The sequence below is a fragment of the Melospiza melodia genome, unplaced genomic scaffold (assembly GCF_035770615.1).
Source record: "Melospiza melodia melodia isolate bMelMel2 unplaced genomic scaffold, bMelMel2.pri scaffold_44, whole genome shotgun sequence".
Lineage (NCBI taxonomy): Eukaryota > Metazoa > Chordata > Aves > Passeriformes > Passerellidae > Melospiza > Melospiza melodia.
Window position 1 is genome coordinate 4,926,474 of NW_026948761.1, and position 71,224 is coordinate 4,997,697.

Consider the following 71,224-nt stretch of genomic DNA (forward strand, 5'->3'; position numbering starts at 1 on the left):
CGGTGTCTCCAGCAGCAGCAGCAGCAGCAGCAGCAGCAGCAGCAGCATCCCCACCCGGTACAGCTTCTGCAGAGGCTCCTTCTCCTTCCCTGGGGGCAGACCAGGCTCTCAGGGCTCTGCCCAGGGCCCCAGCTGTCAGGGAACCAGGACAAGCAAAACCAGCTGGGATGGCGGCCACCAGTGCTGGGCAGAGCAGCTCAGCTCCAGCACAAGGGCTGTGTGTTCCCATCCCATGACCCCGGTGCAGTGACACTGGCAGCACAAAAAGCTCTGGGTTCCTTTGCTTCTCATTGCCAAGGCATATGTGGAGCAGGAACTTACCAGGGCTCTGGATCAAAGTGTGCCTGTGGCTCTCTCCTTTCTTCTATGGCAGAGGAATATCCTGCATCCAAGGATCACAGAACAGGTCTTCCAGTGTGGGTCTGTCCAAGGAGTTCACGGATAAACACCACCTGATCAGGTCTTTGCACTCTGGGGATAGAAAGCAGAAAGTGATGGTCAGCCAGAGAAGGCTCCTGTCTGATTTACCCCACTATTCCTGTGCCCAGGCCATGCTGGATATGCTCAGAGCTGGGCCTAAACTTTCCCATCAATTCCCTGTTTTGGAGGAGAGCAGGACATGTGCCACCTCCTCAGCAGCTGCCAGAGTGGGATGCCCACGACCCCGCTGCTGGCTCCCAGCACTGGCATTCCCCCCGTGCCCAGAGAAGAGGATCCACCTTGAGAGAGCCGTTGTGGCAGCGGGAGCTGGCCCCAGCTGAGGTTCTGGCCCCTCCTGAATGGGTGCTCCCCGCAGACCATCTGGTGCAGCAGGATGCCCAGGGACCAGATGGTAGCTGGCTCGCCATGGTACCAGCCAAAGTCGTTCCATTCTGGGGGGCTGTACGACAGTGTTCCTATGGAATACAGATGGAGTTCATCAGGGGGATGCTGCTGCTCCCAGAGCCTGGCCCCAGCATCCCTGCGCCTGCAGGGGCTGCATCAGGGGCACACAGGGTGACCACTGCCCTCTCGCCAGCACCTGGGACTTGTGCACAAAGTTAGGGTTGGAAAAGAAGCCTCTGGTGCTGGAAGAGGGCAGCCCTGGCTAGGCCCGACCATGACATGCAAAGGAAAAACCCACTCCATGCTGGGGAAAAAACCTGCCCATATCCTCCCTGCCTGCATTGCCCCAAAAATATAATGAAGCCAGGGAAACAGGGCGAGTGGAGCAGCCCAAGCCCTTCCTCTTTTCTGCACACCAAAGTGGCTGGGGCACAGGTTCTGCCCTCCCTCTCTGCTACCCCACCCACGGGGGTTTTGGTCGGGCTGGCTGCCCCAGCCCAGCCCCAGACCTGGGCAGAGTGGCTGGCAAAGGCTGCCAGCAGGGCTGGAAGATGGCTGCCCACCCAGCCCCGCTCTAAAGCAACTCAGCTGAAGATTCAGTGCCCTGACTGGCAGCAAAAGGGAGAATCCCCGCTGCCACAGCCAGCTTGGACTGGGAGATGTTGGGCCATGAGATGTCAGCAGCGGGAGCACAGCCCTGTGTAGGCTCACCTGCAAAGTGAGTGTAGACTGTGTCCTGCAGGTAGGTGCCACAGCCAAAGTCAATCAGTTTGGCCTGCCCGGTGTCCAGGTCAACCAGGATGTTCTCTGGCTTGATGTCCCTGTGCAGGACCCCGCAGCTGGTGCAGTGCCGCACGGCCTCCAGCACCTGGCGGAACAGCTCCCGCGCCTCCTCCTCCGGCAGGAACCGCCGTGCCCGAATGAAACGCTGCAGGTCCTGACACTGCTCTGGCCGCTCCAGCACCATCACGATGCAGTTGGGGAGCTCGAGCCACTCCAGCAGCTGGACCACACCGGGGAAGCCAGTGGACACCTTGGCCAGCAGCACGACCTCCAGGGGTGCGCTGGTGCCGTCGGGCTGCGGGAGGAGCACGATGCCGTCCGTGGGGCCGATGCCGTGCCAGGCCTGGGGAAGCCCTCAGTCAGCCCGGGATGCTCTGAGCCCTGCGCTGGCCCCACGCCCGCTCTCCCTCGGGGCATCCTGGCAGCTCCCACCGTGCCGGGCCCCAGCTCATCCCCGGCCGGCAGCCCCGGCTGCTGGCCCCGCTCACTCACCAGCTCGCCCCAGTGCCGGACGCGGTTCCGTGGCACCCTTTTGATGGCCACCTGCAAGCCAAGGGCAGCAGCGGGGTGAGCTCGCCGCCCGCACTGCGAGCCCCATCCTCCGCCCTCCGCCCTCCTCCTCCTCCATCCCCTCCTCCTGCGCCCGCCGCCGGCCCCGCCGCTCACCGGGGCGCCGTCCGAGATCCTCGTGGCCGCGAAGACTCTGCCGAAGCCGCCGCGCCCCAGCAGCGATCCCAGCCGGTACCGCTCCAGCAGGGCCTCCTGCGCCGTCCCTGCGGGCGGGACGCGGCTCTCAGCGCTCGGCCCGGGGCCAGCAACGACCCCCGAGCGCCCCTCACCCGCCCCGGGCCGGCCATGCCCAGGCGTTCGCTCCCGGGAACGCGGCACGGGAGGCTCGGGGCCGGCGGCCGCGCTGCCGAGCGGCGGAGCTCGGGCCAGGGAAGCCGCAGCGGAGGCGGCGGGAGCGGCCGCGCCGCGTGTGTCCTCCGCGGGCCCCGGGAGGAGCCGGGGCCGGGGCCGGGGCCGGGGTCGGGACTGGACCCTGCGTCGGGTCCGGGGCCGGGCTCGGGCCAGGCGGAGGCAAAGGGCGGCGATGCCGCCCCCGCCCCAGGCACTGACGCCCGCCCGGCAGCGCCACCGCCAGCACGGCCAGAGCCGTGCGGAGGCGAGACCGCGGCGGGACGGCCGGGGCCGGGCACGGGGCAGCCCCGCCCGGGGCCGGGGGCGGGCCGGGGGCATGGCCCGGTCCGGCAGGGGAGAGAGAGGCGGGGAGAGGGGAGGGACGCCGGGCAAGGGACCCCGAGAGAAGGGTGCCCGACAGCGGGAAAGGGAGAGAGAGAGAAAGAAAGAGAGAAGAGAAAGAAAGAGAGTATTCAAAATATCTCTTTGCTCTTTGCTGCCGCCGCCGCTGCTGCCGCCGCTTCTGCTGCCGCCGCTGCCGCCGCTGCAACTGAGGCACCGGGGCCGTTCGTCCCCGTGTCCGTTCCCCGCTCGCCCCACGAGCCCCACGTTCGAGCCCCGCGCGCCCCGGGGACAGCCCCTCCGTCTGCCCAAACACGGGAACTTTGCAGCGCTGAGCCCGAATGCAGAGCCCTGACTCCTGCACACTGGCACAGCGATCCCCTCGCTTGCTGATGTGCATTGTCCTTGCTGAGGGTCAAACACTGTCGGGCCACCTTCCCTTGGGGTAGGATTCCTACCTGAGCCCAGCACTGCACTGACACCTCCAGTGTTGCTTTCCTGTAAAAACAGGGGAAGGAAAACTGTGTGTGGCTCATGGTGTTTTAGAGGGTCTAAAAATCACTAAGTCACCGATCTTAGAGGTGCAGTGCACCTGGAATTACTGGGATGGAGAAGTAGTGCAACATGGAAAAGGGGAGCATAGAAATAAACAGAGGAAAACATCCTGGATTGTTTCTTTCATTTTCATTTCACTTCCGGAAAGCTGTTTCAGTTTTCCAGGAATCTTCTCCTGTCTGCTCTTCCCAAGAATCTCTCATGGAGAACAAGGTCAAGCTTCTGTCACAAGATTTGCCACCGGGAAATTACGCCACTGGTGCAATTTTCATGATGACTGTTTGTGCTGGCTTAGGGCAAATTTTGGGAGGAAATCTCCAAAAGGGGTCTGTCTAGAAAGCAAGTTCAAATGGCCCCTCCCCCTACTAGTTCAGGAAAAGACTTCCCTTGAGAAAAGTGGAAAAAACCCCAGTTTATTTAACAAGTAGAGTATTCACAAGCATGAAAAATGAATTATATTAAATCAAACCTCTGACAGTGGTGAAGAGATGGCAAATTCAGAAAGTCCTTTCTGTGGGTTGTAGTTGGCTCACTCGGTCTCTTCTAAGTCCCTCTGGTGCTGGAATGCAGCGTCCCACAGCTTGGTGGGCCACAGGTGTGAGCTGCTGCCAGTGTTTGTCTGGGTTTTCAGTCCAGAGCAGGTTTAAACAGTTCCAAGAAAAAGGAAAGCCACAGTCCGAGGAACTTTGCTTCCTAAGCTAGCTAAAACCAAATTGCTAGACCTGGGCTGTGAAGGCATCGGGAAATTTCCAAATCTGGGCACTGGCGGTCCCAGCAAACACATGAGCTGGATGATGCTGGTGCCAGAACCTGCAGATTTCCAAATTTTGACTTTCTGTGCCAGCAAATCCCCGTACTTGGGCTGTGCCAGCACCAGGAAGTTTTCAGATCTGGGCGCTGGCACTGCCAGCCAACACCAGATCTGGGTGGTGTCATTGCCAATGACAGAAATTTGCCAGATTTGGGCTCTGCTGGTGCTGAGAAATTTCCAAATCTGGGTTCTGGTGCAGGAAACACAAGATGTGGGGGTGGTGCCAGACCCAGTAGCAGGAAGCTGCCACAGGTTTTGGATTTCTGTGCCAGCAAATTGCTGCACTTGGGCTGTGTCAGAATAGGGAAATTTCCAGATCTGGGCACTGGCAGTGCCAGCAAACAGCCCATTTCAGGCTCCAGGCTCCAGGAAGGACTGGGTCTGGATGCCTTCCTCTTTTCTTTCCTTCTTTCCTTCCATCTTTCTTGGGATCCTGCTGCCAACAAACTCCTGATTGGGCGGTGCTGGCAAGGGGAAATTGCCAGGTTTTAGCTTTCTTTGCCTGCAAATTCTGGACATGGGTGGTGCCAGAAGAGGGAAATTGCCAGATGTGGGCACTGGCAGTGCCAGCGCACACCAGATCTTGGTGTGGAATGTGCCGGCACTGAGAAATTTCCTGATGCTAATTTTCTGTGCCAGCAAATTGCTGGAATTGTGCTGTGCAGACATCTGAAACATTCCCGATCTGGGTACTGGCGGTGTCAGCAAATCCGAGATCGGGTTGCTGTAGGTACCAGGTCTTTGCTTGGTTTAGACTTTCTTTGCCAGCAAGTTGCTGCACTTGGGCTGTGCCAGAATAGGGAAATATCAAGATCTGGGAACTGGCAGTGCCAGCAAACACCACATTTCAGGAAGGATTGGATCTGGACCCGTTCCATCCCTGCCTCCCTCCCTCAACAAGGTGCCAGAGGGGCTGGACAGCAGCCAAGCAGAAAGGGACCTGCAGGGACTGATGGACAGCAGGCTGGACATGAGCCAGCAGTGTGCCCAGGTGGCCAAGGAGGCCAATGGCTCCTGGCCTGCATCAGGAATGGTGTGGCCAGCAGGAGCAGGGCAGGGATTCTTCCCCTGCACTCAGCACTGCTTGGGCAGCACCTCGATTGCTGTTTCTAGTTCTGGTGCCCCCAATTTAGGAAGGACATGGAAGGGCTGGAGCGTGTCCAGAGAAGGGTAACAAGGCTGGAGAGGGGTCTGGAGCACAAGGGCTTTGAGGAGTGGCTGAGGGAGCTGCTGAGGTTGTTTATCCTGGAGGAGAGGAGGCTCAGGGGAGACAAGGCGGTGTCAGGGCATGGATTGGACTTGATGATCTCCACAGCCTGTTCCACCCTTGCTGATTCTGGGATTCTCTGAAACCACCCTTGGAGCAGTTGCAGGATGAGCCCTGGGCCTCCTCTTCAGCAGCTCCAGCAGCCCAGGTCCCTCAGCTTCTCCTGGCAGCCCCAAAGCCCATCCTGTCAGTCCAGCAGAGCCTCTGCAGCTCCTCCTCACTGCCCAGAACAGGGAGCCCCAGAGGCAGACACAGCAGCCCAGATGTGTCCCCCTGGCCTGTGGTGCCGCTGTCAAGGGAGCAGCACCAGGCACTGCAGGAGCCTGCAGACAATTGATCTGAAGGCCAAAGCTCCTTAGCTCCTTCTGAAAGAGCAGGAACAGTTCCTCATTGCAATGTGGTGGAATGCTGGGCACCACAGCTCCAGGTGAGGACTGGACACAAGTTTGCTCCCACTGAGTGCTGGGATGGGTTCTGCAGGAGCTCTGGGCTCCTGTACTTGCCAGGCACAATGAGGACAGAAGGAGCCAAGTGCACTGATGTGGGAAATGGATATCTAGAAATCTTTTAGGGCCTAGTAGAATGCCCACAGAGTATGAATCTGTATATAAACCTTGAGACAAGAAATGATAACTTAAAAATGCCATGGAATAGGACAGACATTGTTAGAGAGAAATGGAGGTGGAAAAAAGTTCCAAAAGATGGCCTTGCAAATAAGATTTTGGAAAAACAGAGCTATGAAAGATGCATTGTAGTGGGACCCACGAGGGGCAGTTTTAATAATTGGCTTTAAGGCATTCACAACGTGGCATGGCAAAAGGCTGATAGACCAAAAATCTAATTATAATGTATTATAATTAGGAAATAGTTGGCTTCTGATTGTGATGGCGTGAATTATAACATCTGTATTGTCTCACCCTTCTCATAAGACTGAAAATGGAATAAAAGTTTTTAAAACACCTCTCAGTGTCCCCATCTCTAGGTCAAGAAAAGAGTATTATCCAACACACTGAAACACATTTGCCTCGAGCATAACCCAGCCTGGACCAAACACACTGCAATGTTTCCCCTGTGGCCCATGTCTCGAAACATCAGGTCTGCTGTTTGACAACTCAGGTTGGTTTGGTGTCAAGGAGTTCCCTCAGAAATACTGGGTTTGTCTTCCTCTGTGCCTTCCCCTCAGCAGCCTTGGGGATGCTCCTGTGTGAAGCCATCTGTCTCCCACAGTCTCAGACAACTTCAAACAGGATATTGTGCAATAAATCATTTCCTCTGAAGTGTTCCAACAGTCCATTTCCAGCAATAGGAAATTATTACTGATAGATGAAAGTGGAAAACCCCCAACAGTTTATTAACAAACAGAATCCCCCCATGACACGCGTCACAAGAAGGCGCTGGGGTCTCTCTCGGAAGAACAGGAGCTGTCACGGAGCAGTTCCAGCAGCTGATGGAAGCTCGGGGGCTCGTCCGGCGTCGGCTTTCTCCCGTGGCAGAGCTCCATGGGGCGGGCAGGGCAGTGAAGCAGCTGGGCTGGAGCCCCTCGCTGCCTTTTCTCCCCAGCGTGGCTCAGCTCACAGACTCTCGGGCTGGGAGCGGGGCCGCTCCGCTCCTGCCGGCACCGTGTCCCTGGGCTTGGACAAACAGTTTCCTGCCAGGAGAGCCCTGCACACTGCTCCACAGATCTTTCATAAAGGCCCAAACCAACTCCAAACACTCTGTCTGCAGCAGCTTTTCACAAAGGGCTGCAGAAATCCAGGACAGCTGCAAGTGAGTGTCGCAAGGCTCTTGTCTTGTTCCTGACAGCAGAATTCTTGATGATCTTGTGCAATTTTCTTCAGATGTAACATGAGAGCTGAGTTTTTTTGTTAAAATATTTAATGCTGAGTAACAAGCCTTGGGAGCATGAGGTACAGGACTGATGTGTGAAAGCATGAGCATATCCTCCAAAGTGGCCAGTCTAATTGTCCATTTTATTACACTTGTATTTACTCCACACTAATAAGGAAAACCAAGCTCTGCTTGGAGGCAAAACAGGCATGGGATAAACTACAGTCCCTCGCAGGCTCACCAGGGCTGGCAGTGACACAGCAGGCAGTCTGCTTCATTGTGAACCACTACAGAGCTGCATCCCAATCTGGTTTAAGTAGTGTGGTATTATTAAGAGCTCCTTTTCTGCATGAGATACAAAAAGGACATCCCAAATGATCTTCATGCAAGCATGCAGTAAAGAACTGCTCCTGCTGTCCTAACAGAGCATTTGCTTTGGCAATTACACTCTTCCCATTCATCTTTTGATGCAGACACTTAAGGTTTTCCCCCACACCCCTGCAAGGCTGGCAGTGGCTGTTTCCCAGTTCCTGTTCTTCCCTAGAGATGATCCAGTGGCTGCTTTGAAACAAAGAGCCCTGAGATCTGGATAGCTTGAAGGAGCATGAAGTGCTAATTAAGTGCTCATATTGGTAATACCCAGGTCTGCACTGCCCAGTGCTCTGCAGCAGCAGCAGCAGGACCATGCATCATTCCTGTTGGTGGATGTTCATGTTTCTGATGTGCAAGAGCAATGACTTTGAGGAGGGACCAAAATGCCCCTCTTCAAACAGTGGGTGTGCAAGGAGATGTGAAGTTTCACAGCCTTTCCTAGGATATTTTAGAAAGATGTAAGAGAATATTGTGGCATGAGGTAGGTCCCTAATTTTGTCTCCAGAGGAATCCCCACAGGGCACATTCACTCTGCTGCTGATGGCAACCCCATAAGCTCATGGACCAGTTTTCCCTGCAACGTGCCACCCTGCCTGGGCTTTACTAGGCCGAGACTAGACCCAGAGCCAAGCAAACACATGCAGCCAGGTGACAGTGTGTAACATCTGAGGCTGGCAACCATGAGGACTTTGCTGTCAAAAGGTTACAGTTTGCACTGGGCCCAGAAGTGTTTTTCCCTAAGGCAAAGCAAATTGAAATGTGAAGTTTCAAAGCTTCAAATGACTATGAAAGGAAACTGCAGAATAATTTCTGGAAGGGCAGCATTGTCAATGATCATGCAGCCCACCAACAGCTGGAGCTGAATCCAGAATTGCTTCTTCCAGCTGTGCAGGAATTCATTCCACTGGCAAGCACTGGTCCATGGGAACAAATGATCCCCTAGCTCTGGGCTGAATGACAGCCAGGCTGCAGTGCAGATTGGAGGAGCCCTTGTCACTTGTTATTGGCCTCCCAGTGCACTCATCCTTCTGCAAACAAGGGGCAAACAACACAGCTGCACTGCTGTCCCGGGTAAATATACATACAGGTGACTTTGCCAAAGCAGTGCATCTTTTCCCGGTGAAATACACGACCACTTCTTACCTATGGAATTGTGATTGAAGACACCTGTGAGGCAGATCTGTGGGAGATTGCAAAGGAGCAAAGCTTTGGGATTTGGGCACACTTCTCTTGGTTTCTTTGCTCAGTCCTTTGGTGAGCACAGAACACACCTAGGTAGAAAACCTTTGACTAGACAGGATCTTTTGGATCCATTGTCCCTCAAACAGGTCAACAGGTGACTCTGTTGTAATGCTAAGTAACAAAGAGCAGCACAAATGACACAAAGAAACCATGGCCAAAGAGGAAGAGGAGAGGCCCAATGAGGAAAGGATGTGGTGAGACACTGGCACACCGAGTGAGCTGCACTCCCATCATCTCTAGGCTGGCAGGTCCTGGTCTCACTTTCTCCTCTTGGTTTTTTCAATTTTGTTTATTTATTTACTTTTTTTCATCATCAAAATGAAATATATAGAATTAAAAACATGTCATCAAAACTTAAAGACAGAATCAAAACACATTAATTCAAAACTACATCTAAAGATCAGAACATATGTACGTCTGTAACTATCAAGCCTAACGCATCAATCCTATTCTTCAAACACTCTCCATACAGGTGGCAGCTTCTTCCTGAGCTTGGAGGACAGAGAGCTTTTCTGGATGGGAGGCAAGGACTTTGTGGGTGAGGGAACATGGAAAGTGTCCCGAGAAATCTTCTCGGTAAGACTGTAACCAGCCAGATCTGCAAAATGGAGACACAAAGTTTGACAGAGAGAGGCAAAGTTTAACAGAGGCCACCATGCAAACCTAAAGCATCTGAAGCTCCGTATTTCCTGGGACACATTTCCTGGAAATGTCCAAACAGCTGCACAGGGAAACATGCTCCTGCTGGCAGACACTGAGGCAGGCCAGGGCAAACCCTGAGCCACTTGCCCAGAGCTGGCACAGGCCCAGCCTGGCCTCTGGGCTGCCCTGGGACAGCAGGGAGCCCAGAGCCCTGTGCTCCCCAGGAATGGCTCAGCTGCACATGCACCCTCCTGCTCCTCTGCCTGCCCCACAGCTCAGCAGCCCCACAGCTCCAGGGGCACTGGCAGCAGCACAGCTCATTGCAGGGGCACACGCAGGGCACAGCTGTTCCCTGGCAATGTGCACAGCCTCTCTGGGCTGCCACAAGGCCCTTCCTGCCAGCAGAGATTGGCCAAGCTCCCCCCTCACCTCTGTGTGAGGCTCAGCCATGATTGCCTTCACCTTGTCCTCCATCTGGAGCAGCTTCAGGCCCCCCATGCCATGAGTAGGAAGGGCAATGGAGAGAACAGGGGCAGATGCACACCACAGAGACCTGCAGCAGGACTGAGGCTCTTTTCACCCATGTATCCCGAAATCTTCAGAGTTTTGGAAAACAACAAATGCAGGGAAAACATGTGGTGGGCTGTGAAGTTGCAGAATATCCAGCAATGCAGCCTGTTTCTTCTGTGAGGCTTGGCAATGGATCCATCTGAATGTTTTACCCTATTGGAAAGCTGAGGAAAGGGTGGCAGGCAGTTTACCAGGCTGTCCTGTTCTAGAGAGTGTCTCTTGGGAACTATCAGGCCCAGCACCAACATTTAAGGCAGCATTTGCTTCAACTGTCCCATGGCATTCAGCCTGTGAAGGTGCCTGTAAAGTGATTTATCATCTCAAGGCTAACATGAAACATCACTTTGAATAGAAAGTAGAGCTCTAAGGCCATGACAGTCATACAAGACTCCTTTGGCAGGAGCTGCACCTGCTGTGCAGGCTGTGCCACACCCAGCAGATTGTCCCCCATGTGCTCCATGAGGGCAAGGATGCTCTTCGTTTCCCAAGTTAGTGGCATCATGAGGAGACGTGGTTTTCCCAGGGCCTCAGTGGTTAGCACTGTGAAATACAAAACACTGCTCACAGCTGCAATTGCAATTGTCCCTCTGCCCACAAAAGCACAAGGCTCTATCCTTGGCCTTTGCAGGCACTTTCCCTTCCCCATCAGTCACCACATCTAGGAAAATCTGACAGGCTGGGAGAACTCCAGGAAGCAGCAGGAAGCTGAGTCAGAGGAGCTTTATTTTGGATATCAGGAAAAAGGGTTTTTCACCCAGAGGGTCGTTGGGCACTGGAACAGGCTCCCCGGGGCAGTGGTCACAGCACCAAGCCTGAGAGGGCTGAAGGAGCATTTGGACAGCAATCTCAGGCACTTGGTGTGACCCTTGGGCTGTTCTGGGCAAGGCCAGGAGCTGGACTCGATGGTCCTGATGGGCCCCTTCCAACTTTCCATATTCTACACTTCTGTAATTCTGAGAACTGATGGGCTGCAGGAGGGCAGAAATAGGTGACAAGAGGAGAGAAGTGAGGTTGGTTGGAGAATCAAGTCACTGAGTCCACAGAAGATGCAGGATACAGGACCCTTCCCTCCAACCATTCCCATTGTCTGTCTCATCCCTTCTCCCTCCCCCACACACAAAGGTGAAGAACATCACTAAAAGAAGAAGAACCTACTTGACTCCCATGTCCATGAGTGCAGTCTTTGCTCATGCAGGAGTCACATTCTCCACCATGATCCCCAGGCTCTGACTGGCTGCTTTCTGAACAAATACTGGGGAGATGGACACCATCTGGAGAAGGACCCGAGCAACCTCATCCACCTCAGAGTCCATGTCCTTCTTCAAGGTCACAGAGAGCTCTCCCAGAGTGACAATGTCAGAGCAGGACACCTTGGAACGGAGGTTGGTCACCTGGGGAAGCCATGAGGGGAAACATAAGAATCACCTTGGAAAGAAAACCAGTTGCCTTCAACAGAAGTCCCAGGAAATGACAACACATCCCACTGTGTCCAGAGGAGCATACAAGGACAGAAGAGCAGGAGAGCACAAGCACAGAAAGGCACTTACTCTGGCACCAATTTCTGGCTTCAGACCTGCTTAGTGCAGGCATAAATAAAAATTTCATTAAGTGTTCTATTTAACCCTTCTTAAATGTCCACATCTTTGTTTTTAGGCCCTTTTACTAGAAAATAAATAAAGAGCTGCTTTCAAATCATGAAGGCAAAAGTCATAAAGATAAAAGAGTCAGGTGCTCCTCTTCAAAAAATCAACACCAGCAGCTGAAGCACTATGCCAGGATACAGAAAACACAGGCTCAGGTCTACAGAATAATTTGCAGTGTTGAATTACAGCTTGGGCAGAGACTGGGACTCTGGCAAATAACATCATTGGTGTCTCAGTTTCTGCATTTGCACATTGCATTATAAAGGCTCCACACTCAAAGATGAGTGTCAGATACCCAACCTGCCAGTAAATACAGCTGCATGTGCCCACAGATCCTACAGACAGCTGACAGACATTGGAAATATCAGGTCTAAAACCAGAAATGAAGGCAGACCCTGAGCACACATGGAGATGAGCAAGCACATACCTACTCTACACACTGTGTATGAAGTATGGGGGACAATTCAGAACAATGTTCTCACCTTGCTGGCAATTGCCAAGCAAACCTCACCAAGTCTGCAAAGCAGGACCTCTGAATGGGACCCAGCCAGATGTTTGATGGTGAAGAGTCCCTCCTCCTTCAGCTCCCTGAAAGGCAGAAGATTGATTTTTCTCTCCACCAAGGCAGCACCCTCTGAAATGACCAGGCTGGCAGCTCAGTTGAACAATGGGAGGTGCTTTACAAGGAGTGCTTAATGAAATCATGGAATGCGTTGCCTAGGATGCTGTGGCTGTCAAAAGCATTCACAAACCCAAGAGGCAAAGAGAAGGGGTTTTAGAGTGGCCATTTGAGAAGACAGCCTTTCTGAAACCTCTGGCACATGAGGCCCCTCTGTCACTGCTTCCTAGGAGCTGTGAGACCGGGCCATGCTGCTGTTTGTTGTCACCTCCCTGTACCTGTCCCTGAGAAACAGTGCCACCGGGCTGTTATTGGGGCATTTTCCTTCTTTGCCAGCCCCAGCAGGCATTCAGCAGGGAGAGTCTGCACTGCCACTCTGGAGCTGAGTTTCCACTCTATGATCTTGGCCTCTCTGTCACCCTCTCCACTCCCCCTCACACATTCCCCAAAAAAGCAGCAGGATGTCTGCTGGGACCCCCTCAGCCTGCAGGAAGGCCAAGTGGGTCCTGGCCTCTCCTGACCCACAGCACAGCTTTCTTTTATCCCAGCATGGAAATATAAAAACTGTATTATCACATCACACAGAGGGCCAGGAGCTTTTTATTTTGGCTGCAAGTGTCCACAGGGGATTGGGGAAGAGAAGAAAAAGAGTGCTTTGCAGCAAGCAACCCAGCTACTCAGGCAGGATGGTAGGAAAGTGTCTGGGAGCTGCTTTTTAGGACTTTGGTTGTTCTGCTGAAGCTTCTGACAGAGCTTATGGGCAGATCCCAGAGCTGTGGAGAGTTCCTGGGAAATTTGTCCTTGGATATGTTTACAAATGCTCTCCCAGCCATGAACTGCCATCTGTGTCCTGTCCATATGTTACTGCCTTGACTGTTGAGTGTCTGAGGTGCTCTTGAGGCTGCTATGGACCTCCTTCACCAAGGAATGGATTGTGATACAACATCCCTTTCTGCTTATGTTTGGGCACTGACAGAGCCTGGACCACTCTGGCTCGAGCTTGGGCTCTGGCCAAGCAAGATTGCAAATGAGAGCAGCTCATGGTCCTCAGCTCTTCCCTGCTGCTGTGACACACAGACATGGCCATGGGGACAGAATGGAGCTGCCCCATCTGCCAGGGCACTAAGAAGGATGTGAATTTTTCTCTGCCCTGTCACCACCAGTTCTGCCTGGGCTGCATCCTGCAGTGGGCAAAGAGAAATCCAGCGTGCCAACTCTGCAGAAGAATGATAGAAGCTGTCATGTTTTCTGAGTAGGATGAACAGGACTACATACAATTTGCCACCAGCTCCCCCAAACAATTGCTAGAGTCCAGCAGGGAGAGAGCCTGGCCACCTTGCTGAAAGCAGCCCCCCAGACCCTGTGATGGCTGCTCCATCTTCCCCACAGGCAACACTGTCCCCAGCTGAGCAGGGGCTGCAGGACCAGAGCCTGTGGATGGCCTCCTGCCCAAGGAGTGGGCCGGATTTTTCAAATAACAATGTCATCTACTGGACCAAAGGTGGCCCTGGCTGCAGCAGAAGCTGGAGGGAATATGCCAGCACCAGAGATGGCTGGTTAAGGAATTCATAGAGCAGCATCCTGCACGCCCTCTGTGCCTGTGGTCAAGTTGCCAAAACCTTGGTGCCAGTACTGCAGCTTCTCCTCTGTAGCAGTCTGAATTGCTGCTAGCATAGTCCAGGGTAAAGAAGCAAAAAGGACCTTTGCATGATCTCCACAGATGTTTCATTCAGCTGTGCAGGGAAATGTTCAGCTCCCAGCAGCCACACACAGAGGGTCTCACTTTGTCTCCACAGGGGCCTGGGGGCTGACCCTGATCTCAGGGCAGTACAAAGATAAGGGGGCCAATCAGGGAATAGGGAAGGTGTGGCTCAGGAGCACAGGAACAGACATAGGAGCAGGGGAAGGAGCCAATGGGGTCTAACAGCTTTTTGAGGGAAGCTTCTTGTGTCTCCCTAGACCAGGGAATGCCCCCCCAGGGTCTCCACAATTTCTCCTGTTTTATATTATTAGGAAAGCTTCTCTGAAGGATCAACTGAATCAACACAAAATGACAAAAACCATCAAAAGCGCTCATAGGACAATTGTTCAAAATGCAAACAATTCTGAGCTCCCAAAGTGCCAACAGATTTCTTGGAGTGTCTTAGATCTGGCAGGAGGGATGCAGGGTTTTCTTAGCACAGTTTATCAGGAAACTGAGTCATCCATACTGAACCTCTGGTCCATGGCCTCCTCACTGCCATCATGCAGCAAGGAGGCCCAGAGGCTGCTGTGCTCTGGTCCTGTCAGGGATGAACACAGCGGCTCTGTGGCCAGTGCCAGCTCCAGCTCCAGCAGCTCACAAGAGGAGACTCCTTCCAGAAGCTCTGCTGGCTCCAGTGTGGCAGACGAGCAGAGCCCACTGGAAGCCACCCTGCATTGCAGCCACCCCCAGCTGCGCCCATCATCGCTGCAGAGCAGGAGCTGCCCCAGAGGAGCCGCGACAGGAGCTCATGGCAGTGGCAGGTCCCTGTGCCCGGGCAGAGCCACAGAACCTCTGCTCCTGGCTGGGACAGGGGCTGCTCACCCTGGTGTCCCACCGAGAGGAGGGATCCTGGGCCCCAGACTCTGCCCAGCCCTGCCAAAGGCCACCCCGCCAGCAGTGCCAGCAAGGTTCCTGCAGCCATTCAGTCAAATCAGAGGAAACAAATGTCTCTGTAGCTGACACAGTCTCTGCACACAGCTTTCTCCCCCTTCTCCTGGTGCCTTTCCCTGACTCCAGCAAGAGCTGCAGGAAATGATGTGTGAGCCATGATGATGGAAGAGCTACTGATAAAAACACTGGGGTGATGCTTTCAGAGGAGTCATGAATGGAAGACTGACCAACATTCCAGCCAATGGTATGCAAAAAGATTCCATTCTTTAAATAATTGACTGCAATAAATTAGTAAAAAGAAAGATATGGAAACAAATTTAATCTCCCACAGCTGCTGGCTTTCCTCAGGTTCCATGGTCTATGTATTGCTAAACTTACTTCATTTAGGCAGAATATTAACTGCCCTGACTTGTTGGAGACTGACCACAAGGTCTCATCTGTGGTGGGCAGTCACTAAAATTAGCTCAGCAGAGGCATTTTCATCTGTCCAAGTGTAGCAGAAATACATATTCCCTCCTTCATGACTGTGTGGCAGCAGCTGCTGGTGTGGATTTGTCAGCGTTGCTTCATGGATTACTCCTGGGAAGGAATTGTGTGCACAGGCACAGTATGATGGCTTCGATCTCCTCTAATTACTCCAATCGGATGATGGCCAGAACTTTTAGGCAAAAAGCATCATGACAGAATAATTTACAATATTCTCCAAACTACTCCTGTGGTTTGGATTTTCTTACTGATTAGGTTCAGTGTCTGGCCTCAAGAAATCAGTCCAGAAAGAACAGGCAAAGCTCAGCTTGCAAGTTAGAGTGCAAGTTTTTAATCTGCTGGTTTTGCAGCATGTACAAACAACTTTTCAACATATTTGCAAATAAATCTCTTAGTTCTTGCTATACCTATCCAGAACCTGACTCTCTCCTCATTTTATTTTGATTTGAGATCCAAGCATTATTTTTTTTTCTGGACAGGAAAGCAAGAACCAGCTGCAAATACAGACTACAAGTGTGAATCTATACTGCAGGAACTGAGCTGTAGCTTGGAATTAAAGGCAAGAAGTGATGCCATGGTAAATGTGAACGTTTAGTGCTGGCATAGGAGCCTTCTGCAATGCTCCACCAACCCATGGTTCACATTACTACAAAGTCTCTCTCTGGTGTTACAAAGAGTGTTGAAGAGCTGGCTGTAAGTAAAAAAAATAGCCAGAATGTTAATTTTTGTTAATATGGCAAACAATTACTATCTAATAATTCAGAGCTCATGGAAGTGAGTATTCAGATTTCCACTTAGTATGTGCTGGCAGTTTTAATTTGAAATCAACAGGTTTCTCCAAATCAAGTTATCCATAGGAATTAATTTGCTCTATGATCTACCTAAAAATGCCTCTTTGTCTGATAAGTTTAGCAGAAATTTGCAAAGTCAACAGTCCACAGATTTTCATTTCTTGTTTAGTGGCTATTCTGCAGGAAAGCTTTTACAGACTAATCAGTTTGGATGTAATTAAAATGCCAGTACATTTCATCTAGCCATTTTGGTATTAGAACAAAACCAGTTGACGGCACAGCCTTTTAAAATATATTTTAAAATAAATTTTCAAATCAACAGTCTGAGTAGGACTCAGAATAAAAACTCTACCAAACTTCAACTCCATTGGAAGATTCCCTTGTCACCCTGTGAATCAGCTCTACATTCAGAAGATTAAAAGTCCCAATGATGGTGGTTTTGGTATGGTTAGGAATTGGGGAAGGGTCTTCTTCCTTCTCAGCTCCATGCTGCAGTGCCTTTGGGATGTGGCCTGCTGGCCGTTGTTTGTGCAGCCCTGGTGTTTCTCCATGAGGCAGAAAGTGCAATTGCATTTCCAGCCCAGAGCCCGTGAGGAGTGGGGCGTGCAGGGCTGTGCCAGACCCAGGCCAGCAGCTGTGCCCCAGAGGGTTTTGGTTCCTGCCCAGTGCAGCTGGTGCCTCTCTGCCGTGAGTGCCTCCCTTGCCAGGTGCCCATGGACAGCAGGTGCAGGGTTCTGCAAGGGGCATGGAACAGGGTGGGGATGTCTGCTGGCAACAGAGTGCAGCGGAGAGCAAACAGTCCAGGATGGTCCTGCAGTGTGTGACAGAGAACTCCTGACACAGCTGGGGACTGAGCCAGTGAGGGAAGGCACTGCTGGGCCTGCTGTTTGTGAGGAGAGAAGGGCTGCTGGGTGACAGGAGGGTTGGAGGCGGCCTTGGGCTCAGTGATCACAAAATGCTTGTGTTTGATTCCCAGAGAAGGAACGAGAGATGTTGGGGAAGTGTTGACCTGCAACAAATTGTGAATTTGTTAAGCTTTAACAGGCAGTGCTTAGTCGTACCTTCCCTCACAGCAGTTGTTACTGTGTGCAAGTGGATGTCTTAGCCTTGAGAATAAAGACAGTGGGCCTGCTGAGGAGGTAGCTGCAATGCATTCAAGGAGAAGAAGGCTCTTAACCATGGAAGAAGAATTTGAGGAACGGGATGTTCACCCCATGACCACCAGAGACCCTCAAGAGACCCCTACTCTAAATGTCAGTAATTTTGGGGAAGTGATTTAAACATGTCAAACACTTTGTGAGACGGTTTAGCCTGTGAGTTTGAGCAAAGTAATGAATAAAAGTAATGAAAGTAATGTCTTAGTTCCGTGGATACTAACACGTGGGTGTGCACGTTTCAGGGAAGTGATTCCTCATGAACCCAGCACTGAAATAAAGTAATGCCTCTTTTCTCACACTGAGCTGGCAGTGTGGATTGGGCCCTGCTCGGTGACGTTCATTTTGGTCATTTCTATTGAAGCATAAAGAATGGTTAAAATGAAATATTTTCCAGCTGTTTCCCTTTGGTTTACCTGTTTGAGGGTTAAAATTGTGTGCTGCAGGTGTGCTGGGTGTGTGCAGAGCAGTGCAGCCCCAGAAACCCCTTGGCTTGCCCACAGGTTGTCATGCCTGGTTGCCAGGTGTGCCCAGCTGTGGCAGGAGAAGGAGCCCGCAGCGCAGTGGGCACCGTGCCCTGCCCAGCCGGGGCTCTCTGGCACAGAGCAGCAGCAGCGCCAGCACCGTTCAACCCGCTCCTGCCTTGGCTTCCCCTGGCACACAGAAGCCTCTGGAAATCAGCAGCGCCAGTGGCGTTCCCAGCTGGGAGCAGCTGCTGCTGGCGGGCAGATGCTGCCAGTTCGACTGCTGCCAAAGGGGAAGAAAGGCAGAGATGTACCCGCACCGGAGCCCTGGGCATGTGCAAGAAAGGGGCAAATATGTGGAGAGATTTGTTAGGAAACATTTCAGCTGTGATGCCAACAGTGGCCTCTCTCCCGGTTCTGTGTGTTCTGGACGAGTAATGCAATGGTTGGCTCTGACAGTTAAAGAAGCAGATGTTATGTGGATGTTCAAATGTGTAGTGATGGTATTGTAATATATCCTCCCATAGTCCTCTTTCCTGTCCCCCTTGTAACAGCCTGGGCAGTCAGGGCATTTGGGGAGGGCTGGCTTGTGACCAGCAGGCAGGGTGTAACAACACCTGACCTCCAGTCAAGATACAAGAAAGTAATCTCCACCAATGGACAGCAGAGAAAGAGTTAACTGACAAAACTTTTGGAGGGGCTAAGGGTATAAAAGGCAGAGGATCCTTTTTGTAGATGAGCACATGGCTGCTAGTCACAGAGACTCCCAATGCTGCAATTTTTCCTTATTCAGTCCTTTGTTAAGGTTTACTAAACCTTTAAAATGTTAAAAGTGAGAGTCATTTCTCACATGTGCAATGCTGTGGGCCATTGTCTTGGTCTGGTTTCCTTTGCTTGGGTCCCATCTGAGTGCTCAGCTGGGGTACAGGCTGTAGGTGCTTGGGGCACCCTTGGAGTTCCCCTTGGATCCCCTGAACAACAGGGTTTGGCCCATGAGGGGAATTTGTGCTGCTTTGTGACAGAGGAGAACTTCCCTGGCTCTTTTGTGTTTACTGTAGGGAAGGTTGGTTATCGCTGTGCATAAATTCACAGAGCAACATGGAACATTTGCTTTGTGATGTCAGGGCATGGTTGCCACCTTGTTGTAGTGACATCAGAAGGTTGCCTTGGTGCACGGAAGGCCTGAGTGTCAGAGCAGCCCTAATGCTTGCTCTTATCAGGAGAACCCTCCTGGCTGGGGAATTTGTCAGTGGGTAGCTGTCCACTGACAAGAGCATTGTTTTTTCTATTATTTATCTAACTTTCAAAAATGACTATGTTTCACCAACTGGCCATGGCAGCTTTTGCTCTATATGGCATTTTATTCTCCATGTATTACATGACACACTTCACCCATAAGTAGAGGTTTCCCTTCTACTTTGGTTAGGATGTAACCTAACCTGGCTTTTGTATGTCTTCCTGCTCATTCTTGGTGGCTGAGTTACTGATTTTGAAAGAGAAAGAGCATTAGGATGCCAGTGGTTTGGTAAAGCTCCTGTCAAGGCTTTCAGCTAAAAAGGGGGTGTCTGTAGCCACAGGGGCAGCATTTGCTGGGGAACCTGCAGGGCTTCCATTCCCTCCACAGGAGAGTCTGTGGCAGCAGAGTCTGTCATTTCCTCAGGTTGCTGGGACAAGAAAGACACCTTTGAAATTGTAGACTGGCAGAGCTTCTTGGAATGCCTTCTTAAAACTCTGCAGTTGTTCCCAGAATTCAGAGAAAGCTTATTTCTTTTTAACTTTTGTCATGAAAGGATTTGACTGTCTAACTTAATAACCTTTTACTGAGTGCTAAAATAGTTATTCCCTTTGAAAGGAAGTTCAAACTCTAAAGCAGTGAGTGTCTGCTCCTGAACCCTAGAAGTGCTGCTGTGCTCTTCCACAATAGAACTTCACCAGCCCAGGGGAATTTTGGGAAGCTTTTCTGGGCAACTGTTTCCTGCAAGTTAATCAGAATTAGTGCGTGTAACTAACCGGAAAAAAAAAAAAAAAAAAAAAAAAGAGTACCTGAAGGAGAGGATTTTAGAAGCTGTTTTATGTGTTTGGTAGAACAGGAGCACTGAGTTTTAAAGAACAATTTGCATTTTCTTGGTCATATTTGTATTCATTTACTGGCAAAACAGGCTGAAGTGTAGGCACAACCAAGAATATTGTCCTGATCCCTTGCTGGATGTGTGAATGAAATGTGTCTGCTGGAGGGGTGTTGAGAAACGGGAAATCGTCTCTGTTTGGGTTGACTTGTTCTGTGGGATTCAGCAGCCCAGGCAGGTTTCTGACAGCATCTGGTTCATTTTCCCTTCCCACTACAGGTCACCTGAAGCGTGTATTCAGCAGTGCTGAAGATCCTGAGGTGCATGAGAAAGGAACATTTCATGTTCCTGGTGTTTAAGAATTGTGGAGCTAGCTGAGAGCTTGGCCAGAGCTTGGCAAGTAGAGAGCCAGCTAGGAAGGCTGAAAGAAAATCCATTTTCATGCCTGAAGAAAAATAACAAAGTGCAAAATGGATATTTTAAATTTCTATATCAGAGTTTTGAAAAACTACAAACCTAGTGTTGCAGAGAGAACCTTGCTTGCTGACGACAGATAGGGTGGAATGTTTACTTAGGAGCAATTTCCTGTACAGTTGAATTAGACCATTTTAATTTAGTCAGAGTCCCTTAGAATTCTATTCCTATCAAACTTTATGATATCTACTTAGAAGATATCGTTGTAGAACAGGAAGGCCATCTTGCAATGGTGCCTGCAGTATCTGAAGTGCAATGGGCACCTTTGTGGCTGGGGAGCTGCGTGGGCCCAAAGGACGCAGGGCTGGCGGCCGTGAGCAGCTGAAGATGAGGCAGCGTGGGGCCAGGGGGCCCAGAAGGCCAAGGGCACGGTGGCTGTGCCAGCAGCAGTGGGGCAGCAGGAGCAGGGCAGGGAGCGTGGCCCTGTGCTGGGCAGCGCTGCGGCCACAGCTGGAGTGCTGTGTGCAGCTGCGGGCCCTGGGAAGCAGAAAGTCATGGAGGGGCTGCAGCGTGGGCACAGAGGGACAGGGGAGCTGGGCAAGGGGTGCAGCACAAAGCCAGGGAGGAGGGGCTGAGGGAGCTTTAGCCTGGACAATGGGGGCTCCTGAGGGACCTTCAGGCAGACTGCCATAGATCCCTGCCTTGGATCCATAGAGCCAATGCTCAGCACGAGGGCTGTTTCCCTGCCAAACATCCCTTCACTGCATCCAAGTGCTTTAGACACTGGAGTGGGTAACACTTTCATATTTTGTTTGTTTATTTGTTTGTTTGTTTGCTAGAAGGAGAAGCATTGTGTAATTTCTCCTTCTCCAGGGAGCTTTTTCTTAGTCTTTTCTGCCCTTTTCCAGCACTGGCAGAAACACATCACTTTCAGGTTAACAGCTCCATCTCTTTTGGCAGCCCAGGGAATCAGTGTGTGTTGTGTTTGAGAATTGAGCAGGAAATCAATGCCCTTGCATTCCAGCTGGTGCTCAGAGATTAGAGGAGCTGGGAGGGGCTGGGCTGCATTTCTGATTCCAGCCACTTTAGCCCCATCAGTGTGGTCGAGTCCAAGAGAAGAACTTGCTGAGCACAGATGCACAAAGAGTGCAGTTCCCAGTGCAATGCTCTGGGTCTGGTTGCATTCCATAAGGATCCACATGCTCCAGATTCCCCAAGAGTGTGGGTTACTGAAGCAACAGGAGAGCAAGTTCAGGATGGTTGCTGGTTGGGGCACTGCTACCGAGTGCTGATGTGTGTAGCGACAGAAAGGACAGTATTGATTCAGGGTGACCCCCACATGGGGAATAATGTGCTTTGACTCTATGATTTAGAAGGTTAAACAAATGCTTTCTTAGGCTATGCTATATTACACTAGTACTATATTAAAACTCTACTATAGACATACTATACTAAAAAGCTACTAAAGAAAAACTCGTGACTGTCTCCAGACAGTCACAACACAGATTTTATCTAATTAGCTAATCAAGCTAAACAACTATCACTAAAATCCACTTAACAAATCACTTTCAGTGAACAATCACTATAACACATTCTACATATACTAAACAACAAGAACAGCCAGTAGAGGTAATTGTTTTCTCTTCTTCTCTAAGTTTCTCACTACCTTCCTTTAAAAAAAACCTAGGAGAGAGAGAGGAACTATATCTCTCTATATTCAAAGAATGTAAATGCCACAGCACAGTAAAGAGAGATTAAAAAAGTGAGATCTGTCTGTCTGTCTATTGAATCTTCCTGGCTCAGCTCCAAAGCAGTGGAAGATGCAAAGCTCACCTAAAGGCATCCCTTCAGGAGAGGAGTAGAGACAAGTTCCATTGACTGATCCTGAGCAGGCAGAGATGTTTCCCCCTCCAGAGATGGTTGTTTTTTCCCCTCATGTTTTCCTCCTCCAGCCTCTTGTGCCCTGAAGCCTTCTTTTTATTCTTTAAATTTTTGCATGTCCTGAGGAAGTAGAACTATTCCATGCTGTACCTGGGGTCTGGTGACTTTGCTCATACATGACACATGGTTTGCATTACATGACACATGGTTTCCTTAGCTGGCATCCCCAGGGCTGTGTACATGCATTCGTTAATGGGGCCTTATGAGAAACTCTGTTAGTGCTGGTCAGAATTCTCCGTTGACAAAAGAGGGAGAAGAAACACCTTGGTCCGCCTCCATATACTGAGGTGGCCATAGAGGTTCTCTGACTTCCATCAGAGATCTTTGTATGCATCCTTATCTCCTGAATGACCCGGTTTTCTAACGAGAGTGTGGATGTCAGGAGGGAGGAATGCTGGTGCAGGCCCGAAGAGAAGGTGAACTCCAGAAGTGTCTCTCACAAGGAGTGAGCTCACCCAGGAAGCCCCTGCAGAGCCAGGATGGAGCTGTGGGACAGGGCGGGGTGTCAGTCACTACTGAAAGACAAACAGGACACGGCGGAAGCAGAGGGAGGCCCTCACCAGACCCTTGAGAAATGCCACCCCTTCCCTGTCAGCTGCCTGAGAGGCTGCTGGAGCTTCAGTCCCAGATGGCCCCTGATTGTAGGGCCAGGGTCACTTTGGAATCTGTGCCTCCCCTCGGGCAGAGAACGACCCAGGAGAGCAGCAGCACAGTGCTTTGGGAACGTGTGAGCCCAGCAGCCTGTGAGTCTTGGCCCACAAAGGGCGTATGGGAAGTTGAAACCCATCTTCTCTTGCTTTCTGTGCAGGTGCTTCGAGAGAAAGAGCAGGAGCACACTGCCTCATCTGAGCTGCCATGCCAGACTCAGGGAGAGCTGTTCCCTGCCCGAGAGCAGGAAGAGCAGCTCAGGCAGCAGGTGGAAGAGCCACAGGAGAATGGCCGGGTAAGCCTGACTGGCCAGGGCACAGAGGGAAGGGCAGGGAGAGGGGCATAAACCAGAGCTCTTGGGACTGAGGAGGCCGGGAGTCCCACAGGCACTGGAAGGACAGAGCCTTGCAATCTGCAGAGATCAGCACCAGGACAGGAAGGTTACAGTGGAAACAGAGCTGGGTAGGGAAGCAGAAAGAAGGGGCTGAATAAATGTGATTTTGAGGCTAAAAGAGGGAAAAGCTGAGCTTGATGGCAGCTCTCAGTCCCTTGCTCTGCTTTTGTGTGCACAGAACATCAAGGCAGAGCCACAAACAGAGCTGCCTGAAGCTCAGAGTGCCATCATGGCAGTGAAGAGGAGGAATGAAGACATCCAAGAGGACAAGAATCTCCCTATGCAGAGGGGCAATCAACAAAAACAGGTGAATGAAGGAATGGCAGCCACTCCACTCATGAAAGAGAGTCCTTTCCATTGTTGTTTACAGAAAATTGACGAACAGATGGATGCACAGCTGCAAGAAACTGAGACTAGGATAAAGGCAAGGAAGAAGAGGCTAGATGAAAAAATTAAAATCATCAAAGAGAAAATGAATTGCCTCCTTCAGGAGCAAAAGGCTCTAGAAAAGCAAGTGAGGGAAATAGCAATCAGCACTGCAGTCACCCAAGGGTTGGTTTCTGCCCTCCTTGCCTTTCCAGTGCAGAGCAGCAGGGGTGGGTGATGCCTCTGAGTGCCATCCTGATGAGGCCTCTGTCAGAGCTGCTCTCAAGGACACTTCCTGCTCTGCTGGATCTCAGATGATGCTCTAGACAGTGGCATTACTCCTTTGGCCATTTAGCCAGCAGTCACCCGAATGAACTCCTGCTGGCTTCTTCCAGGTGACCTTGTTTCTTGAGGTGTTTTTGCAGGTGAACATGGTCACTCACATAGATTTGGAATACGAGCTACAAGCTGTCTGTATCCCTTGCTAATCTGCTCCTGTCCTTTACATTCTTCCCAGTCGATGTCTCCTGGCTGACGGGGACAAGCTGTAGTCTCTGACTGCTTTGTTCTGTTTGACTTGAGGTGGAAGTGTCACCATCCTACCTGGCAGCCTGCAGAGAGTTCCAGCAAATGACGGGCAACCAAGAGCCCCGAGGCTGGCATGAGGCTCAGGAACTGACCCATCCAGAGATGCTCCAGGATAAGCTCGACCCGAGGAAGGTGCAGGAAAAGAGAATTTCAGGAGGTAGAACATTAGAATGAGGAGCTGCAAATGTATCTGCAGACCTAGGAGGGGGAAAGGAGTCTTTGGGAGGAACTGGAGCGGTCGTTGCTGCAGTCATCCTTTAGAACAAGAAACTGGCTATGAACTCGAGTAAAAGCAGCCTTTGGTTTTGACCATTTGGTTTCACAAGTGGACATCCAAAGCAATCCAGTTGAGGAGCTCTGCATGTGACTGACAGCAGCTTCCTAAGGGCTTGCATTTCAAATGGCAATCACTCTTGCATTTCAGGGCAATCTCTGCCACACCTTCCTGACATCAACTCATTTCTTGTCTCAGATCTACACCGACTCTGACACTGAAGCTGCTGCAGAAGCCGCAGTGCCGTCCCAAGGAGCCTTTGCTCCCCAGCTGAAGAAGTGGAGCCTGAGCCCTTGGTTCACCTCCCGTGCTGACCCAGCTGCTGCTCAGCAACAGGAGATGGCGGGTGACTCCCTGGAGCAACAGAGTACGTCTGGTATCTTTCTTATCTGAGGGACAGTGTGTTGTGTGCACGTGTCAGCATAGCTGTATCAAAGGGTTCTGCTCAGTTTAGTGTCACAGAAGTGCTGGCATTGCTCCGAGGCAGCAAGAGAGAGCTCTGGGTGTTCCTGCTGCCTCTGAGGGCAGCTTAGACTGGCTGGAGTTTGCCTGGGCTTCCCTTCTCTCTCCCGAAGGCAGAAGCAGGGATTGTTCCTGGATCAGCAGAAGGCTGTGACTGCTTGAGTCCCAGCCGCTGGCAGAAGCCCTGCTGAGATCAGTCTCTAGGAAAACACATCAAGCCCTTTGTGATTCTGCAGCACAACCCAATGAATCTGCTTCTTGCCCTTAACGGCTGCCAGTGCTGTGCTCTCAGATAAGATCTGGTAGGGTTGAGAACACAGCCCAGTGGATTCTGTGTCTACCATCACCTGTTGGGACAAAAAGGGCACTGATCTGTGCCTGGGTGTGGCTGATCTCAAAGCCCATCCTGTTGTGTCCTGAATGGGGGCAACAGCTTGTCCAGGGCTCAGGCTGACTCTGGCTTCTTCCCATCAGTGCCTGTCAGTGCTTATGTTGGGGCTTTGCCAGCCTTGTTGTGGTCGCTGCCCTGCCCCTGAGGGCTGTGGGAATGCAGAGGCTGGAGCCGTCCTTAGCTGGGAGGGTCCCACTGCTGCCCGGCTGCTGCAGAGCGGAGCTGCCTGAGGCAGCAGCCCCTGCTCTGGGCCGGCTTCTGCCTCGCACGGCCTGGGCTCACAGGAGGGTCAGCATCTCCTCTGGGCAGCTCTCTGTGTCACAGGGGCACCTGAGGAGCACTGCTGTCCTCTGTGCCCGTGCCCGCCGTGCCGGGTTGGGAAGATGGGGACGTGCGCGGTGCCGAGAGGGCGAGTGCAATGGGAGCGACTGATCCGCGCTGTCAGGGTGAAGAGAAGCGGCGCGGTTCTTCACGCGGGGCACGGGCAAGGGCGTCTTTGAGCTCAGCCTGCTCATAAAGGGTGAGGGTCCTGATGCTGAAAGCCCCGTGGGGATTGGTTCTAGCATGAGCTGCTCTGGTTTACAAACGCAGAGGCATTCTTCTGGCAAACTGCTGCAAGGTGGAAAAGATGGGAACACTTGGCAATATTCCTCCTGTTCTGGACTTGGCATCTGTTCAGAGGAATTGATTCTACATGTCCAGGTGCATTTAATCTTAGCAAGTAGGAAACCTTTTCTAAATCTCACAGTGTTTATTCCCAAGAAAACAAAGGCACTGTTAGTTCCAGCTCTCTTTAATGTTTCTAGATGACAAACTTACTTGCCTAGGTAGGTATTCTCTTCTGGTCTCAGTCTCCTCTGAATGTATCTCCCTGTGCTTCCCTGTGTGCCTGCTGTCAAGAGGTCTCTCAATTCAAAGGATGCTAGGAATCAGTCTCTGTGCCAGCCACTTGTGCTGGGGGCCTGCTGTTCTTTTCTTGTTGTTCCAGTTCCTGTTCCTGTTGTTGTTAGCCAGCTGTCCACCAAGGGAGGCTCAGAGCTCCAGACAGTGGGGCTGCCTTTTGTATCTCCTAGAAGGTGTGATCTCTGCTTTAAAGCGAACATCTTGCATTTTGTTTCCCTCAGGGAGAATGGTGAAGATGGAAAATCCCATTCTAAAATACATTGAACTGGAAAATATTGGCAGTGGGTGAGTCCAAGCAATGTTAATGGTACAAAACTATGCATCAGATGTTTTGCTGGTGGAATAGGTATCAAGTGTGAAGTCAGACAAGCTGCAAATGTGTTCAGGCACTGAGCTTAGATTGTCAATGCTGATCAGAATTTCTAAGTGTGCTTAGAAGTCATTGTCAAAGACATCTCCATGCTTCCAGTATCCTGCAGGTCTTAGGCATTGGCAGCACAGATCTCCTGTGTGGGCTGGCTTTCACTGCAAGATCTAAATGGCTTCTCCTTTCTCTGCTTCCATTTTGGTTCTAGGACTTTTGGAGATGTTTGTAAAGCACTCGACACTGCCACAGGAGGAGAGGTAAATGTGAACAGCCCCTGCAGACTCTGCTGCACTTGAGGGCTTTCCCCTCTGGTGTGAGCTGTGGCTGGAGCTCTGGGCAGAGCTGTGCTGAAAAGGCACAAGAAGCACAGACTGGTGCCAGCCCACAAAACACATTTGGGACTTTGTCCTCCTCAGCTGCCGGAAGGAAGGCACGGAGGGCAGCGGTTCCTTTCAGAGAAGGACGCGCTCACTCGCTCTCCATTGCTAAAACAAAGGTGGTGCCTTCGAGCACCTCACTGCTCTTTGGGGCTACAGCTTCAGAGTCCTGAATTCTCATTTCTGGCTGCCAGCAAATCCATCTCCAAGTTACTGTAGTTCCTTAGCCACCTGCAGTTCTGCACTTGGGAACTGCACATAGGGGAGAGATCTGCAAGGCGTCCCTGAAAGCCCTAAGCCCTGCCCATAGCCCAGGATGTATCCACAGAGTATTAAGGCATGGATTACTTCTTCTGAATCCCAAACAAAGCAGCAGAGAGTGTGGTCAGAGGTTTGTGGGTGATAACTGAGACACCGCTGTTACCAAGTGGTCAAGGCAAAATGTCAGTGCCCCCACGTGTCCTGTAACTGGCTCTCAAGGGAGCAGAGAAATGGGCTGTTGGAATGTCAGTTCCTGATTACTGCAGTGCCTGATCACAAGGGAGTTTGGCACAGCTCATCTGTGTCATTGCAAAATCACTCGCTCCACGTGCCTTGTGGTCTCGTGCCACCAACCTCTCAAGTTACTGATTATCAATGTCATTTTAGGTGGCCATCAAGAAAATACAGCTTCAAGGACTGAGGAAGAAGGAACTAAAAGTCAATGAACTCATGGTCATGAAGGTGAACAGAAATTCCAACCTGGTCAACTGTTTAGACAGGTGAGTTGTGCTTTTGTCCGATGAATGTTTGTTCACATATTGCAAACATGCAAGGTAAAATCCCACTTTGGTCACTGGCAGAAAATAGAGCTGTAATTATTGGCTAATTATTATTGCTCTTTTCATCTCAAGTGGGTGGTAAGAGATTGCATTTTGTCTGCATGAGTCTTTGCTGGCACATGGCATTTGAAAATTGTTCAAAAAATTGTTGTGAATATAGAGATCATTGATTTAGTAAGACACGATGAGTCATGTCTTACTAAATCAATGATCTCTATATTCACAGCCACAACTTTGTTTTGGAGCTTGATTTTATTCAAGTGTCTTCTTACATCCAGGTAAACTAACAAGGATTTCCCTTGGATTGTTGCCACTGTTTTCCATTGCTATGCCTGCCAGGAAGACTAGGTACTTTTTTCCAGATACACCATGCATGACAGGATTTTTATCTGGGCTGTTACTAAACTGCACATTTTGCTTGCTGCCCATCTAAGACATCTCCTTTTTTGCAGCGGCACCTTTCTCTTTGAGACTGCACAGATGGCAAACAATGCACAGCCAAGAGGGGATGTATATTCCTTTATTTTGTCTTTGTCTCAAAGGGATCTGAAAAGAAGAGTCAACCTGTCTTTTCCAAACAGCAACCTAGCAATGTACATTCATCTCCACGCCCTTGTTTCCTTCTTTCAGCTACCTTGTGGGTGAGGAACTGTCCCTGGTTATGGAGTACATGGATGGAGGCACTCTGGTCATCAGCCAGACCTACCTGTCGGAAGATGAGATGGCAGCCATCAGTCGGGAGGTCAGCAATCCCATCTGTGTTTCCAAGGGCTTGGGCAGGATTGTCTGGGAAACAGGGCCTCAGAGCTGGAGTGATTTCCTGTGCCAAGCTTTGTTTCTGTGTTGCTCCTATTCTATGGGCAAGTAAAAGCATCTCAAGTGAAAGGCCTGCCAGTGCCCCTGCACTCCCTGTACTCAGTGCCAGTACTCTTATCTCCTGCTGTTGTATTCTCGCTCTGTCTCTTGTATTTGTATTTGCTGTTCTCCACCTTGCCTCTCTAAATGTTTGCCTGGAGTCTGTCTTCACTGCATTCCTTGCCTGTGAAAGCAAAGGTGCTGGTGGAAGGATTTGAAATGATCAGCAAAGAAAAAAGACTCATTTCTCACAGTCCTCAGCTGAAAAAGATAGTAGTGCAGCCAAAATGCTCTTTGCTTCTGGAAAGTGACTGGTGTGATACATCCAAGCCTGTGCTGAGGCCAGCAAGAAAATCTTTGTCATGCAGCCTCCCACCCAAAAGTGATCCACTAAACACCAAAGGGAGGGACTTTTCCTTTCCAAACCCCTCCTTTGTCCTCTGCATGGAAAAAGCACGTCCACTGCAGCAGGAGTCATCCTGGCTGGTTGGCAGGGGACAGCCTACAACAGCAGGTGCTGTTGCTCTTTCAAAAGCTGACGTGCCTTTCCTCAGAAAGGTCCTGATCTGCAAGTGTTGGAGCAGCAAGCTCTTCCTCTCAGTGGCCATTACTGTTCTTCCCTTACTCCCCATTCCCCTGGAGAGGGAATCTTTTAGGTTCTTTGTTTTCTTTCTTGTGGGATGAAATCACATCACTCATTTTTGACCTCCTCTTTCTGTTTTCTCTCTCAGTGCCTGCAAGGACTGCAATTTCTTCATTCAAACCACGTCATCCACCAAGATGTGAAGAGCAGCAACATCCTTCTCAGAACTGACGGCTCTGTCAAGCTGGGTCAGTATATTCTTGGTCAGGTGCAGCGTTCCAGGGATGTGGGTGTGGGGCTGCTTGGAGTGACTGCCAGCTCCCCAAAAATGGTGCTGGTGGCAGTGCAGGGACCCCTGCTGCGAGCTGAGGGCACAGTTGCAACGTGCACAGAGATAAAAGGAACCACAAGCAGTCAAGAGTGGCCTTGCTCTGTGTGTGTCCCTTCCAGACAGAGGGAGCTACAATCTAAAGCTTCAGGGGAATAAAGTCCACTGCTGTGAGCAGCGTTAAGAAACCTGGGTTTTTTTGGAGGTGGCCAATTCCATATTCCCTTGGCTAAAGCTCCAAGGAAATCAAGCGTGGACAGTTCTCCAGGAGATCCAACAGCACATTGTTAGCCTGAGAGTGGGGAATTCAGTTGCTTGGTTTCCTAATTGGAGCTGGCTTTCACGGTTTGTTTTTTTCTCCACAGCTGACTTTGGCCTCTTTGCTCAGCTCAGCCCTGAGCAGGGCAGATGGAGCTCCGTGGCCGGCGCTGCTGGGTGGCTGGCGCCTGAAGTGGTGACAGGTCAACCATGTGGCCCCAAAGTGGACATATGGTCTTTGGGAATCGTGGGCATCGAAATGGTGGAACGAGAAGTTCCTTCCTGGAATGCAACTCCTGTCTTGGTAAGGTGCAAATACTCACTGATCCCACTGTCTTTCTCACCTGTCCCGTGTTCTGTGTGCCATTGGACAAAATCCCATTGCCATCTGCTGGCACCACTTCCACCAAGGTCTCCTTCTAAAAATGCCCCTGCAACACATCAGCATCTGCTGTAGCTTTGGTTGTATCAGAAAGGGAAGTGGCAGTTCAGAAACCTAACCAGTTCAGAAACCTGCCATTTTGGCCTCCAGCCATGCCTGACATTTCTCACTTGTTTTTTGAACAATGTTGGAACTCTGTTTCTGAAGGACAACAACTTTTCAGTGGAGAGGGTAGACATGGGATAAACATCCTGAGCAATGGAGGTTAGACCTTCCCAGTTTCAATTTTATAGAAAACATAAGAAAAAAAGGAAAAAGAAAAGTAAACAAAAAAGAAAAAGAGAAAAAAACCTACTACCAAAGCAATGCCCAAGCAGTTCTGCTTGCTTTTTCATTTTTTAAACACAGCTCTTCTCTTCCATTCTGTAGCATCTTTTCCAAATCCTGTGGATCTTCAAAACTTTCAGGCTTTCAAGTCATCTGTACATCGTTCAGTCATGTGTGTGGGTGGCCTCGATAAGTTTAGGATGTTTTTTTCTCCGACTGCAGTTGCCAAACCCTTGGCTGTTTCTGGGTACTTTAACAAGTTGATGAGCTCGCAGGCAGGTGCCTGGGCTAGGATCCAACATGGGCAGTTGACACCGGTGCTGTGTTTCTTTACCACAGGAGCAGGGCCATCCCTGGCCTGCACAGTTCTAATGACAGGGAGGGCTCCAGCTCCCCACCATGGCCAGTGGCTGAGCTCAGCTGAGAGTCAGGATAAAACCCTCTTTGTCACCTCTGGTGATGTGGGAAAAGGACAGAAAGCCGCATCAATTATTTGTACACAAGGGAAGTGCATTGCCATTTCTGGCTTTGAAATTCTCCTTTGGGTTAAAGAGGATAATAGCAAAGTCTCTTTGGTCACCATCTATTTCAGTGCCAAGAGCACAGAGTTATCATGACAGTGGTGGGCATTTTTATGGAGACTCCAAGGCCTCTTGCCATTGTTATTTTTGTCTATTTGAGATGGATTCTGCAAGTTGAGGTTTGAATAGTTCCAAGTTGGTGTCTTATGTTTCTAAATACCATCTTGCAAAAGCAGAATGAGCTCTCTCCCCCTGACTTGTCAGCGTGTTAGAGCTTGGTTCCACATGAACCACACTGGATAATGATCAGCCAATGTCTTGCCAATCTACACTGTAATTCCTTGGCCTGAGGAGTATCAGAAAGCCCTGCTGAGCTCCATGGACACTGTCAGCTGCATGGAAGTGAGCATCCTTGGCCTTGCTAACTGGAGCTCAGCTTAGGTTAGATGCTCTTGAGCAGGAGAAAGGCTGGAATCCTCAGGGGTTTCCAGAGGCCTGCGTGCCCAGAGGGACTGAGTTCTGGGGAGCAGCTGGATGTTTCTGCACATCATGGAAGGGGATTGCCAGACAGCTCAAGCCTCACCACAGGCAAACACTCCCCAGCTCTTCTCAGGCAACATTTGCTTTGGGTTTCAAGTTGTTCCCACTTGTCTGTCTGTGAAGATGTGCCTAAAACCACAAGGCAAGCCTCTCAGAACTGGTGTTACATTTCCAGAAATGAAGAAAAGAAGCCCAAACACAAGAAAGTTGCTAAGGCACTGGTTTTTAGAGAGGAACTTAACCCCCTGTGCAGTTTCTTCTCACTGGGAAACATGCCTGAAACCTGGGCATGAGGGTGTAAAGGCCAAAGAGGCTCTTCTGCTTCTTGTGCAGTGCTGCTGAAACACTCAGTGACCGTGTTTCTCTCCTAGCCCAAAGCAACATTCTCCACATCACCAAGGCAGAGCCTGGTGATGTGGAGAGCCTGCCAAAACCTCCCATTTGTTTCCTGGCACTTTCTGGCATGGGCCTACCATTCATGCATTGAATTGTGTGGCCAAATGAGTCGAGGGTGACCGTAGGGATGGAACCTCTCATTCTGATTTGACCATGAAAAGTTTTTCTTTTCCATGTAAGGAAAGCAGGAATTTTAAGACTGCTGAGAGACAGAGCTGCAGGTGGCTCCTGTGTGTCCAAGCAGGCATTTTCATCCCAGTACATTTGTGCATGCTTCTTAATGTGTCTGTGTTGAAGTTGGGATTCCAAATGTTTGTCTCCTTACCTGAGGAATGCCTGGTGGATTTCCTTTCTTTCCTTCCAATTCCCATTGTTTTCAAGAACAAAGCAAAAAACTTGATTGGTTTTGTTTTATGGCAGCTGTTCTTAAGAGACAAGAAGCACTGCAGAGATACTTTTCATATCCTAACCCTTGGATACCGTAGAGTTAGTATAGCAAAGTCCTTCTTCCAAAAAGCCTCTCAAGCTGGTATGAATCCTCAGGGAAGGAAATGTGCTTGTGCTGATGTAGTTCCCACTAACCAGGTCAGTCAATGAAATCAGCTGCCAAGGCAAGATCTGTGGGATGTTGGAGAGGCTGTGGTGCATCGGGGTTTGGGGTTTTGGTTGGTAAAGGAAAGTCATCTCTGGGTCTCTGCCAGGGCAGAAACTGCCACTGCAGAGTGGAGCTTAATCAGTGGGATCTGGGAGAGCAGTGACAGATGGGAAAGAAGCAGGTGGAGCCTGGTGTCTCCTTTTTCCCCAGCCTCAACTCCTGATAGCCACAGGAGGAAGACAAAAGCTGCAGCAGCCCAACCTATTTTCATCCTGCCTGTGTGACTTCCTGAGCTGCTGCCTGCAGAGAGACGAGGCGCGGCGCTGGTCTGCCAAGGAGCTCCTGCAGGTAAAATGTGAAGGGGCTGCAGGTGAAACAGGCTCTGAGGGATGGGCTCCTCCTCCACTCAAGCCCAAGGCATCAGATGAGCCCCCTTCCTCCTCACCTCCACTCTTGGTACTCTTCAAATGAAAACAGTGCGGAATCCTAGACTGGGCTGGGTGGCAGGGTCCTGTAAAGGTCCTGTGGTGCAAGTGTCCTGCAATGAGCAGGGACATCTTTAAAGAGATCAGGTTGCTCAGAGCCCTTTTCCACCGGAGCCAGAATGGTTGGAGGGATGGGGCACCTACAAGCTCTTGGGGCAAGCTGTGCCAGGGTCACACCATGCTCCAAGAAAACAAGTTCTTCCTTAGACCTACTCTGATTAGATGCCCTTTGTGTTTAAAAATATTTGTCCATATCCTATTGTAACTGACCCTGTTAAAAAAGATGTCCCCCACTTTCTTCAAAACCACTCTGAAATCTTGGAAAGTGGCAATAAAGTCTCCCTGGGGTCTGTTCTTCACAAAACTGAATAACTCCAGCTCGCTCTGCATTTCCTGAGAGGAGAGGTGCTCTGTCCTCTGGCTGTTTCTGTTGCCCTCTTTTGTAATTTGGTGGAGTGCTCAGTTTTATCTAATGGCAAAAGAATTGAAGTAGAGCAATGCAGGGTACAGAGACATGAAATGGTGGTGGAGGAACCCAAGGAAGCCAGTCCCAGCTGAGCAGTCAGAGATTTGGCTGTGGGCAGGAGGGGCTGTGGGGGGCTCACTGTGAGCCTCTGAGGGGCCCTGGCTTGTGCCCCCCAGCCCACCCTCAGAGGTTTCTGCCATGCAAACAGGGACAGCTGGGAGGGACTTGGCCCAGCCCCATCTGCTGCCTGGCACGCTCAAGCAGACGGGAACTGCGCCAGGGTTACTGCCAGGTTGTGTGGCAGAGAGGGAACTGCAGGGCCCAGTGCCACTGGGCTGGCCCTGCTGGGAAGGAAGGTGCCATCCAGCACACGAGGGGTAGGGCATGGAAAGGTAGACACTGCTTTCTGTCCCTGTGGCAATCAGCACAGTGCCTGTCTTTCAAAGGCAGGGACCCATGTGAGTCATTGGAGTTTCCTGAAAGGAAAATAACCCAGGGACAGAAAGCACCATTTCTAGGGCACTGGCAGGGCAAAAATCCCAACAAGATAAAGAAACCTGAATAAATGGATGAGTGGGATTCTTGGCCAGGTTTGCCTGTGATGGCAGGGTCCTGCACATGACTGCTGGGTAGCAGATGGTCCCACTGCTCCTCTTTCTGGGTCTTTTTAGGACCCAGAGTAATCCCAACTGAGCCTGTAAAGCATTGAGCTTGGAAAGTAATGGTTCACTGTTCACTGTTCTTTGTCTTTTTGTTGTTTGGTTTTTTGTTTGCTTTGGGTTTATTTGTTTTGTTTTGGTTTTTGGTTTTTTGTTTGCGTTTTGTTTTCTTTTTTGTTTTTGTATTCTTTTTTTGTTTTTTGGGGTTTTTTTGTGAACAGCATCCATTTGTAACATCAGCTGAGACTGCATCCACCCTGGCACCACTCATCATCTCAGTGAAGAGGAGGATGGAGAAGCAAACGGTGATATAATCATATCAGGACCATTTTCTCCATAGCCATCTTAGAGTAGGATTGTAGAGTAGGACAGTACAGTAGGATTTAGAGTAGGATTTAGAGTAGGACTATGTGGAGAAAAGACAAAAGACTCTGCACAATTTAATGTGAATCAAGGTGAAGCCATTTATTGTTCTTCTAAATATAGTTTATAATTAGTTCCTATCCTATAGCTTTCTGTAGCCATGCATTGTTTGGTTGCATCTTTTTCTTAATCTAATTGGTAGATGCTGTAAGGATCATTTTATTTGGGTTGCTACCCCTTTGTCTGTCAGCAACTCTTCTGCTTCTTCTTTCCACTTGCAACATCACCTTTTTATCCACAGAGTTGAATGCAGCTTTACTAAAAACCTGACTTAGTCCTACAAGGTTAGTTAGTTTAGTTAGCTCCAGAAGGTTAGGCTGGTTCATTTAGTGCCTGTCCATTTTTCTGTAAATACCACCCTACAGGATTATAGAGTAGGATTGTAAATAAATAAAGTTTCTGAAACTTTAACTCATCTGGAAGAATCCTTTCTTTCTCACCCTGTGAACAAGCTGAACATTTCCTTCTGAGTTGTCAGCTGTCTCTTAAAGGTGCAATGGCTTCTTTGGTGTTGTGAAAAGTACATATTACAGGACAGGCTCTTCACAGATATTAAAATTTATATATATATATATATATATAAATTAATATACTATATGTGTTATGGTGTCTTAGTTAGTAGTACCGTAATTTTTAAGTAGTGTGGTATGTTGCGGTGTGATGTCATGGTTTGCCTCAGATACCCCAGGTTCCTCCCTGATAATTCCCTGCCAGGTGTGTCAATCATCCCTCCTTTCCACACCCTGACCCCTGCTGAGCGCTGTCTGTCAATCTTGGCATTCCAGAAGGGCGTCCAGTGATTGGCAGAATTCAAAAGATGCCCTCCCCTCCTGGAAGGACATTGGGCCATCCAGGTGTCCTCTGTCCCTTGTCACTTCCCCGCCCCGTACCTGGTTGGTGCTCCCCGTGTTCCTTCCCTGCCCCTCTGCCCCGGGTAAAAGGGCGAGCAAACCATGCGGTTGGGAGCTCTCCTGGAGCCCTTGCTGGATTCAGAGGCCTGTGGGGCAGGAATAAAGCTCTGGATAGAAACCCTCCATCAGAACCGACTCCTTTCCTTCACCTCGCCTTAAAGCTTCTCCACCAAAGGTAAACCTGAACTCCTGCATGCCTGGACTCGCCTCCAAGCACCCAGCTGCAGCACCCAGCTAGCCAAAAGTGTCTCTGGGATAAAATTCCACAGTTGCCACTATTTGGTCAGGCAGCAAGGGCCAGACAAGCTCATGTAGGTCCCGTCCAGCTATATTGGTAATTATTTCAGTGGTAAATATAGTTTTAGGTTATAACATTATGTAAAACAGGAGCTATGTGATGTAAGATACTTTTTTAACTAGCTCAAGAAAGGGATGGGGTAATCAAGAAATTCTTTGCCCAGAGATGACAGCAACAGGACACCAAGAGCCCCAAGGGAAGAATTTTTGTGTCCTTATTGGAAAAGGCCAACTTTCTTCCACCTCCTTCCCAGCTTTGAGGAGCCAACAGGATCAAGGGGGAGAACTTGACAATAGGCAGAGAACACCCTTTGTTTGAAAAGAATTTATGCATCATGTATGAGATACATGAATATGCAACAGGCTATTGCTTTAAAGGGCTAATCCTTTGCTAGCCTGTGTGCTTTCAGGGCATAATTGCCCAGGAGGCACCAGGACTGTCCATATGTCTTTGTTTTTATTGTCCTTTACTGTTCTGACTCTGATTGTCCAAATTCTTATTATTCTAACTTCGATTACTATCTTAATAACAATTTTACTGCTACTAAACGGTTCAAATTTAAAAAGAAGGGATTGTTGTTTTTCTCAATTTGCTTTGAAAGTTGGGAAGACTCTTCATTCATCATCTCCAGAGCACACTGCCTTTGGCCAGCACACTGGCCCGTTTTGGTACATCTGTGACACTTCTAGTTGAGGCAGAAAGGGCAATGGCATTTGAAGGCAAAACCAAAGGAAGAATGGAGCAGCCCAAACATCTTGCACAGATGCAGGCCTTCAGCTGTGACTGGAGAGCATTGGGGTTCCTGCCACTTGGATTTGTATCCCTAGGAGCAATGTCTTTGGCTGGAGGAGAGCCTTGCTCAAGTCAGAAAGCAGAAAGGTCAGAGAGGGTGCTCGGGAAGGTCTCCTGTGGCGCAGAGCTGTCAGCGCCTGTGAGGTGAGAGCGGGCCCGGCCTTGGCCGGGCTAGAGCCCCAGCAGAGCCTCGGCAGAGGCCAGAGCAGCCTGAGCCCTGGCAGAGGCAGGCTGGAAGGAGGCCCTTGGAGCTGCAAGAGGCAGCAGCCGGGCCCTGGGTGCCTCTTGCTGGGAGCAGGTGAATCCTCCGCTCTCAGAGCCCAGGTGGCAGCTGGCTGCTGCCGAGGGGAAGCGCAGCCGTGCTGGGCACAGCCCGGCCTGGGGGCCATGGCTGTCTGGAGTGTGCCCAGGAGCAGGGAAAGGCCAAGGGCAGCCGTGGGCCACTGGGCTGGCTGAGGATTCCTCCTCTTCTGCCGGCTGCCCTGCAACTCCTGGCAAAGGCCAGCAGTGTGTGCAGCACTCTGGGCACCGGGACAGGGAGCCGGGCTGCTCGGCAGGCTGGAGCACAGGGCAGCTCCTTCAGGCCCGGCACTTGTGCCAGGGGAAGCGTGGCCAGTGTGAGGCAGGGACAGCTTGGCAGAGCACATCTGCAGCAGCCAGCACCTCACGCAGCTCTGGGAGGAAGCGCCTGCAATCCTGCAGTTCTGCACTGAGCCAGAGCAAAGGTGTGAGATGCAGAGTGTTTGGCAGAAATATTCAGGCCAACCAGGCCAGCCTGCTTGGTGCTCTGTGGCGCACAGCAAGCACTGTGCAATGCAGCTCTGAGCTGCTGGGAGAGAGGCAGTCGGGGATGTGCCTGAGATGAGCCAAGGGGTTAGCTGAAAATGGAATTAGGATAATTGAAAACTGCAGATGGGTCGAGGGGCTAGATGGGAATAGAATTGGGATAGTAGAAGATTGCATATTTTAGTTAAGATTTTAAAATGAGGTAAGAAACTAAGTTAGTAATACAGCTAGAAGAAATCACATACCTTAGTTAAAGAGTAGCCAATATATTAGGAACATAAAGCTAGGAGTGACAGGGATAGAGGAAGCAATTGTGAAGAAGCAGAGACCATAGAAATACCTTGCCTTAAGAATAATTGAACAGTTAGGATAGGCTTGGACCATGAGCAGCAGGTCCAAAGGTCTCGCCAGCTGGCCATGGGAGAAGAGTTCACCATGAGCAAGAAGGCTTTCTTCCTCCCATACATTTCAAAATTCCTCATTTCAAAATCCCACCGACCCAGTTAAGGGAGTACAATTGTGCAGCTGTAATAGATATTCAGCTGATAAAAATGCGAAGCAGACAGGTAAGAATTATGTATTATGGGTCCTTAGAAACCCAAAGTAAAACCTTTTCTGTAGAAATAGAGAGCAGGAGTCTGCAACTCCTTGCACGTGTCTTTGGAAACTAGTTCACATGTGTCCAGGGCTCCAATAAATACCCTTCTTTTCTAATATAATTAGTTGAAGAGTTGTTTGTCCGTGCTTCAAGGGTTATGGTAGAGTAGTGAACTGATTTGGAAGGGAGCAGAAGAGTTTCAGCAGGCAATTTTTGGAAGAGATGGAAGGCTCTTGTGACTGAAGGGAAAGCTATTTGGAATGGAGTAATGATCCCAAAGTCCATACAATTGTATCTTTCTGTCTGAATTTAAAACAGAATGCTTATAGATAGCTTCATGCAATTTGTCTAAAAAATTATCAAAGTCTTCATTCTTCTTTGGTGAATTTGTGTAAAAGACATAGTGTGTAACCCATCTGGAAGTGCAAGGATAGCATTATATGCTAGTTGTTGGCTCATCTGCAAGACTTGATCAATGCTCTTAGCCTGGGCAGTGGCAGTAGCCCAGGGCCCTTTGCCAAGTAACTGTTGTGCTGTTAAACCATACAGAGGATCACCCTGCACTCTAGGTCTTGCTGCTTCTTGAGCACACTTTTCCTCCCAGCTTTTATGACACATCACTGCTGTTGGGGTGGCATTCTAAGTCTTATTAGGGTATGCACATCAGCTGGAATTAATGTGTTAGATGGAAAAATATACTGCAGAAGTGACTGTGCAAGTTGGGATTTTCAACTAAATTGTGAAATTGCAGCTCTTAACTTTTCTAAAATCTTCCAATCGAAAGGTTTTCAAACTCTACTTGCAGCATTAGTTACTACAGGAAAAGCTTCTACATCATTTGAGAGAAAAGTCCCTTCTACAATAGCTTCTGGAATAACTTTTTTCTACTTTATTTTCTGAGCTGCTTCTATTTCAGGGTCACGTTCCAACTCTAATTCCACATTCTTTACAGTGTGAGAGGGAGGATTTTGTTTAACTGTCTCGAATGCTGGCTCAGAGACAGAATGGAGGAGTTTTTGCAAGAGAGTGGCCATATTCAGCCAATGCCCAATCCAGCCTGCTTGTAATAATGGACAATGAATATGTTCACAAAGAATGAATTATGGACATATTCAGAAATGAGCTCGGTATATCCTTGAAAAAGATACATGAAGAAGAGTCATCAGGACTCAGCAAGTTTGTCAGCAAGTTTGGGAAAGTGAGCCATCGGTGGGCCAGAATACCCCAGCAAGATGTGTAAAAAATTAGGTGATCCAATCAGCATTCTATTTTAGATGTGTGAACAGCTAGGATTAACCAATCATGTATTAGCTAGAGACACATGGACAGTAAAGATTTATTATAAATAGAGTCTTTTTAGGAATAATAAATTTAGCTTCACTGGATCATATTGGTTATGTTGTGATGTCCCTGAACCTCCGCACCATGCACTTAAGGGTGTGTTGGTGTTGCCCATGAAATGTACACATCTGGGGAAGTGCCCCTGGCAGAGAGGGGCTGGATTGCCAAGGGAACTGCTTCCCCAGGAGCCCCCAGTGAGACAGGTGCAAGTGTCTCCATTTGACTCCCTGTGTTTCCTTCAGTCCTTGAGGCCCCTTGCACTTTGCAGAGGGGCATGAAAAGGGAGAAGGCTGTGAAGAAATACCAATTATGTTCTCTTGATGCAGAGTGTGATTTTATACACTCTCTCCTATGGTGCAGATGCTCTTCATTTCTACTGTGTTGATTATTCTTATCAATACATATTTTAATTTGCTCTGGCATTCTTCCCCTAGAAAAGCTTTCCTTGTGTATTTGATTCATGTCTGCAAATGTTGATACGTAACTTTAGGTACCTGAATTTAGCCCATTTCTCCTCTCGCTTTAATTTCAGAAAATGTCAGAATTACAGATGTACGCACTAAAGTATCCAAGATTTCTGTGCAACAGAAAGATGAGTAAGCAGTAGTACAGTTCAATCTACATTACCTTTAGCAGTTACCAAAGCCAGTAGGTATTTAGAAAAGTGTGCCTTCTTTCAGCAATATTACAAATAGATTGTTATATAAAAATTATAATATTATAATACTGGCTTTACAGAAATATTAAATGGATTCTATATGTGTGATGTTAAAGTTGTGATCTTTATAACTTTGTTATAAAGATATAGTTTTTATTTCTGTTATTAATTAAGCTTAGAGAGCTCCCAAGGCCTTGAACATACTTGAGACTGATTTTGTAATAAACTTTTAAAACTCTGTTTGGAAAGCAGAAGGTAGGAACATCAGTCATCTGTTGTGTTTGACTTTAATGTTATTTGAGATTGTAGTAAATACTGAGCATGAGCTGGGATGCAGATTGTAATTGCTCATCTTTCCAAAGATAGATATGGATACTATTAACATGTGCCCTGTTTATTGTTCCTAACTGACTAATTTACTGCAGTAGTTTTATAGAGCATTTTTATTGTTGTAATGTCTAAATGTAGTGGGACAATATATATTTGACTTGGGGTACTTTGGCTTTTGTTTTTCAAATAATAAAACCACTCTCTTCAGCCTGGTGAAGAAGAAATCTGCTTCTGTCCTTGTGTACAGCTATGGGTTTGTTTACATAGCTTCTCCTTCCCTTTTCTGCCTAGGCTTTCTCACCTGCAGTTTTCAGTAGAAAAGCAACAAACCTTTGAAAGGCTAAACCTCAACATAACTGTGACCCTCAATCAATACTTCCTTCTTCCAATTTCTTAAGATCTCTTTGTCCTGGGCACTCAGTATGGCCTTTTTCCTCAAAGTTCTTTTGCTGTCTTGAATTCTTACAGCGTAAAAGGTAAGCCCTGATCTATTTTCAACTCCCTGCTCAGATGCAGACTGCTGGAAGGGAGCTAGGACTGGTACTGGAGACCTGGCAGCTTGTCCAGGAAGCAAAATTTTTGAAATAATGGTAATATGGAGAAGCATGCAAGTCCGGGTGGTGAACTCAAATATGCAAGTACTTGCAGTTTCCTGACAGGACTTTACAGTTCAAGGGTATGGTCTCTTCTTATTTCTGTCCCTTAATGCTCAATCCTTGCCACATTTCTTCAACTTCTTTTGCATTGTCATCTTCTGTGTTTTCTTCCCCTCTTCTTCTCTCTGTGACTTTCTATGCAGGACAGATAACCTGTCATACAGTGTCAGCTTGCTCAGTGACCTGAGTAGTGATATGATGGTGTAGAAATTGTAGGTGCACAGTAGGCAAACGTGTCATGCTTCTGTGTGCCCTCTGCCGGCAGACCTGTTTCCCAAACCTTCAGTCAGACTTGGAAAAAAGGCTTGTCACCACTACTTTGTTGTGGTTTATGCATTGATGAAGAAACACTTCCATCTCAGCCCGCTCAAGCCACTGCAGAGCAGGAGTTGTTGCTTTGGTAGCAGATGTGCTGGCAGGGTCCTTAGAGCTCCACAAGATGTGCCTCTCCTAGAACAGATTTTTGCATTTTTGTACAATAAAAACTATGCTTTAAATTGCACCAGTGTAAGTCATGCACTCCTGTAGATGTGCTTTCAGACATAGATATTTACATATATATGCCTAGTGAATGGCCTCCTGGGGAGCAGGAACAAATGAGGAAGGAAACTGGGCTGATAAAACATGCTTCTGCTTCAAGAAAAACCCCCCGTCTTCCCTTTCCAGAGAAGGCTATAAACTTTTTCTTGATTGGCCTGTAGGGGATAAACAAGTCCCTCCATGTCCTGATCTTTTACTAGTCTCAAATTATTTAGAAAAGTTTTAATTTCTTTTTATTTGGTGGGGGAGTGGTGGTGTTGGGGTCTGCACTTCAGACCTGTTCTCCCAGCAGCCAGGGACCTACAGCTGCTGTGGGTGGGGCAGGTGCTCAGGTAATTACCAACAGGTGCTTGGTAATTGCTAACAGCAGTTGAGGTGAGAAGTTGGCTTGTGCCTGGCTGAGGGCTTGAGGACTGTGGTGAGAGGAGAGATAGGGAGTGGAGTGGAAAATATCAGTTACACAAGCAAATCTGAGGTGTAGGTGGGATTTAACTGGATTAGGTACTGCATTTCATGGACTTGATCACATGAAGAACTGAACATTTAACTATGAGATAGGATTATTTAGTTGTTATTCTAAATGCTGCATTTACTAATATGTAATGTAGTTTCTTTGTATTTGTTCAGAAGCTGTCCCAAAAACATTGAAGTTCAACTAAAGTCTTCATAAACACAAGTTAATAGCTTACTTTTGTTAAAAACAGAAGCTGAAAGGGCCAATGGCTCTTGCATTCAGTAATTCACACATTTTAAAGGAAGTGGCTCTCTCTTGTTCCTGTGGCGAGCTTGTCTCTTCAGGCTAGAAAACATTTCTGGGAGCATTTCCTTGCTGCTCCTATATCTCTATGCCCTTGGAATCTGATGCTAATACTATATTTTTCTAAAATTAGAAAATTTTAAATGTCTGTAGGCCCTTTCATTTTGTAATCTGCACCTGTCACTCAGGGGAAAAAAGTCTGATAAGTTTTTTTTCTTGTAGGCCCCTCAAATTGCAGCCCATTGCATTTAGCTGCAAAATCCTAAGTCATGCTAACAGGATGTCTGAAATGGACACTGGTAGAGAGTAAAAAAATTTGCCTGATACCGATGCTATCAACTATTTTTAGTTCCTGACAGTCCAGTATTTCCCTTACCCAAGGACTGTTCATATTTCTTTCTCTTTTTCTTGCAGCTCTCAGTTCTGTGATGACTGAGAAACAAAAATACAAAGTAAGCATATGCAGAGTAGATGGACTTTATGAGAATTAGGGGGCAATTTGACCATACACTGATCTGTATGATTGCCTTCTTCTGTGAGATTGTAGAGGTGTTGTAATATATGTTGGGAAATAATCAATGCTATGAAAGCATGTATTTCATATAAAGATTGCAAAATCCAACCAAGTCTCTGATCACAAGCAACCTGAGAGGCGGGCATCTATTCAAATTCCGAAATTCCTGAAGGTGGTCGGATAACGATCGGAACTTTAGCCCAAGAATAGACACACCCAGCGCAATGATCACCATTATCCCGAGTCATCGGAAGATGCCTAAGAGCAATCATTGCCCTGTTGATAACATCGATCAAGATAGCCAAAGTCGCCAGAAATATACCTGTGAATACCTGACTTCCCTGAATCTGATCAGCACTGGCTATCAACAAGGAAATGGCGATTGTCCAGCTCTGCACACTGAAAGATCCAACTATGAATATGCAGAGTTACAAAAGAAACTGGGACTTCTTAGCTCAGGCATAATAAACTATATAAAGCATCCCTACAAGAAGCAACTCTCGTGAATGGTGGAGGCTCCGATGCAATAGAGGTGGGATCCAGGTTCACCCAGCACCAACCCTGGGCTCGACACTGTCTCTTTGGCTGTGGTGGTTTTGAAGACCATATTTTAGTCACAGAAAAAGATAAAGAAATCTTTTCGCATGTTTTATAATTTGGCTTTCGACTGATCATTCATAACACTTCCATATAGATGATTCCACATTTGGTGTCTTGCTGCGTAAATCAAGAGCACAATCAGTCCATGATAAGCACCAGTACAAGCTGGACTTCCTAGAGTAGCCAACTGAAAGAATCTGAAAAGAAGAAATGCAGGAAATTACTTGGTAAACCTTGCCTGAAAGATGGGTGACTTTTTTTTCAGTAATCTATAATCCATTCCCTTGGCTTTTGGCTTTCTTAGCAAGGCCATCTGCATCCCAGATTCCCAATGAAGTGAGAAGCCTGGGCTTGTGCAAGTGCCTGAAAGATGCCCTGTTCCTCTGCAGGGACATTCAGGCTGGAACAGGAGCTGAAGCCCTCTCTGGGGCAGCCTTCTCCAAGCTAGAATTTGTGCCGTGCTGGGAGAGGAGGAGGAGGGGGAGAAGGCTGGCGCTGTGTGGCAGGAGCAGGAGGTTTGGGCCGCAGGACATTCCGTCTGCGCCGCTGCCCCGCAATGGGCGGCCCTGCCTGGGGCTCTGGGCCTGGCCCCGTGTGCGCTGAGCTGCCTGGGCTGGGCTCAGGTTCCCGCTGGGACTGGGCAGAGCCTGGGCTCAAACTGGGGGCAGCAGCAGTGCAAAACACCTCTGGGCATCTGCATTTCCTGCTGCTGGGAAGGAGCAATGAAGCGAGTCAAGAAATTCTGGTTTCTGTTTCTCCTGGTGGATTTTTCAATTTAATTCCACACTGCGGAGGCAATTTCTGTGATGGCCTCTGTCAGTTCATTCTATTTCAACAGTGCCAGCAACAGGACTCTGTTTGAGCACTGCAAATGTGGCCTGTGTGGCTTTAATTCCCCTCACTTTAGTGCTCAGGGGCTGGTGGACATTCCAGTATCTGCTGATCTTTATGCCTGTGACAAAAATACTGACTTCACTGTCATGAAAGCACCATGGGTAGCACCAACTGAAAGAGGCACTTGCAGTTTTATGGATAAAATTCAGGTGGCAAGCAGAAGAGGGCCAACAGCAGTCATGATCCCCAATTCCCAAGGCAAAGGCTCCAGCAGCCTCCTGCTGTCACCTCAGGGTGAGTAAAACAGTGCTGAAAACAGTGCTGGGACCCGATCCTTTCTTCCTCTGAGGGCTGGCTCAGGGCAGAACAGGCGGGCCCTGAGCAGTCAGGGCTGTGTGTGGGTGCTGGCTGCTCTACTCCAGAATTGAGCTGGAAAAAGCCCTTGGGAGCCGAGGCAGGAGCAGGCGGGAAGGGGCCGGTGCTGCTGCTGCTCCTGGCCGGGAGCCCCGGCTGGGCCGGGCCGGCGCCCCCTGCGCTGCGGCTGCTGCTGCTGCCAGAGCCGGGCGGGACTCGGGGACAGGGAACGGACACGGGGGACAGCAAAAGCCTGGCGGCTGCAGGGATGGTGGCACTGGGGCCGGGGCCAGCACAGAGCTTCAGCCTACAGTTAACCCTGAGGGAAACGCTGGGGAAAGGCTCCATTTCAGCCTTTCTGCACTCGCGGCTGTGAAGGGACTGAAATGAAAGGAGAACAAGCAGGACTTGACCCCTTCTCCTTTTGGAGGAGCCCTGAACCTGGGGCTGTGAGGGACCATGAGGGGCTCTGAGGAGCCATCAGTCATGAGGCACCATTAAGGGCCTTGAGAGGCCATGAGGGGCCATGGGGAACTCTGAGAGGCCATAGGGGTCTGTGAGGGGCTGTGGGAGCCCAGGCACCTCATGCAACCAAGGGTCCATCATGTCCCAGCAGGGCCTTGTGCAACCAAAGGGACCATGGTGACACTATGGAGCCTCATGGTATCACAGGTCCATTGTTACACAGCAGCCACAGCAGGACTGCAGAACCAAGGAGGTCATTGTGACACTGCACAACTGTGCAAACCTGTGAGCCTACCAGGGAAAAGGCAGTAGCAATGCCCTGGAAAGACACACCACAGGCTCTGGGCACTCCTCACAGCTCAAGGTGAGAAAAAAGGCTTCCCCATGGTGCTCTGCAGCACTGTGTTAATTTGTCCCAGTTCTGTCCTCTCCATTGGCCTTCTCTACCCCTTTTACACTTACATGTTCATGTTCTGGCGAGTTCTCCCTTCCCATTGGTGTGTAACCCTGTCCATCTACCCTGGCATTCCCTACTGGTCCCTTCCCACTGTACCACCCCTGAGCCCTCAGATCATTGGATACCTGGTGCCCTCCATTGCACCCTCTTTCCCTTCATTTATGCCGTGGACAACCCTTTCTCTTTGGCCTCTGGACACTTACAGCGTTTCTCTTTCTTTCTCTCTCTGTATGTGTGTGTGTGTGTGTGTGTGTGTGTGTGTGTATCTGTGTGTCTGTGTGTGTGTCTGTGTGCTGGTGCTCTTTGTGGTTCCTACCCATTGGCACAAGACACTCTCGGGGAAGGTTTTGTCCAGACCACCTAAGACTGCAGCAATAATTCTTTTTTTTTCATTTACTCTGTGGTGTAAATAAACCATTCTGTCTAATCATGATCAGAAAAAAATCAGAACTGTATTTATATAAATTTATCTGCTATTCTATGATTAATCCTGTGGGACAAATAGCGATAAAGACCAATTCCAATGTCCAATCTTTTACAACTTTGAGAAAGACTAGGGCTGGGATTGGATCCAGCCATTCCCAGTCTCCTCCCTTAGAAGGAATTTTAGAAGTCTAGGGGCCCTGCACAAGTTTGAGGATCCATGGTGGCTGTTTCGTGTAATATCTGCAGCTCACGTCTCGGCAGGAGTTTCTCCAATAAAGAAATAAAGCTTTTGCCTGAAGCTCCCACTGTGCCCATGACAGGAACCCTGTGAGTGTCTGGGACATCCTGGCCCTTTGGCAGCCTGGGGACTCCTGGGATGTCACCATGGAGCCCCCGTGAGTGCCTGTGACAGATCGGTGCCTTTGCAGCACAAGGTCCCCTGGGATGTCACCATGGAATGGCTGAGACTGCCTCTGACCACAGGGCTCTTTACCATCCCCAGAAAGCCCTGGGAGGTCTCCATGGAGCCCCTGTCTGTGCCTGTGACATTCCAGGTCTGGAACAGCCTGGAGACTCTTGGAAAGTCCCCATGGAACCCCTCCGAGGGCCTGTGACAAATCTGATCCTAAGCAGGCAACCATCAGAAGCCCCCTATTGCTCTGGTCAGTTTCCGTGGCAACCATCACCAGCTCCCTGTTGCTATGGTCAGTTTCCATGGCAACCATCCCCAGCCCCCTGTTGCTATGGTCAGTCCCTTGGCAGCTCCATGGAGACCCCATGCCGGGGTGGTTGCCATGGACATCAGCTCAGGCCTGCAGCCAGAGCCCGTTTCCATGGCAACCATTGGCAGCCCCATCCCCAGGCTCATGGGATCCCAGAACCACAGAAATGGCTGAGCTGGGAGGGACCCATCAGGATCCTCCAGTCCAACTGCTTGCCCTGCACAGGACACCCCAACAATGCCAGCCTGGGCCTGGCAGCGCTGTCCAAACACTGCTGCAGCTCAGAGAGCCCTGGAGCTGGGACCCTTCCCTGGGGAGCCTGGGCAGGGCCCCAGCAGCCTCTGGGCAAAAACCTTTTCCTGACATCCAACCGGAGCCTGCTCCGACTCAGCTGCAGCCGTTCCCTCCACTCCTGTCCCTGGGCACCAGAGGGAAGAGGTTCCCACAGCCCCAGCCAGGGACCCGCTCCCAAGGCTGTTGTCATGGCCACCAGGGCTGGGACCAGCTGGGATGCTCAGTTTCCATGGGCCGGGGTTCAGGAATGGGATTCCCCAATTTCCTGGCCCTGCTAAAACCGCGCTGCCCTCGCTGCCTCCCATGGAAAGCGCAAAAGGCAAAGATCCCGGGCTGGGATAAGAACAATTTATTGAGAACAACAATGAGATAAGGAACAAATGGAACAGAAACAATTTTGATAACAGAGTGTATAAATAAAACTGTTTACAGGGAAAACTAAAACACAACTTACTGGGTCTTCCTGGCCGCATATTTCCTCCTGCCTGGAAAGGACACCCTTCTCCTCAGGGACAGAGAGAGAGAGAGAGAGAGTGTCCCTTTCCTGTCCCTGGCAATGACCTGAGGTGGGAGTGAATGTAATGAGACTGTCATTGCCAGACCCTCATGTTCTTCCATCCCACATCATGTCATTGGCAGAGGCAGGAAAAGGGACAGGTGTCTTCCTAGCATGGATCAGAAAGAAAAATGGATCACCAGGGCTCTTCCCAACATGGATCCTCCAACTATGGATGAAGTTGGGGCAGTGCACAAAAGTCCTCCTGCATTGGGGCATTGGCAGAGCTACCCTTACAGGTGCCTCCGTTGGTGTCTGGTTAAGACAGAGATCTGGGTGAAGCTTTTCCCACACTGGGGACACTCGTAGGGCCTCTCCCCAGTGTGGATGTGTTGGTGTATGACAAGGGCAGAGCTGGAGCTGAAGCCCTTCCCACATTCCCCACACTCTTAGGGCCATTCCCCAGCGTGGATCCTCTGGTGGCTGATCAGGGTGCTGCTCTGCCTGAAGCTGTTCCCACACTCCAAGTACTTGTGGGGCTTCTGCCCATCATGAAGATGCCCATGGACTACCAGCTCCGAGTTCTGGCTGAAGCTCTGTCCACCTTCCTGGCTCAGGGTGGGTCTTTCCTCCTCAGAGCACCCTGGGTTGGGTTTGGAGCCCCTCCTCCTCATGGGGGATCTCCAGGGCTTTTCCTCCACATTGGATTCTTTTCCCATGGAGCCAATCAAACCGGTCTCTTCCATGAGGTTGTGCTGTGGCGATTTGTCGTCCCTGATCTTGATCCTCAGCTCCTTCTCTGGTAGAGTAAGGACAAGCACAGGATGGGATTTCCCTCCGTGAAGACGGATGGGGAAGGAGATCCCCCCAGTGCATCCCCAGCAGGATGGCATTGGCAGTAGGGACGTCCTGCAGCGAGCGGATTTTCTGGGCTGGGAGATGGAGCAGGAGAGAGGGGGAAAGGGACACTGACTTCCTCCTCACCTGCCTGGGTGTCCTGGGGCATCCTCATCTGCCTTGAGGTGTCTTCCGCCATCTGGCCAAGTTTTAGGAATGGGATATTCCTAAAACAAGGGAGGAAAACAAGGGATGAGTACAATGAGTTTTGTACTGATTTAAAGGCAAACCTGAGGAAGAGTCTAAGCCAGAATTCCAATTCAGTAACAAAATGAGGATCAAGGCAATGATACAGAAACACTGCCTTAAACTGACAGAGTCAGGATATAACCTGACACCCTGTTGTTCAGGGTGGTGGCAGCAGTCCCAGTAAATGGTGGTTGCAGTCCTGTTGGAGAGATGAACACTATTCTGTCAAAGCAGTGATCCTGTAGAAGGGTCTGGTCTTCCTCTGGAGGCCCAGTGGTGGTTCTGGAGCTCTTGTCCTCTGGCAATCCAGTAGGCAAGCTGCTCCTGGTGTAGCAAAGCGTCAGCTTATATCCAGGTAGGAATGCTTGGATCCTCCCCCTGGGCGGAGCATCCCACAATGGGAGGATGGAATTTTATCAGTTCTGCAGTGACACTCAATGGCCCATTCACAGGAGATATCTCCCCTGGAGGGCGTTATCAGGGCTGAGTCATGGAAGAGATAAAGAACACTGCCCCACCTGTTTATAGCAGTTGCTGAAGGTGGGGATTGAAAACATGCATTTGGTTACATCTTGCATGGCAACCTGAAGCAGTGGGGCAATCCCTGCTCAGGGGGTGAACACCACCCCCTTACCCAAACTGGCTTAGCTGTAAAACCCCCACCCTGGGAATGCCACGCATACAGGGGACAATGTCACACTTGGCCCCCTCCAGGGGAAGTCTGTTTCACAGGCTGGGGGACTTTTCCAAATGTTAGAATAATTTTTTCTCTTTGTCCCTGTCACCTTTGTGACAGCTACACATAGCTTCCCCTTCCTTTTCATAATCCATATTGGGCCTATTTTCCACTTTTCTTTTTTTAGAATGTGCCAGCAGCTGAGCTGGAGCTGTGCGGGACCAAAGGAATTTGGATTTGCCACAAAATAGCTTCTATTGTAAGTTTATAAAATTTTGGGATTTATTTGCCTTTCCATCACAAGTGACTTGTGGGAAGAGTAAATTCAAGGCATTTTATCTACGGTCAATTTTGATTTCTGACAAAAAACAACATTAATTTGTCTGGTGCCCAGGGGATGCTTGTGAAGCCTCTGTTCCTCTCGCCCTGGGAGATGCTTGGGGGGGGTTTTCCCTGTCCTTGTCACCCCAGTCCATTCCCCAGAGGGTCTCCATCATTGTCACTCTGAGGGATGCCTGGGGGGTTCTCCCTCCCTCTCATACCCTGTGCCAGGGGGTACTCAGGGCAGTCTCTGTCCCTCTCAGCCCAGGGGATGCTCGGGGGTCTCTGTCCCCTCACCCTGGGGGATGCTCGGGGGGTCTCCATCCCTCTGGCCTCAGGCAATGCCTGTGCAGGGCTGGGGACCAGGGGCTCTGTGTCCCTCTCACCGCTGAGGGTGCTCGGGCCTGGGGGGGCTCTCCCACCTTCTCACACCTGGGGAGGCCGGGGGGGTCTCTGTCCCTCTCAGCCCTGCTGTGACCCCACCCAAACATCATCGGGCTCAGAGGGACAGAGACACCCCCAAAGCCCCAGAAGGACTGAGCCTGGGATTTGGTTTGGGGCTGAGGGTTTAGGAAGGGGCTGGAATTGGGGCTGGGCTTGGAGTTGGGGCTGAGATTTGGATTAGAGCTGGGATTGGGGTTAAAGCTGGACATGGGATTGGCTTTAGGGCTGGGGTTGGGATTGGGTCTGGGACTAGAAAGGTCTGGCACTGGGATGAGAATAAATACAGAACTGTAAGTGTGTCTAAACATGGAGTGAGATTGAGACCAGGATCAGGTTTGGGTTTGAGCTCACCGAGAGTGGGACAGAGGGGATGTTACGGTGGGAAGGTTTGGGGAAAATCCTGGTTTGGGGAAAGATAAGGTGTGAATGCCTTTGGTTGGGGATTCCTCCCACCCACGTCCATTTCTATAAGTCACCTGATGTCCCAAAATAAAGAGTAAATTAAAAAAGCCACCAGGAGTTTCCCATTTCCAGTCTCATCCCTCTTGGGTTATGCTTGGTCCCCCATCTCAGGGCTTGTGGGGATCCCATGGGTCCTGGGGATCCCCCCTCTCCAGGGTCCTGCTTTTGGATTCTGGGAGGTTCTGGGGTCCCAAGGTTCCCCTCTCCAGCCTCACCCCAGTCCAGCCACTTGGGGTTCCCCCTTCTTTCTACCACCTTGTCCTGGATTAGGGCAAATTTGGTTGAAACCCTCCAAAAGGAGTTTCCTCTAGAATGCTGATTCAGCAGCCCCACCCTCAGCCAGTTTGGGAAAATATTTCCTTAGAGGAAAGTGGAAAAAAAAGTTACTTTACAGGCAAAGCATTTACCAGCACAAAAATTGAACAATATTAAGCAAAAAAACCTCTTGCCGCTCCAAAATATATGACAAACTCTGAAAGTTCCTCCTTGGGTTGTAGCTCCGCACACTCAGTGTCTTATCAGTCTCTTATCAGTCTCTTATCAGTCCTTCCAGCACTGGAAATGCTGTGGCCCAGGCTCAGCCAGGTGGGCCACAGGTGCAAGCTGCCCGTGGTGTTCTGGCTGTTCAGTGCAGAGCAGATTTAAACAGCTCCAAAGAAAAAGAAAAACCACAGTCCAGGGAACTTCTCTGCCTCAGCGAGCTAAAAACTAACTAAAAGCAAAGGAGAGCTCTGTCCTGCTGTCTGTCCATCCAGCAGCTGGAATGTGGAGGAGTGAGTGCAGTGTATGAAAACAAACTGCAGCTTCTTCCTCCTCCCCTTTGCTCTCAGAACCAGCCTTAAAGGTGCAGAACTCATTTCTGGGCTAAACAGACCGATGGGGGTACGAGCATCATGAAGTCACCCCAGGACACCCCTGTCAGGGTCAGGGGGTCCCGTCCCCGCCTCATCTCCGGGCTGCCGGGGGTCCCCCAGCTCCGGTATCGCCCCTTCCCCTCTCCCCACCCCGGGGGTCCCCCGTTCCACAGCCCCGGCTCTCACGGGGATCCCCAAAACCAATGTCCCGCCCCGTCGGTACCGGGCCATCCCCACGTGGACCCCCGGGACCCTCCGAGGGGCGATCGCGGCTCCTCTCCCCCCGAAAAAGCTCCTCTTGGGGAGCCCGGGGATACCCGGGGCTCGAGTCCGGGATCTGCCGGCTCCGAACACTCTCCAAAAAATCCTCCCGGAGACCCCTGGCTGGAGCCGGGGCGAGCTCGGCCTCCGCCCTCCCCTGCGGCTCGGGGCTGGGGGCGATGCTCCCGGGACAGGGGGTGCTGCAGGCTCGGCGTGCGGGCGCTGCGAGCGCCGCGATTCTCCCGCTCCCGCTCCTCCTCTCCCTCCTCTTCCTCCCGCATTTCCTCCGCTCCCAGCCCGGACCCCCCTTTCCCACCGCTCTGCCCCGCGGCCCCGCAGCACCGGCTGCTGGGTGGGGGAGCCCCCGATCGGCCCCAGGGCTGGGCAGGGGCTCGGGGACCCCCCCGGGGCGGATCCGTCCCCCGGCCCGAGCCCCAAATTCCGCTCGGGGGCCGCGGGGCTCTGCGGGCCCGCCTGGCAACCGGTGAGTCATCGGCGGGAAAAGCTCTGGTTGGCTGGAAATTGTTTACCGCGTCCTCTGATTGGCTGGAATTGTAAAAGGCGCTACGCCCTGCGGGTGTTCCTGGGAGCTGCGGAGTCCGGGCGGCAGCCTTTTCCTGTTTCTTTCTGTTCTCTGAGACCTCTTTCCTGTTTCTTTCTCTTTTTGAGACCTCTTCCTGCTTTCTTTCTCTCCCTTTCTCCTCCCCATTTCTTGTTCCGTTCAGTCCACGCTCAATAATCGCCGGTTGCTTTCCCACGCTCTCATTCGCTCCTTCACTGGGGTAGAGGCGTCTCTCCCTCGCGGGGTCGTAATCCATGGACAGGGTCCCTTCCCACCCCAGTCCTTCCAGGACTCGCTTCTATTTCCTCCCTCCCTCTGCTTCCAGAGAAGGTCCCTTCCAGGGAAGGTGCTGGAAAATGTCCATCAAAGCCACCTTTGCTGTGTGCTCTGGGAGCCCACAGAGCTGCTGGATCTACTCCCCTTGGGAGAGAAGCTCCTTGGGAGGCACGGCAGGAGCAGCACCCTGGGAGCCTCGGGAATGCCCCTCTGGGATCCACGGCACTCACTGCCAGGGTCTGGAATTCCAGTTCTCAGCTATGAAAAGATGTTCCTGCCCTTGAGGGCAAAGCTGTCAAGAAGGAGCCAAAAGCCAAGTGGAGCAGGATCTTACAGTGGCATTTCACTGCGAGCCTTCATAACTTCCCCCATGGTTGTTGTAGCTCCTGAATTGGGAATTAAATCTGGGCACGGTCATTGGTGGGAGCTGCCCTGGGTCAAGGGAGACACTGAGAGAGAAACAGAGCAGGCAAAGAGAGGCAGGAGAGAAAGGAGGGCACAAACACAGTCAGCTGAGAAGGTGGCACTCTGAAAACAGACCAGAACTGACTGAAAAGGAATATAACAGAAAGGAATAATTTTGCACCTTTATTTACTATCAAAATACAATTTCTTCCCCTTCTCACAAACCTCTTGCCAGTGTCATTCAGCAGGGCTGTCAGAAAGTCCTTCATTCTGGGTGGATGTTCCAGGCTGCAGCCACAAGGAAAGAGGGAATGGGGATTTTCCTGCTCCTGGGGAGTTTGACATCCTCAGCTGAGGAGAGGAGGAGGCACCAGAAGAAAAGGGCAGCTGGGCTTCACCCTTCCACAGGAAAAACGGGGGAGGGAATCTCTCATCCTGTCTGCTGCTGCTCCCACAGGGATGTGAGGGCTGATCCCAGAGCCCCAGTGGTCACAGTCAGGGCTGCCCTCAGGGAATGCTCGTCTGGTATTGAGGGGCAGCGTGGGAGCATGTTATGGTTTGACACTGGCACAATGCCAGTGCCCCCATGAAAATTCCCTCTCCCTGGCATCTGCTGTGAGGTGGTACCCGGGAATAAGCAAAGCAGGCTCCTGCTTAGGGAAAAAAGGGGAAAAAAAAACTTTATTAACTAAACTACAAAAAACTTAACCACAAAAGAAAAAAAAAAAAAAAACAGAAAACACAAGGCAAATGAAAACTACACAGAAACACTTCCCCCTCCTCATCCAGATCCCCAGTACAATTACATTTCCCAAAATTATCCACACTCGGTCTGGCACCACCCTTTAGAAAATCAAATCTTCAGCTCATGAAGATTAGATGGAGTCCTTCCTTGTGCCACGGACTTCTTGTCACAATTAGCACCGCCCGGAGTCCTGCTATCTCGTGACATCTTCTTTCCATGCTCTCACCACCAGGCATGGGATGGGGCAGAGGCCTGCTTTCAGGGTGGACCATTTAAGAATGCCTCATCTTGTTCCAAGCAGAGCACAGTCTCATCTCTGGCACCTTTGTCCCCCCCATTTCTTCTACACCTCCTGGGGCCGAGGGGTCTCAACACCGAACTCTCCTGGCTCCGAGCCTCCGCTTCCCCCTGCAATGCAGCCTCTGTATCACCAGGAAGCAGTCCATGGATATACAACAAAAGAGTCCAGCAAAATTGCCACTCCATCTTCCCCCATTCCTTCAACATCTCTCTTTCTCTTTGCCAGACCTCCTTACTGGCCTGTTTCTTTCTTCATCCTCCACTCTTATCCCTTTCCTAGGAAAGGTAATGTTCTGTGAAGTTTTCATTATCCACAAGGGTTAAAAGCTCTCCCAAGCCGCTGGGCTGCTCGCTGCCCCCCGCCCCTTCTCCTCCCAGCCGTGCTGCCGGCACATGATACCAAGTTTCAAGGTAACAGTTCAAGCACAGGCTGCATTCTCTCTCCATCTCCAAAAGGAGGGGGGGGTAAACAGGTCGCTCGATGCTCCCCCACCCTTCCACCGGGTCCGGCCTACCACAGATGGGCCACATGGCTTTCCCCTCCCCCATCCCAGCCAGCAACTGGGCCGGGGAAGAGACCCAACTCGTTCCCACTGGAAATCCAAAGAGAGCTCTGAAGGAAAAGAGCCCTGCTTCTAACTCCTTGGGTTTGTGGTCTCAAGAGGTGGATCCAATGCCCCACTGGTCAAACCAGGTGCTCATCTTAAAATCCGAACACCCATTGGTGACCACAGCAAAAACAACATATCCCAGATGTCCCATTTCCGGTCAAATCACGACAGAGCACCTGGATCTTGGGGCACCCAGCTGCTCCCCATGTTTGGAGGTGCCTGAGGAGGGCTGGGACAACGCCAGGGACATCGTGCAGTGACATCCCCCCTGTCCTGCCCTGGGTGAGCTCAGTCCCAAACCTTACCCTGATCCTGGTCTCAATCTCACTCCATGTTTAGACACACTCACAGTTCTGTATTTAATCTCATCCCAGTGCCAGACTTGTCTAGCCCCAGACCCAATCCCAACCCCAGCCCTAAAGCCAATCCCATGTCCAGCCTTAACCCCAAGCCCAGCTCTAATCCAAATCTCAGCCCCAACTCCAAGCCCAGCCCCAATTCCAGCCCCTTGCTAAACCCTCAGCCCCAAACCAAATCCCAGGTTCAGCCCTTCTGGGGATTTGGGGTGTCTCTGTCCCTCTGAGCCCGATGATGTTTGGGTGGGGTCACAGCAGGGCTGAGAGGGACAGAGACCCCCCCGGCCTCCCCAGGTGTGAGAAGGTCGGAGAGCCCCCCCAGCCCCGAGCACCCTCAGCGGTGAGAGGGACACAGAGCCCCTGGTCCCCAGCCCTGCACAGGCATTGCCTGAGGCCAGAGGGATGGAGACCCCCCGAGCATCCCCCAGGGTGAGGGGACAGAGACTGCCCTGAGCATCCCCCGGGCTGAGAGGGACAGAGACTGCCCTGAGTACCCCCTGGCACAGGGTATGAGAGGGAGGGAGACCTCCCAGGCATTCCCTGGATGAAAATGATGGAGACCCCCTGGGGAAATGCCTGAGGTGACAGGGATAGGGACACTCCTGGGGGAATGGCCTGGGGTGACAGCCCCCCAAACCCCTGCCAAGCATCCCCCAGGGCGAGAGGCAAAGAGACCCCTTGAGCATCCCCTGGGCACTGGACAAAATAATTTTGCAGAAATCAAACTTGACTCTGCATAAATCACTTTGTTGAATATTTGATTTTCCCACAAGTCAGATGTGATGAAAATGCAAACAAATCCCACACATTAATAAACTGACTGTACAAGCAATTTTTGACCATTCCAAGTTCCACTGGTTCCTGCACAGCTCCAGCTCAGCTGCTAGCACATTCTGATAAAAGTGTGGATTCAGCCCAATACAGATATCATAAAAAGGAAAGGAAACTCTTTGTAGCTGTCACAAAGGCGACAGGGATGAAGAGAAAAATGATTCTCACATTTCGCAAAGCACTCAAGCCTGGGAATTCAGGAGTTATTTGGGAATTTAGCTACTTGAGCTGAGCTTCTTGTAGGACTTTAAACAGCCTTATGTTCCTCACCATGGGGTGAATGAACCTTGTAAGTCTTGCTGGTATCATTTACTCCCTTTCCTCCTGTGATTTTAAAAAACATTTCAAGGAAGGATGTCGCAGACATTTTTTCATAAAATCCTCTCTTTAAGGATTTGTCCTTTCTGGGAAGCTGAGGCCCCAGAAGGAAAATGCAAACAATAATTATCTGCTGATGTGGAATGTAACAGGAGCATCTGTGATTGGCCTTCTGTGAGTGTTTGGATTTGCTGACCACTCACGGGAGAGTTGGTCCTTGCTTTCTGCTGGACACAGAACTTTGCTATTCATTCTTTTCTTTCTATTCCTTGCTTAGCAAGCCTCTGCAACTTTTCTCTTTATTCCTTTTAGTATAGTTATAATGTATTATATATCATATATCAATAAATCCAGCCTTCTGATCATGAACCAAGATTCTCGTCCACTTCTCTCACCCTGAAGACCTTCATCAGGTTGCTGTAATAGAAGGACAACAAAATATTTTCTTTACACTCTGGGCCCACAAAGGCGATTTACCTCATCAGTTCTCCCATAAGTCACTCAGAGGAATCTGCAGCCCAGTTTCAAAGAGTTCCTCCAGAGAGAACCACAACCTCCTCAGAGGAGGGAACCATGCTGTTGTCAAAGGAACTTGGGGTCAGAGAACAGTGCCTAAACTCACTGTGCCAAAATAATTTCACAGTCTGGTGAGTCTGGTTAAGAAAAGTGTTAGATTCCTCTGCCCCAATTAAGGTGATAATGAGACCAAACCCAAAATGAATTTTATTGAACAGTAAATGTGATAGAAAAGGGGGGACAGGAAGGGAATGACAGGAAAAAGAGCCCTCCCCTGGAGCAGGGCAAGTGTGACATTGTCCCCTGTATGCGTGGCATTCCCAGGGTGGGGGTTTTACAGCTGAGCCAGTTTGGGTAAGGGGGGTGGTGTTCACCCCCTGAGCAGGGATTACCCCACTGCTTCAGATTGCAATGCAAGATGTAACCAAATGCATGTTTTCAATCCCCACCTTCAGCAACTGCTATAAACAGGTGGGGCAGTGTTCTTTATCTCTTCCATGACTCAGCCCTGATAACACCCTCCAGGGGAGATATCTTCTGTGAATGGGCCATTGAGTGTCACTGTAGGACTGATAAAATTCCATCATCCCATTGTGGGATGCTCCGCCCAGGGGGAGGATCCAAGCATTCCTACCTGGATATAAGCTGAGACTTGCCACACCAGGAGCAGTGTGCCTACTAGATTGCCAGAGGACAAGAGCTCCATAACCACCACTGGACCTCCAAAGGAAGACCAGACCCTTCTGCACGATCACTGCTTCGACAGAATCACCTTCATCTCTCCAACAGGACTGCAGTCACCATTTACTGGGACAGCTGCCACCGCCCTGACCAACAGGGTGTCAGGTTATATCCTGACTCTGTCAGTTTAAGGCAGTGTTTCTGTATCATTGCCTTGATCTTAGTTTTCTTTTAAATTGTAATTCTGGTTAAGACCCTTCCCTAGGTTTGCCTTCAAACCAGTACAAAAGACAATGTGCGCACCCTTTGTTTTCTTCCCAAACCAGGATTTCGCATTCCCAAACCTTGATTGGATGGAGAAGGAGGCTGTGAGGAAGAGGAAGGAGCCCCGGGACACCCAGATAGGTGAGGAGGAAGTCAGTTCCTATTTCCCCCTCTCTCCTGCTCCATCTCCCAGCCCAGCACAGGCCCCGGCTGCAGGACAACTCTGCTGCCAGCCCTGTCCTGCCAGGGATGTACTGGAGGGATCTCCTTCCCCTTCCCTCTGGCATGGAGCCAAATCCCATCCTCTCCTTGTCCTTCCTTCCTCAGGGAAGGAACTGAGGATGGAGACCAGGGTGGAAAAATCTGCATGGCAGAACCTTGTGAAAGAGACCGTTTTGAGTGATTCTAGCACACAGGAATCCAACAGGGAAGAAAAACCTCAGGAATCCCCCATGAGGAGGGGCTCCAAACCCAGCCCAGGGTGCTCTGAAGAAGAAAGAGCCACCCTGAGCGAGGAAGGTGGGCAGACCTTCAGCCAGAGTTCAGAGCTGGTGGTCCATAAAAAGCTTCATGAAGCTTCATGATGGGGAGAAGCCCCACAAGTGCTAGCAGTGTGGGAAAAAATTTAGGTGGAGCTCCCACCTGATCAGCCACCAGATGATCCACACTGGGGAATGGCCCTACGAGTGTGGGGAGTGTGGGAAGGGCTTCAGCTACAGATCCAACCTTGTGACCCACCAACGTCTCCACACTGGAGAGAGGCCCTACGAGTGTCCCCAGTGTCAGAAGAGGTTTCAGACCAGCTCCAATCTCCTCCAGCACCAGCGGATTCACACCGAGGAGAGGCCCTTCCTCTGCCCTGAGTGCGGGAAGGGCTTCAAGCACAACTCCAACCTCATCAAGCACCGGCGCATCCACACTGGGGAGAGGCCCTACCAGTGCACCACATGTGGGAAGAGGTTTTAGACAAGCTCCCATCTCCTCCTGCATGAGCGGATTCACACGGATGAGAGGCCCTTCCACTGCCCCGACTGTGGGAAGGGTTTCAAGCACAACTCCACCCTCATCACCCACCTACGTATCCACACAGGGGAGAGGCCCTACGAGTGTCCCCAGTGTGAGAAAAGCTTCACCAGTAGCTCTCACTTGACCAGACACCAACGGAGCCACCAGTAAGGGAAGCCCTGCAAATGCCAAAAATGCAGGAACAGCTTTATCCACCACTCCAGCTTCATCCCCCATGGGAGAACCCACATTGGGAAGAACCCTGGTGAACCAGTTTCCCTGTGGTCTATGCTGGAAAGACACCTGTCCCTTTTCCTGCCCTTACCAAAGACATGATGTGGGACAGAAGAACATGAGGGTCTGGCCATGGCCATGTCATTACATTCACTCGCACCTCAGAACATTGCCAGGGGCAGGAAAGGGACTCTCTCTCTCTCCCTGAGGAGAAGGGTGTCCTTTCCAGACAGGGGAAATTGTGGCCAGGAAGAGCCTGTTGTTGATGTATTAGTTTTCCCAGTAAACTGTTTCATTTATCCCTTCTGTTATCAATATAATTTCTGTTTCTGTTTGTTCCTTATCTCATTGTTGTTCCCAATAAATTGTTCTTATCCCAGCCTGGGATCTTTGCCTTTTGTGCTTTCCATGGGAGGCGGGAGGGCAGCCAGGGCAGCGCGGTTTTAGCAGGAGCAGGAAATTGGGGAATCCCATTCCTGAACCCCGGCCCGTGGAAACCGAGCATCCCAGCTGGTGCCAGCCCTGGTGGCCATGGCAACAACCTTGGGAGCGGGTCTCTGGCTGGGGCTGTGGGAACCTCTTCCCTCTGGTGCCCAGGGACAGGAGTGGAGGGAACGGCTGCAGCTGAGTCAGGGCAGGCTCAGGTTGGATGTCAGGAAAAGGTTTTTGCCCAGAGGCTGCTGGGGCCCTGCCCAGGCTCCCCAGGGAAGGGTCCCAGCTCCAGGGCTCTCTGAGCTGCAGCAGCGTTTGGACAGCGCTGCCAGGCCCAGGCTGGCATTGTTGGGGTGTCCTGTGCAGGGCCAGCAGTTGGACTGGAGGATCCTGATGGGTCCCTCCCAGCTCAGCCATTTCTGTGGTTCTGGGATCCCATGAGCCTGGGGATGGGACTGCCAATGGTTGCCATGGCAACAGGCTCAGGCTGCAGGCCTGAGCTGGTGTCCATGGCAACCACCTCTGGCATGGGGTCTCCATGGAGCTGCCATGGAAACTGACCATAGCAACAGAGGCCTGGTGATGGTTGCCTGCTAAGGATCAGATTTGCCACAGGCCCTCAGAGGGGTTCCATGGGGACTTTCCAAGAGTCTCCAGGCTGTTCCAGAGCTGCAATGTCATAGGCAGAGACAGGGGCTCCATGGAGACCTCCCAGGGCTTTCTGGGGATGGTAAGGAGCCGTGTGGTCAGAGGCAGTCACAGCCATTCCATGCTGGCATCCCAGGGCACCTTGGGCTGCAAAGGCACCGATCTGTCACGGGCACTCACTGGGGCTCCATGGTGACATCCCAGGTGTCTCCAGGCTGCCAAAGAGCCGGGATGTCCCAGACACTCACAGGGTTCCTGTCATGGGCAGATATATTTATATAAATATGCATTCTCTATTATGGTAATGATTAGACAAAATTGCCTTAATCAGAAATATTTATGCCAGGATGTAAGAGACGTAAAATATATTATACAGAGCACTAGGAAATTATTTCAAAGCAACTGTATTAAGCAAAACCTGTAATTAAGCAGAGATTGATGTCACTCCCCTAGACAAATGACCATGGGCAATTCCCTTTGGCTCAGCCTGGAACAGTGACCTTGAGGGTGTCCCCACCGCTGGGAGGAATCCCCACACCCCTCAAGAAGGGAAATGTCAGGAGATGCTGCCATTAAAATTTGGGATGGGGCTTTTCTCGTCTGAGGTGCTGCCCTGTCAGTCAGATGTGCCCAGGCTGGGCCAGCTCAGCAGCGCTGCACAAGCTCTCAGTGGTGTCACTTGGTTGTTCCTTTCTCTGGGGATTTTTCCAGCTCTGCCACAGCTTCAGCTCCCTCTGAGGATGTTGAACTTTGAGATGGAGGAGTCAGGCTGGTTTCAGCATTATTCACCCCCAAAGCAGTGTGACACCCCTCCTTCATTTCCCACTGGGGGCTTTGCAAACAGGACCTGTCTGGAGTTGTTGGAGCCCATTGCAGGCAGAGCCTCCTGCTCCAGCAGGAACTGCCTTTCCTGTGCCATCAGTGGGGCAGGTCCCGCTGCAGGAAAAGCCCCAGGCCAGCCCCAGCACAGGGAAGGGCTCGGGCACAAGGGCAGAGTGCCATGCTGGGAGCTGTGCCAGGGAGAGCCTGAGGCACCAAAGGCACCTTGGCAGCAGCAGCTGCTTGCAGGCCATGGCCAGAAGCCTCCCTTGGCAGCCCGGCCTGGTGGCCACCACTGCAGAGCTGCTGCCTCAGGGCTCATTCCTGGCTGGGCTCTGAAAAGCCACTTCTGCCCCAGGAGCCTGACTGGGAAGCCATTGGCCCCAGCACCCTGGGGACAAGATATTAATGACAAAACTCTTCATGGCAGCAGAGCCAAGGCAGGGGCAGAGGAAAGGGCAGAGCCAGGCCCACGGGACAGGGCTGCCATGGTGATGGCTGTGAGGTCACTGCCCCTGCAGCAGCCTGGCTGCCCTCAGCAGACATTCTGGCCAGAAGCGTTGTGAGGGCACCCAGCACATCAGAGAACCCACAATGCAGGAATTATGTCACTGGGGATGAGCGGGTTTCAATGGGCAAGGTTGCACAAAGCCCCTTCTCTTGGACAATTCCAGGGATGGGAAATCCATTTCTCTGGAAAAACAGCTGCAGTTTCCTGCCACTTTCTTAATTGTAAAATATTTCCTCCTTCTAACAAATGTTAATTTGTCCCCATTCAGTTTAAAGATACTGACCCATTTTCTGTCACTGTAGGATTTAGGAGAAAATAACTTCAAATGCTATTTTCCCCTTTTCACAGACCTTGGAGAGGACTCAAAAATCTCCCAGAATGGGGTTTGGAGGCCTCATCACAAAACCAGCAGGGAGAGTCTGCAGCCTCTGAGGTCAGTGGTGTAGAGACTGAGGACTGAAAGGGAATGGCCTGGGAGGGATGGATGGGTGGTTTCAGAGAGGCTGGAGCTTTTCTTCATAGTAGGAATAAGCCTGAAGAAGACCTAATAGCACCAAATGCAGCTTGGGAGGTCCAGACTGAACACCAGCAGAAAGGAATTTCCCTGGCAGGGCAGGGCTGTGATGCAGCACGTCCCCAGCAGGAGCCTGGAGCAGCCCAAGGCTCTGTGTGGGCAGGCAGAGGCAGACAGGAGGCAGAGCTGTCAGCAAAGGAAGGGCCCAGCCAGGTGGGGCAGCTGGGGATACCGACAGCCTGCAGGGACAGAGGCGCAGGTTTGCTCAGCAGCAGAGACACCTTTCCCTCGCTCGTCCCCAGCTGTCATCACTGCCACCAGTGTTCTTCTCTACCTGGAACCTGGGGACGTTTTCTCAGTCCTGTCCCTCAGATGGATCTATTTAAAGTATGAGAAACTTCAGTGTTTCACCCTCTTTTTGAGTCCCTGAGAAGGTTTTTTGAGCACACTCTGAGGACTGAGTCTGATGCAAAGAACAGCAAAGCCCCAGAGGCTCATTAAAGTCCCTGTGCTGTGTCTGTGCTGCTGAGCTGGGCCGGGCTCCTGGCCCAGAGGCAGCTCCTGGCAAGGGCAGCGCTGCAGAGAGACAGCTCTGGCCAGGAGCAGCTCCTGTGCACAGCCCAGCAGGGCTGGGGCACTGCCAGGGCCCCTCAGGGACACCAGCAGGGCACAGACAGAGCTGACAGGGGCTCAGCACTGGCAGGGGCTGTGGGATTGCCCCGAAGGGGCTGTGTCACAGCAGCACCTCTGTGGCTGTGTCATAGAGGCACAGAACAGCTGGGATGTCAGCAAGGGGCTGTGGGACAGAACTGAGGGGGCTATGACATCACAGAGCTAACTGTGACATCATAGAAGGTGGTTCTGTGACATCAAAGTGTGGGTTGTGACATAGAGTATGATATCACAGAGCAGCTGTGTAATGTCACAGAGAAGGCTGTGACATCACTGGGTGACTGTGTCCATCACAAAGCTGCTCTGTGAAATCACACAGCAGATGAATGAGTTCATATCAAGGTTATGTGACACAAGAGAGTGGTTGTTTGACATCACAGGGGCTGTGTGACATCACAGGTGGCCTGTGACATCACAGAGCAGCTGTGTAACATCACAGGGGCTGTGTGACATCACAGATGGCAGTGTGACATCACAGATGGCAGTGGGATATCACGGCGGTTGTGTGAGGTCACAGGGACTCTTTGACATCACAGGGATTGTGTGACATCACAGGGGCTGTGGGACATCACAGGGGCTTTGTGACATCACGGGGCCTGCATGAGGTCACTGGGGAGGTCACTCTACCCCGGCCCCCCTTACAGTTCCCCCCAGAGAAGTCCAAGCCTGCTCGTGCACAGCGGGGTCCCCTGTCCCCCCGGGTCCCCCTGCCTCCAGTCCCGCAGCCTCCCCCAGAGGATGTTCCACGAGATCGGCCCCAGAGCCTGACATGGGGATGGGGGGCTGGGGCCCTGGGGGTGGCACAGGGGAACAGGGATGCCCTGGCAGTGTCCCTGTGTCCCCCAGGGCCAGAGCCTGGGACAGGGCTCCTTCACCCTGTTATAGATAAATATTATAATATTGGGTTTTTGCAAATATTAAAAGGGATTTTAAATGTGTGATGTTAAAGTAACTTTGTTCTAAAGATATAGTTTTTATGTCTTTGTTAATTAAGCTCAGTGAAATAGTTGCTTGTGTTAAACCGCCTGCTTGTGTTATAAGGAAAAGTTTTGTTAAATTAAGGTATAGTTGAATTACATTATATTATTATGTTATTTTAATTGCATTATGTTAAGAGGTTGGGGGGGTTATTAGAATGTTCTAGGAGAAGGGTCCAGGGTTTGCTGAAAGGGCAGTCTAGTGGGGCAAGGCGAGGTTAAAGAGCGATTGGATGGAAGATCTGACCAATCATTTGAAGCCCTGCAGAAAAGATTGGTCCAGAATGAATGGCGCTAAAGGCCAATGAAAAGCCTGGAAATAGACCAATCACCATGTGGATCCAAAATGGACCAATCCTGGACTCAAAGGGGGCTATAAATGGGGGAAGATTGGTATTGTCGGGGTTCTTCTGTTTGGATATTTGTTTTCTGGAGAGAGCCCAGTGCATTTGGCTGTAGTGGACTGTTCTGGTTTTGACTCGCTGTGTGGGTGCTTGGGCTAATCCTGGGTACTCCATTCCTTGCAGGTATTTTAATAAACGAGAACCTCTTTCTCCAGAGAAAGTTTGGCCTCGTTCATATTCATAACAGTGATACAGTGGGTGCACTGTGAGACTGCGGGAAGGACCTGGGCACAGCAAGGGCTGCAAGTGCCCAAGGCCAGGGGCTTCTCCATGCAGCTTCCAGTGGGCTCAGCTGCTGAAGGGAGGCTGGGTGTGGCCCTTTGTGACGCAGGGCCCTTGATGATGTAGGGCATGGTGGTGTCCAGAGACCATTGTGACATCAGAGAGCCCCACCATGACTAAGGGTGTATATAAGGAGCACAGAGCCCTGGAGTGCCCAGTCTCGTGAGAGCTACTCTCATAGAAGGAAGCAGCTTCTGGGATCTGTCTATGCTATAGGAGCTCCGACATGGAAGAGAGCAAGAGAAAGCTCAACTCCTTCCAGTCACCCAGCCCCCTGCCCAGCTAGGGGCAAGACCAGGCCCTCAGCGGGCACTTGGTGGGGGCAGTGGGTGCCTCAGCCTGGCCACGGTCAGACACTGAGGAGGAGGAGGAAGAGAAGAAACCTGACAGAGATGACAAGGGGCCAGATGTTGGGGCTCGAGAGCTTGGTCTAAGAGAAAAGGCAACAAGCTGTGAATTCTCCCAGTCGGTGCCAGCAATGGCAGCCAAGGAAGCGTCCCCATGCAGAGCAATGAGTGCCCATGAGTTGCAGCAGTGGAAGGCGGCTGTGAGGGTGCTATGGGGAGATGGGGCACAGCAACAGCCCTGCCAGTGGCAACAAAGGGCAACAGTCCAGGAGCTGCCCCCAATGGAAAAGGAGGTGACTGAGCCAAAGCTGAGCCAATGAGGGGAAGGAAGTGTGAACAGGCAGGAGAAGCAGGCACATTCTCCTGTCCCCAGGGAGGAGGTGCCATCAGCAGGGACACAGAGCCCAGTGCCTGCTCCAGAAAGCCCCTGCTGCCTGGCCAGCCCCTCACCCAGCCCACTCGGAGCCAAAAGCCCCAGGGAGCAGCTGGAAGAGGCAGAGCAGGGCTCAGTGCTGGCAGAGAAGAAGAGTAAGAAGAGCACCGTCAGCTGGCAATGATGAAGACTGGGAATCCTACAGCCAGACTGAGCTTTGCCAAGAGTGCCAAGGTGAGGCAGAGCCAGAACTGTCCCAAGGAGAGTTCAGCAGCTCCCAAGATCTCTGCAGCTGGGAAGACTGCAGTGAACCAGAGCTCAGAGAACTCCGAGATGATTCCATGGAGGAAGACAGCAGCAGCAAAGACCTGCCACAGGACTGCTGTGAAGGTAACAGCATCTTCAGCTTCGGGCCCACTCCCTTGCTGTGGGAGGAGGAGGAGGAGGATGACAGCTGGCATGAAGTCAGCATCCTGGAGCTGTCTGAAGGAGAAGGCAGGGCCCAAAGGCTGGCAGATCTTGCGGCAGATGGGCTGCCACTGCCCATCCCCACAGTCACTGCTGAGGCCAGCCCCAAACAGCACGCATGAGACATGATTGGTGCCAGAGTGCTCAGCAGGGAATCCCAGAGTCATTGAGGTGAGAAGAGACCCTGACACTCACCCAGTGCCACCGGCACCCTGGCAGCACCATCATCACCTCAAAACCACATTCCCAAGGACCACCTGGAAGCAAGGGACCGTTGGGACACTGTGGGGCCCCATGGAACTCAGGGAACATGGAACAGGTCTGGCTGCTTTGGTCACCCAGTGGCTACGTGAAAGCTCTGGCTGATCTTAGGAAGTCAAGGGCTGTCTCTCATCAGCTCCTGGAGCACTGGGCCTCCGTGCTTTTCATGCTGTGGAAAAAACCTGTCTGACTTTTCAGATGCCCATTGCCAAAATTGGTACTCTCCCTAAAAAATTTCCTCTATGCAAGGGTATCTTGCGAAAAAAAACCTGCCAGCTCTGGCTGGCCTTGGCCTCTGGTGGTCACCTCTCATCTGTGCCTGAAACAGAGGGGCTCTGTTCCTTCAGTCCTATCAAAAAGAACCGACCTTCTTGTCCAGGGACCATGGCCAAAATTAGAATTTGGCCTCCAAAATCCCATATATCCAAGGATTGCTCCCACACAAAAGTAACCAGGACAGTCAGTTCAGGCTGGCCCTGTCCTCTGGTGAGCTGAATGTTTTCATTTCGAAACACTTGGAGAGGGCCCATAGATGTCCAAGGGGAGGGGTTTGGAGGCCTTGGGCACATGAGCGCTGGATAGGGACAAAGGAGCTCTGTGCTCAGTGGGGTGGAGACTGAGGACAGTGGAGCAGAGCCATGAGAGTGTTTAAAGGGAGATTTCAGGGATGGTGGGTCCTTTTGACATAGTGGAAAACAGCCAGAGAAAGAAAGAATTAATGCCAAGGGCAACTGGGGAGGCCCAGACTGTCACCAGGAGCAAGGAATTTCCCTGGCAGGGCAGGGCTGTGGTGCAGCACGTTCCCAGCAGGAGCCTGGAGCAGCCCAAGACTTTGTGTGGGCAGGCAGAGGCAGGCAGGAGGCAGAGCTGTCAGCAAAGGAAGGGCCCAGCCAGGTGGAGCAGCCGGGGGATGCCGACAGCCTGCAGGGACAGAAACGCAGGGCAGGGACACCGTGGGACAGCCTGGGCTGCACAGGGCACAGGGATGGGCAGCAGCTGCAAGAGAGCCCTGCCAGAGCCAACTTGGGCAGCACTTTGGCCATGGCTGCTGGCCTTGGGGCCAGGAGGGGACAATTGACCCTTGCAGGCCTGGGGCCTCATTGCCTCCTTGTCCCTGCTCAGCAGCCTGGCAGGGGCCGCCCCATGCTTTTGCCCTTGGCATTGCACATCCCCACATGCCAGTGCCCATCCTGGGAAGAGCCCTGAGCAAGGAGGGAGGGACAGGATCTGCCTGGCCAGGGGCTGGGGCTCAGGCCTTGGCACACATCCCTGACACATATCCCCACCATTTCCCTCACCCAACCCCTGGCACTCAGAGCAGCTGAGGAATGGAGTCACATCCAGGGGTGTCCCCAAGGCTCAGGATTGGGGCCCAGTCAGTGAAATCTCTTTATTGTTGATCTGGATGTGGCCATCGAGGGCACTCTCAGTCAGTTCCCAGGTGAGCCCAAGCTGGGTGGGACTGTGGCTGTGCTGAAGGGCAGGAAGCTCTGCAGAGGCATCTGGACAGGCTGGAGCCATCCATGGGCCCAGGACAATTGGATGAGGTTCACTAGGGCCAAGGGCCAGGTCCTGCCCTGGGCTCACAACCAGGCTCCAAATCCCTGGCTGTGCCCTGCCCCGATCCCCACAGCCTGTCCTGTTTCCTTCATCCCTGCATTGCCAGGGACTCTCTGGGATAAGGGAGCTCTGCTCTGGGTATGGAGGGAGGTCCAAGTGCCACCACTGGAGTGGGAACCACAACTCATCAAGTTTGTGTCCTTAGGGGGTCAGGAACTGGTGAGACTCAGAGGCACAGAAAGTTTCTCTTCATGGCCAAAAGACCACAGTTGAACAGGAAACAATTTAATAACAATCTCACTCTTCCCTGAGCTATGTTCAATGTCCCAGCAGAATCTGATGAGTGCACCATCCACAAGTGACTTCCATACTAAAATTATTTTTAGACAAATGTGGTTCTGTGATAGATATAAACATAATTAAGTTCTTGTATCAGGATGCTCATCCTGGACTGAGGATAGAACAGCTCAAACAATTCCTGATTTGCGAATCTATGGATGGAAAAGGGAGGTCAGGCTGCTCTTGGTGTTGAGGAAATGCTGAAAGCAGCCTGACTCATTTCATCTCCTCATGCCCTGGCTGATCTCCCCTCTTTCTCCTTCCACCCATTGGCTTTTGTCTCCCACCAGCCACCAGAGAAGAGCCTGGCTCTGTGTTCTCCATGCCCTCCTCACTGGCACTGCCAGGCTGGGATGAGGAGCCCCTCAGCCTTCCCTGCTCCAGGCTGGACCAGCCCAGCTCCCTCAGCCTCTGCTCACAGCCCAAGGGCTCCAGCCCCACCTTGGAGGCCCTTCCCAGACCCTGCTCCAGCTGCCAGACATCTTTCCTGCCCTGGGGAACCCAACCCAGGCCCCAGTGACTTGGATAATCCCTTTCCTTGATGTCCTGGTCACACAGCCCTGGCCCCTTGTCCCCTGTCAGGCTCTGGGGTGGATCCTGTGGAACATCCTTTGGTGGAGGCTGTGGCTCCAGGTGGGCCGGGGGGATCCCGGGAGACAGGGACCCTGCTGGGCATGAACAGCGTTGGAGTTGTTGGGAGAAACTGTGAGAGGGAGCTGGGGCAGAGTGACCAACCCAGTGACCTGACACAGCCCTGCTGGGATGTCACACAGCCCCTCTGTGACGTTACAGGCTGATCTGTGATGTCACAGCCCATTCTCTTATGTCACAGAGCTGGACTCTGATGTCACAACCAAATCTCTGATGTCAGCATCTGCTCTGTGATGTCAGATCTCTGCCCAGTGATGTCACAGCTGGCTCTGTGATGTCACGGAGACAGTATATGATATCATAGATGCTCAATGACCTCACATATCCCACTCTCTCACATATCCCACTCTGTGATGTCACAGCTCACTCTGTGACCTCATGTTACCAGATGTCTACACCAGGTGAGCTGACACCTGGAGCTTGTTCTCCACAACCCCAGGCCTGTGGAAACCACACAGTGCCCATTGTGTGAGAAGGGGAACTGGAAGTTCAGCAGCCTCAGTGTCCTGCCAGCTCAGCCAGGCCCACTGGAACATTGGGGTCCATGACACTAGGGACCACCAGAGAGACCCGCAGGACAGAAGAACACATGCAAAAGGGGAGGGGAAACGTGTTAATGATTTTGGGGAAATGATTATCATATGTATGTTTAGTCCAGGACAATCAATGAATGTATGTGCAAAATACAGAAAATAAAGAGAAACTTCCCTGTTCTCAGCATGCACAGCTTTGAGAGGAGCTCTCCCCCACGCATCCCCCTGAATAAAAAATTCTGCTTCTTAATGCTACATTGGTGTTAAGGAGTTTTCTGTTTTACTGAATTTTTGGTAACACTCCCAGTGCCAAGGAAAGCTCTGTCTGCTGCTGTTCACAAACAGAGAAGGGCTGGTGGCAGATGTGGGGCTCAGAGGCTGCCTGGGGCACAGTGACCATGGAATAATCAAGTTTTCAAAGTTCTGTGAAAGAAGGAGAGGCGGGAACAAAACTTCTACACTGGAATTAGGAAGGGCAGACTTTGGCCTGTTTAGGATGCAGATTTGGGGAGTACCAAATCAGGTCATGATTTTTTTAAGAGAAACAGCCCTTAAAAACAAAGGGGTCCAGGAAGGATGGGCACATTTCAAGAAAGTAATCTTAAGGGGGAAGGAGCAGCCTGTCCCAGTGTGGCAAAAGATGAGCTGGTAAGGAAAATGACTGGCGTGGCTGCCCATGGAGCTTTTGTGGGAAGTCAGGGGAAAAAGAGTGAGCATCACCTTTAGATAGAAAGTCAGGCAACTTAGGAATTGTTTAAGGATTTTGTAAGGTCATGCAGAAAGAAAAGTTTTGATGTGAAAGCTAAATTAGAGTTTAACTAGGACACTTCCGTGAAAAATAATAGAAAATATTTCTATAAATAAATTAATAGCAAACAATGGGATAAGGAGAACCTCTACTCTTTATTGGATACAGTGGAGAAGATAGTAACTAAAGATGAGGTAAAGGCTGATCTACTTAACACCTTGTTTATCTCAATTTTCAATATTAGGACAGGTTGTCCTCAGGACCAGTGTTCTCCTGAGCTGGTAAATGGGCACAGGGAGCAGAACAGCCCCTGGAATCCAGGAGGAAGCAGTTGGTGACCTGCTGAGCCACTCAGATGCTCACAGGTGTGGGGACTGGATGGGATCCATCCCAGGGGGATGAGGGAGCTGTGGATGAGCTCCCCAAGCTGCTCTCCATCATTTAACATCAGTCCTGGCTCAGCAGGGAGGTCGCATAGGATTGGAGGTGCCAGTGTGAGCCCATCCCCAAGCAGGGCTGGAAGGAGGATCTGGGGAACTCCAGGCCTGTCAGCCTGACCTGGGTGCCCGGCAAGGTTATGGTACAGATCACCCTGAGTGCCATCCCAGGGCACCCACAGGATGGCCGAGGGGTCAGAGCCAGCCAGAGTGGATTTAGGGGTGGCAGGTCCTGCCTGACCAACCTGGTCTCGTTTTATGATCAGGTGACCCACCTGTGGATGCAGGAAAGGCTGTGGATGTGTCTATCTGGACTCCAGCGGAGTCTTTGACTCTGTCTCTGACAGCATTCCCTGGAAAAGCTGCAGCCCATGGCTTGGGCAGGTTCCCTCCTCGCTGGGAGATTTAAGAGCTGGCTGGAGGCTGGGCCCAGAGAGTGGTGGGGATGGTGCTGCACCCAGCCGGTGTCCAGGCACTGGTGGTGTCCCCCAGGGATCTGTGTTGGGCCCAGTCCTGTTTAACATCTTCACTGATGATCTGGGTGAGGGCATCGTGTCCACCATTCACAAATTGTAGATGGCACCAAGCTGGGTGTGAGTGTTGATCTGCTGGAGGGCAGGACAAGAAGACACAGCCTTAAGCTGCACCAGGGGAGGTTCAGGCTGGACAATAGGAAGAAGTTCATCACAGAATGGATGAGTGGGCATTGGAAGGGGCTGGCCAGGGGGGGAGGTGGCAGAGTCACTGTCCCTCTCCAGTGGCACTTAGTGGCATGGTCTGGGTGACAAGGCAGTGTTAGGACATTGGTTGGACTTGATGATCCAAAAGTTTTTTCCAGCCTATTTGATTCTGTCACTCTGTGATGATTGGGACACTCTGGGGCCATTGTGACACTGCAGGGCCTTGTGGAACTAATTGGACCATGGTGACACCGTGCAGCCCCATAAAACCAGGGGTCCATTGTTGTGCTCCGGGACCAAATGGACCCAGAGAGTGCACTGTGACACTGTGAGTCCTTGTGGGACCACAGAAGCCATTGTGACACTGCAGGGCCTCGAGTAACCAAGGGGTTTCACCATTTTGGCACTGCAAAACCAAGGGCACCATTGGGAGACTCCAGGGCCGAGAGGAGCCAAGGGGCCATTGTGACACAGTGGGGCCTCGTGGAACCAAGGGGACATTGTGACACTGTAGAATCCTGTGTAACCAAGGGGCCACTGTGACACGATGGGGACCCAAGGAATCTGGAATAATGTGACACTGTGTGGCCTCGTGGAAACAAGGAGTCCGTTGTGACGCTGAGGGGACTTCTGGAACCACAGAGACCATGGTGACAGTGTGGGACCTTATGTGACCATGGGGTCATTGTGACACCATGGGGCCCCATGGACCCAAGGGGCCACTGTGAAACTGTGGCACCAATGAGAACATTGTGACACTGTGAAGCCCCATG